The following is a 60,000-nucleotide window of genomic DNA, read 5'->3' on the forward strand; positions in this document are numbered from 1 at the left end:
AAGATGTCCTGCTGATTGCGCCACTTCCAAACCATTGATTCGGAAATTCCGTATTCCCTCGCTATCTCTCGATTGTTGTTAACAGCTTCAGCTTCAGTTACGATTTTCAACTTAAAGTTGAGATCGTAAGAATGACGACGAGTGTTTGGCATGATTGTACTGAATGTAGACTTCGCAAGATAATGTTCACCAGGTGAAGTAAATTTGCGACTACTGATTCTGTTGATCGAATTGTTTTTATACTTTAAAACCATGTTTCCCGAGAGGGAAGGCTAAAAATTACTGTGTACCGATAGGTTGCATTAAATGTGTGACTTTTTTTGCCTTTTGTTTATCACTGTGATTAAATGTGTGACATTTTTCGGCTTTTGTTTATGTGTGTGACATTTTGCTTTTGTTTAATCAAGGCTTTTGTTTGTGCGCGTGGTCGCGTGTGCGACAATTCTGCTTTTGTTAATTAACGGTAAACTAAAATCAATACGCGACTTTTTCGCTTTTTGTAAGTTTATGAAAGAATTTACAATAAACTTGACCGATCTTTACTCCCCAAACAACGATGCGCCTTATAACCAAGTATTTTAGCGATATTTTCAGTTTGAAAACATGCAATAATGAAATTGCTTAATTGGGGGTGCGTCTTATAGCCGAGTGCGCCTTATAACCGAATAACTACGGTAGTATGGAGGTAATTACCAGCACTGATCTGGTTCTTACTTGTTCTGCACTTTTCTATGCAGACCGTTTCCTGTGAAACGATCATAATCCATGTATTTTTGTTTTGAAACGCACCAAATTTAAAACTAAAAAGTTTAGTCCAGTCGCAATGTGATGAATCACTTGCTAACTTTTCTTGCTCAAATTCTACTGAGGAATATTGGCCATCCGTTGCTTTTGTGAGGAACTCAGGAAAATGTTCTCTTGTATGGCCCTCAGGCTTGGTAAGAAGTTATCATTTGCAGTTATGGTTGAATTAATCTGCTGCAAATTTACATTTATAAAATGAATGAGAGACAGTTGATTTCATTTTGATTCATATTTTATATTATTAATATGGTCGACGTGGTGGGCATGGTCACCACATCCACCGTGTAGGAGTGGCCTCTCCCTCTTAAGTTGAAACATTTTTTATTTCTTTGATAGAAAAAAAAAATGAAAAGTTGAGGTAAAGCAATGCACTTGCAAGGAGATGTTACCCAACTGACAACTATACTCACAAGATCTAAAAAAATTACCCTTTTGCCCTAAAATCCCTATTTGTATTATCATAGATTTTTATCTTTCTATGCCTGCTTATGGCAGCTTTTGTTGGATTGGAAATAAAACAGTCTTTGTATATGTGTATGTGCTGGAAACTGTTGCAATGGACCTTCGAAGGGTTTTTTATTTGATCTATATTAAACTTTAATTTCTTTGTCAACAGTCAAAAATAATCATATAGTATCACCTTTTTTTTTCCTTCTCACCTTTAAATCTTTGAAAAATTATTTAATCTTCTATTTGAGAATTGTTAAGAAATGGAATTTATTTTAATACAAATAAGGATTTACACTGTTTAGTAGTATCATTTGTGGCTCTAATGAAACAAACAATGTATATTCACAGTTGTTAGCTTCCAATCTTTGTTGGGCAGTAAGAAAAAAATTTTAGTATGTATGAAATGGAAGCATCATACCATGGAAAATGCTTGAACAATTTTTATCCACTTGTCGCGTTGATTAAAAAAATTCACTAGTTCACTAGGCTCACATGTTAATTTTTGTTTGATGCAATAAATCTCATTTGTGCACACTTTCACACTTTCCATGGAATAATCTCTGTTTGTTACAGATCGAAAAATATTTCTTGGGCCCCATACTGTTTCTAAAATTTAACTTCTTTTCGCATGAGCATGATAAATTAAAGAGTTTCTGAATACTGTGGAAAATGACATCTAAAACAAATGTTAGCCTAGTTTATTGTGATGTCAGTTGTTGTTAGGTTACTATTTACTTTACTTCACCATTCCACTTCTTCCACACCTTCTCTTTTTTATTATTTTTCTTGTCCACATCTATTTTATGAAAAAAACAATACTTGGTTCGAACAAGTTTATTAAAATACTGCACAAGTTCTATAATTGTATCAGAAAAGGTTTCTCTGAAGTGACAATATTGAATCAAGTGATGGTAACATTGCAAAATTAGGAACTTCTACTTTACTGGAAATGGTCAAAGGAAAAACAGTTTGCTAACCAGACATCATTTCTTATTGCTTAGACTCTAACAGGAAAGTTGTATTTCAAGGCCGCTATGGTGTCACTTCTCCAACTTCCTACAGAGTGGAAAGACTATTCCTGTTTACAGGTGCATAGCATTTTGTGGAATCATAGCATTATAGAAGAAAAGAAAATATTACCGTTGACACTTACCTAGATCACTGCCTGCAGGGGGTGGTCCTTCAGATAGATCTTCATCATCTACTGTATAAAAACTAAACGTATGTAATTGTCAATTTGAAAAAAAAGTTATTTTATTTAAATCAAGGTAAAATATTATACAATGAGCTAACCTAACAAAACTTCATTGCACAGAGTTTAAAAGTGAAATTGTGTTTCAAGGAGGCCATGATGTCACTTTTCCAACTTCTTAAAGAGAGGGTAGACTATAAATTGTTTACAGGTGCATTACATTTCGTGGAATCATGGCATTATGGAATAAAAGGAAAATTTTATTTTCCAGTCAACACTTACCTAATCTCCACCTAAAGGAGGTGGTCCTTTGGGTAGATCTTCACCATCTTTGATATAAATAGTAAACTTAAGTAATTGCCAATGTGGGGAAAAAGTATTGTATTTCAACATTAAGGAACAGATGTGTTGTGAAAATATTTTGTCTAAATTGACATTGTGGGAAATGAGTAAAACAAATAACAGCGATGTGCTTTCTACTCACCTTCCTCAAAATAGCTCTTCCACTCACCTTTTATCACGGTGAAAGATGGCGGGAAAATAGTTGCTGCCTGGCATTTCCTTCGTCTGGCGAGAAAATCCAAGGTATTAATTGTTAGAGAACAAAATCGCCTGTTTCAGTTTTGCGGTCTCATTTTGCCCCCTTATCGTTGTTTTCAGAGGTACTGCCTCGTTTAATCCAGTTGCTTAGTAAGTTTCTGAGCGCCTTCTGCGTTTCTGGATACCAATTATCTGAGATATGGGATGATGTGTGTCGTGCTTTATGAGCACTAGCAGTGTTTTAGAGGTGGAGACTGCAATTTCGCATACTTGTCCATACATGCCCCAATATTAAACGAGTCCTTGCATTTTCTGGTTGCATATTGTTGGAAAACTTTTTAACGGTTTACACAATCTTCAGTTCGTTCCTTTTTTTGAAAATGTTCGACTTCTCGCTGCAAGCTATTTTATGGAGACCCCCAAAAATTGAAGTTACGGATTGAAATCCATTAAAATACGCGCTCTACTTTTGGGCTTGGCCAAATCTATGCATTATACCTCAAAATAAGTAGACTCATTTGCAAGAATTTCGGAGTTAATGTAATGTGTTTCCTCAGGATGGACGTGGAGGGGAAGTCGACTAAAACGAAGCTTAGCTAAAAAATGAAATAGGATTAAACGCTAGTAATGACAGAAGAGATTTGTTAGCAACAATATTTGAGTAAACTAATACTCAAATCCTTGTTTTATATAAACAATAAACATACCATTTCTCTTTAAATTAAGAGACTTACGTCCATATCTCCACTAAACTTTATTCACTTTAATTTTAAACATTTTCGCGGTCACAAATTAGTGTCTTAACTTTAAAGGGAAAATGAAAGAAATCAGACAAAAAACGAATCATGCGTGACGCGAAACTTAAAATCGAATCTCACGATTTTTTTTCTTTCGTTGTTTAGATAGTTTAAATTTTGTTATTCCGAACTACCTGCAGATAGCTTGTTCCGTCATCTGTTACTCCTCCTATTGCCACATCATAGTAACTCATACTATTTGATGCTACTTCAGCAACACCGAAACCAACCCAACCTATGGTTCTTGAATGCCTTGAATGACCGTGCATTTTCGTAATTGTCCGTTTTATAGCCTTTTTTCTAATTACTACGTAGCCAATATCTGTTGGTGGTATATTTTGCATTTTTACCTTTGTTTTGGCTTCAAATCAAGCTAAGTGCGATAACAGAGAACAGGAAGCAGCAATTAGAGAAAAATAAAGATATGCGAAGAGAATATTCAAGCGGAAAGTTTTCAGTAATAACAGGATGGGAAATCAAGGAAACCAGTTGCTTTCTGACTGAGATATTTCCTTTTACGGTGAATCTGAAGGGATCAGTATTGAATCATGCAAAAGCTGGAATAATTTGGTAGCTTAATCAGATGAACACGGAGATCTCAAATACTATTCCAATAATGGGAAGTGATAAACAGCAAGCGAATGAAGTGAAAGAAAGGTAGAAAATACATAGGTAAAAAAGTGACATCTTAACCAGCTGAAAATTAGCCAGTGATATCTGAGAAATATCCAAAAACAAAATCTATCTCAATTTAGGCACTTCGTTGGTAAATTTGGGCCTACTTATTACAAATAACCGCTGGTCTTAAAGCGTGAGTCCAGCATTGGAACAGTATTGGTCGAATAAGATAAATTAATCAACTACCTTCGCTTTCAACCATTATTGACAGAAAGTTTCCCTAATTTGAAAACACATGTACTTGACTTAACGTTTAAATATGTTGTCAATATATATGATGACTCTTAACTTCAGGAAATATAATCGAGCCACGTCACTGTTTGTTTATCTTGAAAAATGTAGCCTCACTTTGTAAAGTTTCTCATTTTGTAATCAGCATCACCGAGTTCTTTCGATTAAATGACTCCTGCTTTAATTTTAAAATCGACTTGATTAACTCTGCATTTTTACGAGAGACCGACGTTTGCCCAGGGCACAGTAAAAGGGCAACTAAATGTCATTTTATTAAAATTAATTATTTACCCAGCCTTGAGACCTGGGCAGCATGATTTTTGTCTTCGTTCAGCCACAACGAACTTTCCTTTGGTATCTTCCAACGTTTATCATTGTGTAGAAAAATTAAAGCTTACTGCACATGGGTTGCGTGTCGTCTGTTACAATGAAGATTGACAGAAAGTGCGTGAGGTATGAAAACACAAAGACGAACGTAGCTCATTATTGTTCAGCTCTACAGCCTTAATCTCTTTTTTCAATACATAAATGCTTTTCCTATGAACATTTCCATGTAAAAGATCAGTGAATTTAAGCAGCAATATATTATGGCACGGTACGATTTGACGAACGTTCATGTTTGCGCCACTCGTGTCAGAAGTTTTTTCTTAAATGAAATAAACAGTATTTCAACGTATAGAACTTTGTTTTTCTCTTGACTCATAGCTGATAACATTCAATATTGGAAATATATAATTGTATTTAAAATTTCACTATACCTTCAATTTCCACACTAATAACTTATTGATTGAACAGTTGAACTAGATATGAAATTTGGCTTTTTAATTTTTGTAATGTAGCCATGGAAAGGCAGTAAAAAAAGAATGAGTTTTGATTTGAGGTTACTGTCAATAAGATCTGGTCAAATTTTCAAACTTTCGTTTCCTTTACTCTTTATTTAGAGAACACATTGAAACTAAATTTGCTGGGGAAAAAAGAAACTTTAAAAACTATTCTTCAATACTTCATTAGCTTTTTAGTGATATATAGTTTTCATGGTTTCTTTGAAAGTAGGGCGCGTAGAACGATTTTCCAAATGTTTTTCCAAAACTTTTCCTTGTTTCCTTACATTTCGATGTTTTCTGCGCATTTTGTTGCATATTTGTCGTCTTTACTTGAACTCCCTCGAAGAGGCCGTACAGCTCATGGTCATCAAGGCAGGCAAAGCGCTAGTTCCTCTTTTTCCTCCTTCTTGTTCCTCACTTGGGAGGGATGGTAGCCAAATCCCAGATAAAAAATTGGCACATTTTTCTCCAATTCCGATATTTATCATTTATACTTGAAATTACTTTGCGAGTATTGGAAAAACTTTGAGTTTGAAATGTTTCCAAATTGCGCCGGCAAACATTTAAAGTGTGACTTCCAAACATGGTATGTTTACATACTCTCATCTAAACTAAACAGTTGACCTATGAGAGCGTGCGAGCCATCTCAATTATTTTATAACCATCATCAGTTATAGGAGTGACGCGCCAAACTGAAATACAGTCACTTGATTTCTTTTCGTAGTTTTGTCTTCGATCATGCAAATCACACCCGCTAGAAAATGAAAACTTCACAAAGACAATGAGTCCATTATCACGCAAAGATAGCTTAGCGTTTAAAAAAAAGAAACTTTGGTTGTACTGACCCTGAGCTAAATATTTTACCCACTGGCCCCACCAGATTCGGTCAATGAGCATTTTATCATATGACCACTAGCTGTTGAAAATTTCAACCTAAATGGGACGCGACATACGGGCATACAGGCACACAAAAAATATGCAATTTAAAACTCTTCCTTTTTATTTCGATAAGCCCAGAGGGGGAAATGGAATAACCTAAACACACGTGATCTGGATATGTAAAACACTGTGACAGCGGAAGTTCGGAAAGTTGGGAAAAGTGATGTTAATGTTTCTTGTTTTATTTTGAAAGAATCAGCCACATTGTCAACATCTTGGTAAGTGCGATTGAAAATCTTTTGTAGTCACTCACTAGTTGTTAAGTAACTGTAGAGAGGTGAGGCTCTTATGGCAAAGCCCAGTAACCGCTTTTTTGATCTTTATGTTTGCAATATGCCACGTTTCGAGCGTTAGCCCTTCGTTAGAGCGATTGATTGATTTAACTGTTAAGCGTAAAAATTGTGTAATTTTAACTGTTAGTCGTGAACAAAATTAACCTTCTGGTAGCAACTCATGCATGGAATGATGTTAACCATTAGTCGTAAAATAGGCAAAATTTTAACCGCTAGCCGTAAAAGCCATCACCCCATTAAGACCCTCGTTCTACTACAGTGAGCCCATAATTCTCAAAAGCGACTTGTTTGGCTTTGACCGTGTAGCCTTGGAAAATGAAATTTCCCCGAATTTGGAGAAATCAGGTAATAGGGACCTTAAGCAAACCACGACGGCGACGGCAACGAGGACATGGAAAAACAAAAGATCTTATTGGCAGAACAATAGCTTAGCACGTGCGTTTTAAAACTTTGTACATTTCCTAGCCGTTCTATGCAAAACAACAACGTGAAATCACCACAACTTGCGTCCTCTGCGAACCGAAACCGCGACGGCAAATCATTTTAATTTCCATTTGGAACTCAAGGCTTCTCTTATACGTTATGCTGAAGTAGAGCTGTGGCGCCGTATGAGACGGTAAACACATGCAGCCATTTTTAAAATTTAATTAAAGGCAGAAATTCATTTTTTTAATCGAAGTTTTCCTAGGCGTTGCCATCGTGACTGCTTAAGGTCCCTGATGTTGACGTCAATACTAAATTAAACGGGAAGCAAGCTTGTCAAGCTTGCAATTGTTTGTTACTTTTCGATAAGAAGGAAGGACCAAAGCCATATTGAATATTCATCATTCAAATAATCGCTCGGTGTTAGTGTCCTCCAGTGGCAATTTTCTTGAAATTTCCTGAGGAAAAGAAAAAAACAAAAAGACAGTGCCTTGCAGATACGCAGATCCCACAACGTAACTGTCATCCCGTCCATTTCTTCCACTTCTCGCCTGTTCCCAAAAGAAATATGTTGAACTATTGATTATGACTATTATTTATTACTGAAAAGTCAAGCAAAGTCAAGCTACTCTCTCTGATGTCATTTACTTGTTGCCATATTTCAGTCTCTGGATTAACGCCTTCAAATGGAAGACCAATGATGTAGTTTTTTTCGAGCAAGTTACCCGAGCCACTCCGACCTTTTTTTTTTTTTTTAGTCTTTCCTCCCCTCCCCCGCCCCCTACCCCCCTACCCTTCACTCCCCTACCCCCACCCCTATCCTTATTTTTGACCGTCGACCGCCCCCGGTATAAATTTTTCCTCTCCCCAGCCTTCCGCTGCCATTAAAATCAAAGATGGCGGCCATAATATTCGTTATGAAATTACTTAGCATTTGCTAGCCTAAATTACGCTTGCTCTGCAGGCTAGGTTCTGCGGTACATATTTTTCTTAAGGCCGTAATCTGTTTCTTTGTCTGTTAAAGCGCCAGAGTCTCGCATAAGAAGACAAGTTATGACGCTGCGCGCTCACGAAGAGAGATGTTTTAATTTTTTCAGAGAAACTGAAACTTTCTTAAATTCACTGTTTTTACATACACAGTATAAGCGTCTTTTCCGTTGAACGGATGCTTCATATCTCCACTGTTTAATGGCTTTCTTCAAACCTTTATGGTTTTATACAATATATTTCAACCTCATTAGCTAAGATTGTTCAGCATCGTTTAATTTGAGAAAATGATGGTTTCTACAATCACGTGGCCAAAAACTAAAATGAATCCTATGTCAAGACATATTTGTAATGCGGACTGTCCTTTACTACTGTCAGAGGATATTTGCAGTGTTACAGTTCGTGGTTTTCCGGTGTCCATAATTTTCTTTAGTAATTCACGTGACCTTGTTCGCTTTTTGTGAAAGTACTAAGGTCTCGCATAAGAAGAGAGGTCAGTCTATGACCGCGTGCTCACGAAGAAAGATGTTATAATTCTCTGTGAGGAACCGGAGGAAGTGTAACTGATCACTGCGCTTACTTTTCAGATGTAATTAGTTTACGAAGCCCAGCCATTAAATTAGTTGAGAAGTATTGTGAGGCTTTCAAATGAGCTCCAACAACATTCCCTTTGAAATCTAAATATTTTGTCATTGCTATTTCACAAACTCATAATTAAATCCTTTTATAAATGTGGGAGAAGGGAGATTGCAATCTTTTTACTTCCATCACGTCATCAGGTTACTGGTAAAATGACAACCAAAACATTTCTCTATCTCTTATACGGTCAAAAACGTGCAGAACAGTATCATGTGGTTTTAAAGTTAGTCAAGATGTTTTTAGGGGAAAAGTGCAAAATGTTTTTGTCGTTTCACCCTCAGAAGTATCAGCTGCGACATTGATAATTTTGTATTGTTTTGTTAGAATAACTTTACCGTAACTTAAGCTTTAACTTTACGGTTACTTGAGGTATGAGTAACCTTTTAATTCCAAAGGCAATTGCTAATTACTAATTTGTCCTGTCCTTTCCCGATACTATTAAGTCATGGCATGTTGTGCGAAGATTGGCACCGGAGTGAAATGAATTCGTCGCAAAGCTTTGTAGCCTCACAAATTGTTTATCATTCTCATCAGCTAAGAATAGATTCGTTTTCAGTGACATTAATCTGATAAGTGAGCTCGTTACTTGGTAATAGCTTGCGACAACAATATTTTGCTACAACTCATAGAATAATGTTATCTGTCAGCCGTTAAATGGCCAAAATTTTAGCCGTTAGCCGTAAAAGCCATCACCCCATTGAGACCCTCCTTCTACTACAGTGAGCCCATCGTTCTCAAATGCGACTTGTTTGGCTTTGACCGTGTAAACTTGGAAAATGAAATTTTCCGAATCTCGAGAAATCACGTAATGTTGACATCAATACTAAATTAAACGGGAAGCAAGCTTGTCAAGCTTGCAATTCTTTGCTATTTTTCGAAGACAAGGGAGAACCTTAGTCATATATAATTTTCATCTTTCACATAATCGCTCAGTGCTAGTGCCCTCTAGTTGCAAGTTTCTCGCAATTATCTGAGGAAAAGAGGAAACAAAAATGTTAAATCAGCGCGAATTGCCGTTGGGAGTTTTCAGGAGAGTGCCTACGGGATGCGGGGATCCTACAACTTAACTGTAGTTCAGTCCATTTCCCCCACCTCTCTCCCCTCCTCAAAAGAAATATGAATAACTATTTGCAATAACTATTGATTATTACTGAGAGTCAAGCTACCTCACTCTCTCTCTAATGTAATTTTCTTGTTGCCATATTTCAGTCACTGGATGAACGCCTTCAAAGGTAACACCAGTGATGTGGTTAATTTCGAGCAAATTACAGATCCACTGCGTCCTTTTTCTTTTTTAATTTTTTATTATTATTATTATTTTTTGTTATTATTATAATAGTTACTATTTTTGTCTTCGATGCAAATCACACCCGCAAGAAAATGAAAAGTTTATGAGCACAATGGGTGAATTTCCACCCACAAGAAGCTTACTGTTTAAAGACAGAAGCTTTAGTTGTACTCTCGATCTGATCGATCTCGTGTTGCAAATCCAACCGGTCCAAAAGAGATGAATACTGAAGCCTGACGTTTCCCATCAAACAGAGCAAGATGTTTCATTTTTGGATGCTCAAATCCATCATTGGTTAGAAAGTGTGACGTGCCAAACCGAAATACAGTCACTTAGTTTTTTCTCAGTATTTTTGGCTTCGATCACGCAAATCACACCCGCTAGAATCAAAGTGCTCTGTGAGCAAACTCGTGAATTGACACATGATTTTTTAGATTATGTTTAATGTTATCTGGTTTAGGGAATTTTGTGGTTGATTGTCATATCTAGAGTACGAGCAGTAGTTCAGTGTTCGCTAATGTAGCAAAGAAACAAAGTAACGTTGGGATAAGAAGGCATTACCATTGAAATGATCATGCTATTACATTTGACAAGGTGGATGATGTCATGTGTTTTAAACGTCTATCATTTTTGTTTCTGGTTTAAGAGAAAAGGTTGGAAGTAAATGTGGGTGAAAAGTGAGATTTACTGTCTTTCGTTGTAAATATTAGAAAATCAAGGCAATACTGTCTTAATGAAAACATTAACGATTCCCTCTTTATCAAAAGAGACAAACGGGAACGAGTTTTGAGTGATATAACTAAGCTAAGCCTGCCACCGTCATTTTGGATCTCCGCCTGGGTAGATTTAAGTCACGTGCTAGGCAACGTATAATCAATAACAAGATAGAATTTCATTTCAGGCCTATTTACCAATTTTGTGGTGTATAACTTTCGCATTTTAGTACGTTGTATGTATGTTGAATCTTCAAATTGTCTTGAAACTTAAAAGAAAATTGTTCTTTTAAAATTCACTGAAAATCGGTAACTAAAACTGTTTGTTTAGGTGTTATTTGATTTTCGTGTTAACTTGTTATTTCGTCAGTCGCCGGCATCTTTTGTTGCTTCACACAGGAAAAACACACGCGACGAAACGTAATGATCAATTTTGTCCTCAATCTCACGCTATAACAGAAAAAGCTTTTGAACATCTGTAAACTCCTAGCGCTTCGCAGTAAGTGATATTTTCAATGAATCTTCGGATTGTTTTCAAGTTCAAGGATTGTAAATTACAATTTTATGAAAAACGAAGGTTGTTCTGTTATTTCAGTGTGAATCCTTGCATGCCTGCCAGTCGCTGGCGCCGCTTGTTGAAACTAAAACGTAAAAAAAAAACTCTTTAAAGATTATAATTGGCTTCTTTTTCACCCCACCACTATTCTTAGCAACAAAGGTCGCCATTTCGTCTTTTTATTGCTCGCCAAAAACTATCAAATGCACTCAAAAGCCTAAAATCTAAAAAAAGTTTACAGGAATCGACCAATCGAGCGAGCGAGCGAGCGAGCGAATGCCATTCCCCACATCGTACCTATAACTCGCTCTTGCGCATGCGCGCAATTCACGAGTTAAAAATGAAAAGTTCACCGTGACCGTGACCGTGACCGTGACCGTGTCTTCGGAAAACAAGGGGTCGATTGTCACGCAAAGATAGCTTACCCTTTAAAGAGAGAAACAAGTTTCACCGAATGTGATCCGTTGATGTGCTCCAGTTGTATTTATCCACGCGTCTTCTTCACTTATTATTTTTTGTTTTAATTCGATATTATGAATTCTTACACTTTCAGCTCGCTACAAAAAGTTTCCAGCCCGTTTTGGTAACTTCACATATGGGTTCCTGTTTGTAGTGACTTATCGTGAATCCAGAGTCATTCTGTTAACTTTTGTTATTAAAATAACGTTTCCCTTATAACAGGAGAGGATGGCAATGGAAACCTAACGACAGAAGCCATGATAGCTTTCTTGAACATCGCCTTTCTAGTTGCCCTGTTCCTGCTCAATTCAGATCGCATTCAGAAAGCCATTGAGATATGCAGCGAATGTTTGATTTTGCTAGATAACACCGATCAAAACAGCAAAGACCAATTTAAAACACTACTGCTACAATTTTACAGCGCCTTCAATTTACTTCTTTTCAAGGCTTATCGTCGTATCTCTGACTACTGACTACTAAAACACTACTGCTACAATTTTACAGCGCCTTCAATTTACTTCTTTTCAAGGCTTATCGTCGTATCTCTGACTACATAAGTGCGGAAAGATACGGCAGGAAACTGCTTGTCTTATACAGCGAGTCTGGTGACTTAGAAAGGGAAGGAGATGTAAGCTTAGCTCTTGCAGAGATTGTTGAGAGTCAAAACAGGTTTACAGATGCCAAACAACTTTACGAAAAAGCAGTTAATATCAAGAGACTAACTGGTGAACAAATTGGCGAAGCAAGCGCCTGCGCAAGATTCGGAATTATGCTTTATAAACTTTGCGAGAACCTAAAAGCAAAGGAGCATGTTGAGAGAGCCCTTGCCATAGCAACCGAAATTGGCGACAAAGAAGGAGAAGCATCCTGTTGCGAAAACCTAAGAGCGTTGCTTCAGTTACTCGGGGAATGCGACAAGGCTAAACAGTATTTCAAAAAAGCGCTTCTCATCAGAACTGAAATTGGCGACAGAAAAGGAGAGGCAACTGACTATGGACACCTAGGAACTGTGTTTCACTCTCTCGGGCAATACGACAAGGCCATAGAGTATCTCCAAAAGGCGCTTGTCATCAAATCTGAAATTGGCGACAGAAAAGGAGAGGCATCATGTTATGGAAACCTGGGATCTGTGTTTCACTCGCTCGGGCAATGCGACAAGGCTATAGAGTATCTTAAAAAAGCGCTCGTCATCAAAACTGAAATTGGCGACAGAAAAGGAGAAGCATCATGCTATGGAAACCTGGGAACTGTGTTTCACTCGCTCGGGCAATGCGGCAAGGCTAAAGAGTATCTCGAAAAAGCACTTGTCATCAAATCTAAAATAGGCGACAGAGAAGGAGAGGCAACTGACTGCGGAAACCTAGGAACTGTGTATCAGTCGCTCGGGCATTACGACAATGCTGGAGATTATCTCGAAAAAGCGCTTGTCATCAGAACTGAAATTGGCGACAGGGAAGGAGAGGCAACTGACTACGGAAACCTAGGAACTGTGTTTCATTCTCTCGGGCAATACGACAAGGCTAAAGAGTATCTCCAAAAAGCGCTTGCCATGACAACTGAAATTGGCGACAGAAGAGGAGAAGCATCATGTTATGGAAACCTAGGAACTGTGTTTCAGTCGCTCGGGCAATACGACAAGGCTAAAGAGTATCTCCAAATAGCGCTTGTCATCACAACTGAAATTGGCGACAGAAAAGGAGAGGCATCATGCTATGGAAACCTGGGATCTGTGTTTCACTCGCTCGGGCAATGCAACAAGGCTAAAGAGTATCTCCAAAAAGGACTTGTCATCAAATCTAAAATAGGCGACAGAAAAGCAGAGGCAACTGACTGCGGAAACCTAGGAACTGTGCTTCAGTCGCTCGGGCAATACGACAAGGCTAAAGAGTATCTCCAAAAAGCGCTTGTCATCACAACTGAAATTGGCGACAGAAGAGGAGAAGCATCATGTTATGGAAACCTAGGAACTGTGTTTCAGTCGCTCGGGCAATACGACAATGCTAGAGATTATCTCGAAAAAGCGCTTGTCATCAGAACTGAAATTGGCGACAGGGAAGGAGAGGCAACTGACTACGGAAACCTGAGAACTGTGTTTCATTCTCTCGGGAAATACGACAAGTATTTCCAAAAAACGCTTGCCATCAAATCTAAAATTGGCGACAGAAGAGGAGAAGCATCATGTTATGGAAACCTAGGAACTGTGTTTCAGTCGCTCGGGCAATACGACAAGGCTAAAGAGTATCTCCAAAAAGCGCTTGTCATCACAACTAAAATTGGTGACAGAAGAGGAGAAGCATCATGTCATGGAAACCTAGGAACTGTGCTTCAGTCGCTCGGGCAATACGACATGGCTAAAGAGCATCTCCACAAAGTGCTCGTTATCAAAACTGAAATTGGTGATAAGGAAGGGGAGACAGCAGATCTTGCAAACCTTGGAGTTGTGTCTAGAACTGTTGGAGATTATGAAGCTTCGGAAGTATGCTTGGAGAAAGCTTTATCCATATCTAGAGATATTGGAGACAGAAGAAAAGAGTTACAAATCCTTCAAGAGCACGCTATTTTGTATTTATTTCAAAATAAACTCAAAGACTCCCTTTTGTGTCTTTACCTGTGCATTGAAAAGTATGAGGAGCTGAGATCTTTCTTGGGCGCCAATGATCAGTTCAGAACATCATTTCTGGATGACTCAGGAACATTTACCCACAAGCTGCTTTGTAAGTTGCTTTGTGCCACCGGAAATTCTCGGGATGCTCTTCATGCTCTTTACGTTGAGGAGTTGGTTCGAGCTAGAGGCCTATCAGACTTGATCTGAGACACATCTCTGCTAATCCACAATCTTGGTTTGGCATTGAAGACATCTATAGAAAGGAAGATAACTGTACTTGTCTTTACATTTCTTATTTTCAAAATGATTTGCATTTGTGGATCTTGAAAACAAGTGGAGTCCTTCACTTTAAAACAATATCTGTGGAAGAGAATCTAGTTCAGGCTGGGTTGCCCAAAGATTTGCCTTTAAGTAAATTAGTGGGTGTTCCGCCTCTGGTAGACGAGAAAGCAACGAAACAGGCGGTACTTGAGCGGATAAGTTCAGTGAGCCTGATACATTTTGCTGCCCATTGTAACACCGAGAGGGGAGAAATTGCCCTCTCTCCCATTTCTGCTCCTATCGGTCGAAATGCTATCCTACCACAGGAAGCTTACATGTTGACGATGGCTGATGTCTCACGAGTAAAAATCAGAGCTAAACTGGTGGTGCTTAGCTGCTCTCACAGTGGAAGTGGACAGATGAGAGCCGAGGAAGTTATAGGAATTGCCCGCGCGTTCTTAGGATCCGGTGCTCTCTCTGTGTTGGTTGCGCTGTGGACCATTTCAGACTCAGCAACAGAGCAGCTGATGAGTCGGTTCTACAAACACCTTGTTGAAGGAGAAAGTGCCGATGAATCCCTTCATCAGGCCATGAAGTGGATGAGAAAAAACGGCTTTACCAAAGTGTCTGAATGGGCTTCGTTTACGCTGATTGGAGATGATGTGAGGCTCGAGTTTGGCAAGCAGAGGTAAGACTCGGTGAGGACAGGTATTTCATAAATTAAAGTTAAAATTAGATGCGAAGGTTGCTTTGACTTACTGGTTGCTGACTGTCGACGGTGATCCTTTGTCACCTTGAAAATCAAAGTTGGTTTTATACCCTTTTTTTTGTTGCTTTCAAAAAGTAACAATTTATTCTTCCAGTTGGGTGTAAAATATAGAATCTCGAAAGGGCCTCTCTGCCAATCAGATGCAAGTGTACATTTGCCTACGTATTACGCCTGGTAGAACTGTATTTGCTTTATTTAAGAAATGTTGATTAAGTTCTTTATAATTGTTTTTTTTTTACATTTGTTACAGGAAAGAAGATGAGAATAGCTCGAAGGAAACAGACCTTAGAGACTTTTAGATGAATAACCAAATAGAATAAGTAGAGAAAATACTCTATCCGTTATTTCATTGTGTAATTAAGGAATAGGCAACCTCAAATTAAGGATATTAATTTCAATTTTTTACATTCTCTTTTCCGATCTTCTCAGAGGGAGGTATTGGTTACGTATCCGAGAATATTTTTTCTGCACAAAAATTATCTTATCCGGCCGATATAATCAGCACGAAACATTATTGACTTAGGGCTCTTAAGTAAAGTGAAGTCAGGAAAGTTGAAACAGTAGTTTAAGCATCAAAAACGAGCCAGTTAAGTCTTACAGGGTTTTCTCACAAAGTCTTTTGTTATAGGTTTCGTTAACAGAATCCTAAATTTTTTTATGTAAAATCTTTACGAAAAGCTTTTCTTTTGGTCATTTCCAGTACTACTTCCGAGTGCTTAAAAGATTGTAAAAATTCATGGATTTCCAAATAGAACCATGGAAAAAGCTTTCAAGGTCAAGAACTTAATTAGTATCAAGTGCAAAAATGACGGCAGCAATATTTTGAAACTGGTTCAACAAGTCACTTAGGCATTGCAATGTTTGAGTTAAAGTATGTTTGCATAGTGATTTAATTGTTTTTAAGTCAGGTTATCGTCAAAATGTTGTTTAGGGAATCAAAATATTCTTGTTTTTTAGCACACTTTATACAATTTTTGGCAAAGTTTCTTAAGGGATTATGTAGTAATTTCAAAGACGCTAAAATAAAAGACAGCTTGAGAGAAATCTTAGAAAATATCGTGAGCGTTTATTTTAACCAGATTACAGAGTAAAACAGATAGCACTGTTGTTGATTGTTAAGGCGGCAAGGTGGTGGGATAAATGATGCAAGTGGTAGGAGTGTCTGCATGCGGTCCACGCATGTGCGCATGAGGAATTCTCATTCCTACCCCAACCTACACGTCCCACCCCCCTCCCTCCTCCACTTCGCTCTGCTTCAAAAAGGAAATTAAAGAGATGAATTCTTGCTGCGTTTGTTTGGAAACCTTTCCGTGAGCTATGTTCCAAACCACCGACCCCTTCGTATCGTGTACGGACAATACGGAAGACAGTTCTCAGAGTCCTGATTAACCGACCTCGCGATGTTGAGTCATTTGGGTGTCTCATTTAGAGACTAATCTTTACATAGAAGTAAAACATCAAATAAAAGACCCATTCAAGGTGCGTTGGCCCTGTACGAGAAAATTAAGATTTAGCAAAATTTAGAAGTCATTTTGAAATTTTGTAAGCGACCAGCTTTTGTTTCTGTTGTGGTAGAAAAAGTTTTTAAAACATTTGACAATAATTTCATGGGGCTCACCTCGCCGCATCGTCGGCAATTTTCGTCAGTCAGAGTCAAGAAAGGCCAAGCTAAGTGACATTGCCCTCCCGTAAAATAACTTTCCAAAGAATAAACGTGGCGAGCGTGAGCAAATGCAAATTTTTTCATTACTGTGATAAAAGCACAATGACGTACTTTATTAGATATTTACGTTATCAAACTGTTGATTCTGACAGGGTGAGCCTAACTTTTCTGTCGAGGTCGACGTGACTTCACATTAAAAGCGTTTTTGACGGAACAAACTGAGAAGGTAAAAACTTTTATTTATCTCCCACGCGTTTGGTGGGAGATAAATGCAGGGAGGGGGAGGGTGGTCCATTTCACCCCCGGAAAAAAACAAAACAGAAACCAGTTTGTCTTTTTGAGTTTTGGGGTAGACCCTTGAAACTGGCAAAGTTTCATTGGAATCAGTGAGATGGCATGTAGCAAGACTGCCTGGTGCTTTCGTGGACACACTCTTAATCATCAAATCACCAAAGGCTAGTAGCAACATCCATGTTGATGTGCAAAGCAGCCTCAGGCATGACAGAATTTATCTTGCTTTATTTGATAGAATAGCCAAACAGAATTAGATATTTTACTTATAAATCAAGTTGAAGGAGTTCTTTTCTGTGGATAAATAAAGTTATCAATCAGTCATTCAATCGGCTGCTCGCTACCACCCTCCCGACCCCCCTTATGTCGTGCTGAAGTGCCCCAGTATACCTTTTGTTAAAGAAAAATCACTTTTCTCTTCACTTGCACACAATTGAACTTTCTTGTCCCTTTCAAGAAATTAAAATTTTGAAGATAAAATAGTATTTGATAGGTAACAGGTGTAACAGGTGATGTCATTCCCTAATCTCGTACCCACCGTGTAACTGATATAAAGGCTTGGCCGGCCGCACAAGGCCTGGGTACGAGACAAATTGCCCTCCTGGATGGTCGCCCCAAGTTCCGTCGCCTCGAAACATGGTTGCGTCACCTCAAACTTTAAGTTACGTTACCCCCAACTTGAAGTTCTTTAGTAATCGGGTAAAAATATCTGCTCGCGCAAGTTCCTAACTTAGAGCGGCTCCATCTTTGATTATAATTAAACTGAACACTTTGATTCTAATTAGAAAAAACTGATTCTTTCATCACTCGCTCCAATCCTTCTGGGGCGCTGTAATCTTAAAAAGGATAATTCTTCGATCACCGATGCAAATAAAGTTCGATAATCAAATAACAATAGATGTTATTTAGCACAGTCTAATAAGGGGGAATGTTTAGCTTGTACAGTGGATAGTTGTACCAATTTGTAATACTAGCGTTGTTTTTCTCTCTTTCATGCAATGGAGTACTGTCGTCAGCATACAGCTTCACAGGCATTTTGGTACCATAATAGACGTTGTCTTGGAGCACGTGATGTTGAGAAAGATCGCCATTGGTCAGCCAGATACATATGTAATTAGTGGGGTCGCTTACTCCAACGATCTCAAATACATTAGCGGAGTAAGTGATGTTCCAATCTATCCCAATATCATGGGGCTCGTAATAATAGATACCACTTGTGAGATGACCAGGATTGGTTCGTTGCACGATGTGATTTCTGTAGATGACAACGTTCTTCAAACCATTAAAGAGACATGGATTGATTGTTCTGTGAGTGTGTCGTCGAGGTAATTACGGGCAACCAATAGATTTTTTCCATTTCGAGCTTTAATGCCCCCTGAATAATCCGCTGGCCAGCCTCTGACGTAATTACTTACAACTTCCATCATATTGAAGCCTTTGAGGTACATCACGTGGTCTCGGAAACGACCTGTGTTTGGGCTTCCGTTGAAGATATTTTTCACGATTCTCATCCTTTCGTCGCACTCTTCATAACAACAACTTTGAAAGAAGCCTTGATCAGATTCCAGATTGTAATGAGTCATAAGGAATTCTAATTTTTGTTTTTGATCTCGCCAGTACCATGCTGGCTCAACTTTGGTGGCTAACCAGCCTATCTTGCCTAAATCCAGCCCACATATGTTTTCTCTCACCTCTACACCCACAGTGAAGGTAAATTTTGAAGCAACTCCATACGCATTAGAATCGCGCAAAAAGATGTTTCTGTACACATTACTGTTTCTAAGGTCCATCATTTCCAACTGCTCCCTCTCAGCGTTTCTCGGAGTTGGCCTTCCGGATGAAAAGAATACACAGCTGTTTATGGTAACGTTACTCATAGCTGTTGGTCCAGGGACTTCTCGATTGACTCCACCGTCAAAATTCACACGAATTCCGTCGAAGTCCACATTATTCAATGAAACCGATTTCACTGGTGAAGCATTGTAAACTTGAAAAACATAAGGAGTCGAGGACTTGATAACTGCGATACCGCTCTGTGTTCCGTGAAGTTCCACCGGGCCAGGGATGGCGATATTACTGCTTACTAGGTATTCACCTCGAGGGAAGAATACCTTATTATTTTTGGAAGTTGCAGCGTGGTTAACGATGGCCTGAATGGCAGACGTGTCGTCCGAGATTCCATCCCCAACGGCAGCAGTTAAGAATCTGCCAGGACGCTTCACGTTTGTCATTCCAGCGGGTATGTCCTCTGGTTACGACGCTAAATAGTTTGGACGTAGTAGCAAAAACTCTCCATCATCGACTTCACTCGATTTCTCTTTGATAACGTATTGCCGCTCTCCCTCGCGTCGAAAAAAATGTGTTCTGTGTCGTGCTTTCTCTACCAAATGCCTTTCGGGTAGAACTTATCCCCATCCTTAAAAAGAATAAATCAACATTGCATTAGGATTCGTCGTTTGGCCAAACAAAGCAATTACCATATCTTACGCATCAACCGAACTCGGTGAACCCAAGGATTTTTCACGAAAACAAGATTCGCACGAGAACCAACGGGCGTACAAATACTTTGCCGATGTTTCACTCGACCTGAATTTAATGAAAAGGAAAACAACTCTGATAACAAAAAGAGTACGGGTGAGTTTAATAGTTGCGTGGAAGTTGCTGGCAAAAACAACAAAACTTTGGATCAAGCTTTCACTTGCATGTTCCAGGTTCCATAAACGGAAAATGATTTGGAGAAACCTTAAGTTACACGCCTGAAGCGTTTTCTAAGAAATCGAGCGACTAAACTCTTCGGATAATCAGATTCGGAGCTGGGAAAATTGTTGGCAAAAATTGCAGTGACGTGATATATTTGTTGATTTCACAATTTTCAACAAGATTTTGGCATGCAATTGCCTTTCGCAGAAATTCATGCGCGAACCGCCTTTGGAAAGCTAAAGTACATTGAATAGCCAGCTTTAAAAATCATCAGGTAGATGTGTGATAAGACGAAACAATAGCACAAACAATAACTTTTGCGCGGCCTTTGTCTCCTAGCAGGGTAATTTAGCATTATCAACTGAGTTCATAACGTAAATTGGCCACCATAAAGAGTTTAAAAGCTGAAGTTTCGAGCGTTAGCCCTTCGTCAGAGGGATTGGAGGAACTGTGGGTTGTGTATGGGTTTAAAAAATGTTTGTGCAGAAAATGGAGCTACGCTATATTAGTGGGAATGTGGTGACGGGAAAACAACTTTACAAAAAAATTAATTGAATGAAAATCGCTCGTTGATACCGCGGGGATTAAGAGTGCAGATTTGAAAGATAAATTTGACGAAGGGCTAACGCTCGAAATGTCAGCTTTTAAACTCTTTACGGTGGCCAATTTACGTTCTCAAGTCAATTGATAATACGTAATTACCCTGTTACACTCTCCCACCGACGTAGCACACAGTTTCTTTAGAAACTTACCCCCTTTATTCCTCTGTCTCTTTACCCAGCCCTGATAAGTTAATGAGCTAGGCCATTATTCCCCGAGGGAAGGGGCACAAAATCACGACCAATTAAAACCATCTCGTGTACGCCTCGCCGCTTATATTACGGATCTAGAATTTTTTCGCTACTGCAAGTAAATGTTTCGAGAACAATAGGCATTTTGCATGCGCGATGGAATGTTTTCCATTTTAAATCACATCATTTCTATTGACACTCGCCCAAGCTCAAAGATCACACTCACAAACAAAACCACTTCTGGTCCTCTCATCATGTGAAAGTGCTCGACAAAAGACAAACACTTTTCAGTGTTCTTAATGACGCGACTTTAGACTCGTTACTTAAACTGCAAACGCGTTATGCTTGGCTTGCTGGTCAGTTCAAAGAGGTCTTCAAACGCAGAACAGAACAGGAACATTCCATGCTGTGGCATATCTCACCTTGGCATGTGCAGCATCTAATAGTAATGTATCGTTTCCTCAGTGTTACACAGGCAAAGCGTACTTGGATCGGTCGCAGTTAACCGGGGAGAATTGACTCGATAAAAATCGTCTCGACAACTGACTAGGTACTCGATTTATGATAATTACGTGAATCGTTTCAGTTAAGACTCTTTTGAGAAACAATAGTACTTGGCAGGTATTGAAGACAGGGACAATCCGGGATTTCTCCTGGGAGAGGGTGCACCACAGAGGAATACCGTAACTTACGGGAGACGTAAAACGAATTTTCCAAGCGAACAATGAAGAAGAAGGGTTATGATTGGGCAATAAAACAATGAGAACCACTGAGAATTCATAGAACTTTTATAGCGCTTAACATAAAGTCATCACAAATGCGTTGATTAACATTTCATTTTAGCTTTAAGGAGATATTCATGCCGAGATGTATTGGGCATTGAAAAGAGAAATCAGAACTGGCACCTTTCAAGAAATTCTCGCCTCCCCTTCGGCGACATTTTTCGCAGCTAGCATTTTCGTGCCCAGCTGCTTATTGCCTCGGCCACAATCGTTTCCCATAACTTAACCACCCCAGACAATGATCGGTATAAGTAATGAATGAGGATGGTTTGCTATTCACGTTTGATCTCTAATCAATGTCTTTGACACCTCGGAAATACAACACTGATACAAGATTTAGCGGTTATCTTAGGTCAGGAATCACTCAAATAATACGTGAAAACTGTATTGAGCCCATATCAGGTCTTACAAGTACATGCCACGCAAGACAGAACGAGAGTGTGAACGCCGGACAACATGAGAAAATCATAAATCACGCATTCCTTCCGGTGGTAACCGAGTTATCGAGAAAAAGTTGTCCAAGAGAAAAAAAGTAACAAAAATTAATTGCAAAAAAAAACAGGTTTTGAGAGTGGTAAAAGAAAGACCAATCAAATTTCCTTTGGTCTGGGGGACTTGGCAAACTATGCGGAGCCGGGGATTTTTTCTGTAGGCTTGAGAGTTGGCCCATTTGGAAAATTATCCAGCCCATCCGAGCTTTGGTTGCAGTGATCGTCAATTACCCGTAAAAACATCCAAAACGATTCTATTCAAGCCAAACTTAAGTCGATTCGATGCTTATCGACAAAGTCGATAAGATACGCGCAGAAAGTCGATTTGACAAAACTCAAGTTATTTCGGTACAAAGTAAGGGATAAATTTGAGGTTTTCATTCGTCCACGGTGCATGAGACCAAACTGAGTGAAACATACAGCACATGCCATTCGGAAAATTCTCATTCGACCTATGATGCCGCGGTATAATCAGGTTTAAAGTCGATTAGCTCTAAAATATTTGAAAGGAAGCGCCAGTGCCTGAAAGCACCAGAGATGTTGGTGAAATAACTTAAAACGTTGGCGAAACGACCTAAGACGTTTTTATAGCAACAGCTGGTCGTTAAAGAAACGACCCCTAAGCAAAACGATCGCAACTCCCCAATATAGATCAGACTTAACCGCTGATAGCCATTCAATCGTGGAAAGTGCAAGGAACCACTACTACTGAAAAAATCTGCGTCCAATGAATGGGTCAACGTGGTAGAACATGATTAACTTAGGGTAGATGTGGGTGAACGTGAAAGAATAAAGCTAACTAGGACATATTGTAAGTCTTACATGAAGTTTAAAGCATATATATTGTCAGCCATTTTGTCGTCTATATGCCAGCCATATATATATGGCGTATATACCCAATGAAGTCGATATTTCCGATCCAGTCACTACCGGTCGACGTTACAGCCGGCCAGGTTACATTTCTAGCCTAAACAATAATGGCGGCTGCCAGCGAGTTTCCGACAGAACTGGCGACCCGTCCTTTGGGCCTCACAGCTCTTATGGGACTTGATATTAATAAGAAACCTTTGCACAAAGCTATCTGGGAGTCTTTTTCTGTGAACAGGCATCCTGAGAGAGTTCCACTATCCTTCAGACTTCTACCAATTGATCACGAATTTCCCAAAGCAAAATCAAAGGTGAGCTTTCTTATCGCTTTTAAGTGTAGTTACTCTTAAATCCTTTTATTACGTGAAATTCTTCTTATTTTGGTTACATTTAAGCTCTTTCAGTATAGTTTATTTAGTGTACTTTTCCCAATACATTTCCTAAGGTGCTGACAGGGAGAATTTGTTCAGCAATCAAGAACTGTTGTTGGTGATCATTTCCTGTATTCTCATGACCTTAGCTTAATGTTTGATTCTGGGGTTTTAGATGCTAAAGGGTTAAATGGACACTATTTTTGTACAGTAAGGCTGTCTGCATAGGAAGCTGCCACTGAGTCTTGTTTCCTTGTAGCGTTCTACCTATGAGTGGTACATACCAAAGGGTATCTTGAAGACAAAATGGATGCACAAACATCTTTATCTCTCTCCTGCTGTGGTGGTCATGTTTTATGAGTTGGATTGGGATGACGTTCAGTGGAAAGACAGGCAAGCTGAATGCGCTTCAAAACTAGAAAGAGTCAGGTAATAACGAGAGAGTGAGAATTTTATCTTACCCCTCTATAACAGTGAACCTTAATCAGCACTAATGACATGACTGAAAATTATTAATAAGTATTATGACAAGTGTAGTTTGATTTTTAAGCAAGAGGGTTCCATTGTAAGTGTTGATTTTCATGACATTGTCCAACTCAAAAACTTAATTCCGTGCTCTCTGACAGATAAACACACAGAATAATATATCAAACTAACACGTAAATTTGAGCAGAAAACAATTGTTTAATTAACAAAAGAAAATGACTTTTGTCCAATCATCAGCTTAATTAACAATTGAAAGGCTCAGAGCAAGAACGACGCCTTGATTTTTCGGCCATTTTTGAAAGTGTTCAGAAGTAGTTGAATTTTGGCATGTGGACTTAGTTTTACTCGATATACACTGTTTTGGTTTTTTTTCGTTGGTTTGCGCTTCGTTTTCGAGAAATAACGTATGCAAAAAACCTTGAATTTCGTAGCGGCTTTCATTGAATGAAGCCGAAACAAAAGAAGCCTTTTGTTTCATCAAAACAATACAGCCCCCGAGAACTTGCATATTCATAACCAGCTTAAAGAAAGAGCATGTTTTTTGTTTTGAGTTTAAAACACCGTTTAGCAAACGTAAAATATCCTTGAACAAACTCGCGCTACGGCAGAATTGAAGACAAAACCAAAGATACGTTGACATAGCCGATAACCAATGGAAACCTTTTATAATAAAGGACAATGTCGACAGGTATTAAAGACATCAGATCGCGGTAGTTTGTACATCTCTACTAAACGCACTAAACGCATTACTTTCAACGCTGTGATAATAGAGAATCATTTTTTTCCTTAGATGTCAGTAGGAAAACACAACACCAATTCCACCGAAACTGAAAGCCCACATCCTACTACACACATACAGGGACATCTTCAATGGAGAATTCAACCTGGGCTTCGCACTACCTCGCACCGACACTTGCGCCACCTGCGATAAACTGGCCCTTAAAGTGCGATCATCCGAGGGCGCGGAAAAAGAAAAACTTGAAAAAGAACTCGAGGAACATCACAAACTTGCCGAATCTGCATTTACAATGCGTAGAGACGACAAGGCACGCGCGGTGAGGAGCTGGGTTGGAAAGCCCCGTCCAGTTGGCTCTTCAGGAGTAAAATACCGCAGTAAAGATGCCGTAGACATGATATTGTATGATTTTCAACAAAATCTGGAGACCCCAAACTTACAGCATAACGATATGTTTTATAAGAGGCAGCTGTGGACCTACAACTTTGGTATCCACGATTGCGTTTCCAACCAGGGCTATATGTTTATGTGGGACGAGACGACAATTATTGCATCAATGAGCTTTCTAGCCAAACCAAAGCAATTATGAATTTGAAATCCTAATTGCCAGTATTACATAATACCTTGTTAGCAAATACTCTTACCATCAATCTCTTTATTTATGCTAACCTACTTTGTATATTTGGTTGAGGTACTTAGAATATTGGCTCCTTTTTTTTTTTCTCCCAGTGGATTATCATTCCCCTTGTCAGTAGTGCAGTGACTCAGTTTAAAAAGTGCAAATCACCCAGGATGAAGAGATACCTGAGTAAGTTCTCTCTTTTTTCACTTTAACCCTTTAAACCCTAAGAGTGACCAGCATCAAATTTCTCCCTAAAATATCAGCCCTGAATCACATGTTAAGGTCATGAGAATAAAGGAAATGATCACCAACCAAAGAGGCTTTTGATTGGTGAACAAAATCTCCTTGTCAGCACCTTAGGAAATGTATAAAGAACAGTATGGAGAATATATAGACTGATTTTAGAGTGTAAAGGGTTAAGAACTTAGCAAGATGCAACTAAAAGCTTTTGTTTCTTCATGACAATGTACATGTAGTGCTTTTAAAAGTTAACAAAGTCAAGACAGACGAATTTGCACTCGTGCTACACGAGAATGCACTCGTTTTTAGCCAATCAGAAGCGCGTAATTTTTGCATGTACATTATTAACGTTCTAATATCATGAGAAAAGAGAGACCGCTGAGCAGTACCTGTACGACAAAAGAGAACTTTAAGTTTATCATTATGTCTTGTGGTGTGGTTGTGAACATGAGAACGTTTCGTGATGATAATAACCTGACAGAAACTATTTCCTGTTAATTCTGCAGTGGTTCAGATGGGTGAGGAGTATTACCACGCCAGGGATTACAGTAAAGCTTTATTGTGAGTAAAGCAGTAGAGAAAGTTTCAGTTTAGAATCAGTAGTGGTCAAGTATTGTACCATAGGCAGACCAGGCAGACCAGGCCGTTTGAAGCGTTTTTTTTTAAGAAATTACTTTCGGCCGGAGGCCGTTATGAGAAAGTTATTTCGTAAAAAGGCGCCAACATACCACAAAATGAATTGATTAACATTTCATTTAACTTTACGGAGAAAGTCAGACCGAGATGTAATTTAGGTATGCATTTTTCAGGGCTTTATTCATAACCCTCGTAGATTTTTTTCGTCTCATGTCAACAATTAGTTAAGTAATAACAAACACAGTGTGGTCTGCTTGTGATTGTACGGACGTTTTCGCCGCTCCTTTGATTGATGTTTAAAATCTAGCTTTTCATTGTGTTTTTCACGTTACCATGTTCCTACCAATAGCTTAGCTTCATTTTTCTTTATATAATTTATCGCTCTAATGAAGGGCTAACGCTCGTAACGTCAGCGTTAGAAACACTATTAACGGTGGCCAATTTTCTTTATCACCTCAACTAACTTTACCGACCTCCGCCAAAGCAGAAGTGTCTTCATAAACTTACTCCATTTATTGTTGTCATTCTTTGTTGTTCTTTAAGGTTGTTGGGAAAAGTCACGTGGGATTACCGCAGAGAAAAATGGTGGTCACTTCTCACGTCAGTTTTAATCACATCACTGAGGTACTGTTGTTTTGTAGTAAGTGAGACAAGATTTGTTCTCTCCAGCTCTTGTTTCTGAGAACTCAACATGTAAGCATTTTCAGTTGAAATAATCTGAATTTACTTTAGTTTTGCATTACCTTGCTCTTAAATTGGTCTTGAAAACACGCGCTACCCTCTCAACCAATCAGAAGTAAAATTGAAGCCAATGGCGCCTTGGTTACGCGCGTTTTCCCGCACTTCAGGCAGGTTACTTGTTTTTTCTCTAAGTTACCCCTTGTGGTATTTACCATCACTGTGATTGGTTGTTGGGTTTACCTTGGTTGTGGTTGGCAACACGTTATTGAAAAGCCCTTAAGCGTGAGAATCAGGGATAGTATGTCGATGTTGGTGGAAGTTTGGCTCATTTACAATGCGGACACAACCAACTCGGACAGACAGAATAATTCCACGTCTGTTCAGTTGGACTGCTACAATGCCAAAAATCAAAGTTGGTCTTCTTTTTCCATGTCAAATTATTGTCAAGGGGTTGTTTATGAATAGCAACTTTGGGGGTAGAACATTCAAAACAGCTTTTCTCAACTTCAAATTTTAGATTTATTTATTTTTACATCCATAGTCTACTTAACTCTTATTACAGGTGTGCATACTTGGTTTGCAATGTGGAGGAATATATCACCCTTTCGCTTGAATTGACAGGAAGATGTATCCTTGAAAATATTGCCTATCATCTGAATAACTGAATGTAGCATTTTTTCGTGATGAAAAGATTCTCTTAGTTAGAGTTATTTTCAATGCAAAGTGATGTGGGATTGCATTGGTTTAACTTAGCTTCGTAATGTGATTGGTCAAGAAAACTCGGGCCACTTTCTCCACCAATCAGATGCAAAACTAAAACCAACCACGACTTGGTCACCCGCTTTTTCCCGCGCTTCAGGCAGGGTGCCTGTTTATGCTTTGAGTTTTTATTGATTCTTCATGCTAGTCACTCTTAGGGGTTAAAGGGTTAAAGTGATTTCCAAGTCAGGTGGAAAGGCTGAAAAGCGCCTTCAAAACGCAAGGTACTCTACGGTAACCAACTAGTAAGGTTGCAAAATTTGGGAATTTTAGAATAATATCAATTGACTATTGTAGTCGTATTAAGCTGAACAGATTTTCTCTAAGTCAAATCCATCGCGTTGTAAAAGTGAAACATCATACCCAATATGTGATATTGTATTGGTGATAGAGTCCTTGATTCAAGAAAACATCAGATGTTGAAAATTCACCAGAGGAGAAAACAAGATGTCAGACTAATCTTATTCACGTCATGTCGGTAAGGACTTACTGCCAATGGTCGTTTAAAGAGGATTTCTGGAAGAACATTTATTGTAGAATGAGTTTACGCTGAGTTTCTCTGTTTTTGTCATCTACGACCCTGACACTGGTGATTTAAACATAGAAAGCACGCGCGCGGCTGAACGCGAGTTAAACGCGCAGGAAAGAGAGTTTCTTTCCCCGCATGGCTGGTCTTTCGCGCGTAGATAACTCGCGTTTTCGCCGAGCGCTTCTTACAGGACAAGCATGTTACGAAAAACAACTGAATTCTTATCGCTGTATTTTTTTCATTGGAATTACAAACAGAATGAATGTCCTGAGCCCGAGCCAGGCTGTGACTTTGAAGCAGTGGAAGAAGCTAAGGAGCTATGGAAAACACTTAAAGTGACACCACAGGCACCCCAAGTATTTGCCATACAGATGGAACAAATAGCACCATTTGGTGAGAAAATGTCAACTCTATTGTGTATTTTTCCTCTTTGCGCTGATATCATTTCACAATTTACGGAGGCAGAAACTGAATTTGGCTGTAGAAACTGCTAAATTCAATTTCCAAATACAGCAAACAAAATCTTGCAGGGTAGGAAAAAACTCTTCTTTAATACCCTTGAAACCAAGGCTTGATAAGGTGACGGGTAAAATCTTTAAGCTCAAAATATTAATGAGTGAATGAATTTATTTTATTTGTCTTATGCAAAGGAGTGTGTGATATTTTAATACTTCCTGTTGTTTTCAATTTTGTTCTTTCTCCAGTGGAATGTAAGCCAGTCTTTGATTCAGTTTCAACAACAGCAGATTCTACCATCCTTCTTCAAATTTACTTAAGGTTTGTAATGTCTTCTTAGAGTCGCTTAATCCATAACAGCTTTCACCCTTAACTCTCAAGCTCTTATTAATTCTCCAAACCAATGATAGATTTTTCTTTTGATGGTGAGTCACGAGAATTTCGTTTTATACGTGACAAACAGATTCCATGATGCCGTGTATCTGTTCACTAAAAGATCACAGACGACCTCAAAATGTTGGAAAGAACCAAAGAGTGATGCATTCTGATGTCATCTGTGATTTATTATTAAACAGACGCACCGTAACATGTCGTCGCTTTCTTGAATATCCCTTGATGGATCATTTTCAGCTCTTGATTCTCGTAAACTTTCTGTTTTACATATTATTAAAGTATGGAGAATTTAAGTTCTGATTACTTGTGGGAAGAATATGGTTAAGAGGAAGCTTTTAAGAGACCACAACCTTGGTTCAAAACTGTCAGCACTGAAGTTATTTAGCTCTGTTATGCATGGTGACGATTCGGTGATTCTTCGAGAGCACTTTTTGATTGAGTGTTGTAAAGCAACCTAAAATAACCACAACGGTCACTCAGGACAAAAGAAAATATCACGAGAAGTTTATGAAAACTCAGCGTACAAACAAACTGCCATTAAGCGCGGGAAAAGGCGGGAGATTTGTCGAGAGAGTGGCTCGACTTTTTAAGACCGATCTTTGACCGTAACGAAGAAAAACTGATGTAGTCTCAGATTACCATTGACAATCAATTAAAAGTTGTTCTAAGTAAAGGTCTAAACACTCGTTATTGTTGTGTGTTATTATATTTCAGGGTTTCTTGCCCGTTTCCCCTCCGATTCTCGAAGATTGCCGTTTTCTTTAACAATCAGGTAAGTTAAAATATTCCTATATACGTAAGGCTAGTGTTACTTTGTTTCGCCAAAATATGAAAGCACAGTTTAGTCTCGCGCTTACAATAGCAAGGTAACTACCACAGCTAACCGGAACGAAGGTCGACCATAAAATGCACCAAGGAGAACTGAAACCAAACAACTGTGTACAACAGTAAGTGTAGGAAAACGCGGATAATAAAGGCATGATTGGTTTGGTTTTGCATGTGGCGTTGAGCTGGTGTCTTATTGTCTATGATCTTGAAGGCGTCAAAAGTGAAATGTAATCATTTGTGGTCACTTTGGATGTGGATCGCAATGTTTCGACTTCATACTGCCGGTCTTCTTCGGGCGATGAGGTCGATCGAGTACACGTCACTAATATGCTCTTGTGCTCAGCTGTGATTGGAATTTCACGGCTGTGATTGAATGCTTGGAACAGGCTAATTTCGTGTCTACTTGCCTGTAATCATGCCATGACACTCTGGATGCTAATTTGGTTGCATTTTCTACTGGCCTGACTCAATTTTCTTTTATCTTTTATCTTAGTTTTATAACCAACAGTGTGTTGTGGAGACTGGGTCCGCTCAAGGGGAGTGTGGACTGTATCTTCTTCCAGCAAAGACCAAAGTCATACCATTTCAACTAGTGCCCCGGCCTGAGAATGTTGGAAAACTACTTCAGGTAAAAAAATACTGAAATACTTCGCCATACGAGTCTTTGCACTTATCAATAATTTATTCGTATGAAATGATAATTGTCGCAGTCAGCTGACGAGACTAGCAGCCTAAAGAGGAAAAGCTAATGGTCTTTTACTAGAAACTATCTTTAGAGTATTGCTGCCAGTCCAAAGTAAGATTGCCCCCCTCCCCCCGCTTCCCGCACTTTGTCATTCCTAGGTGTAGAGTAAAGAATTTTTGCCCAAGAACATTACTCAGTGATCCCAACCCAGGGCTCAAAGCCAGATCTCTCGGTAGTGTCACCGGCACAGTTTGACAGAAAACTTTTTTCCGGAGGAGACTGCTTTAAAAGAGACTTCAGATTTAAGCTTTCTTCGTTGTGGTTCCTAGGTCACCTCCGTTGCTCTGGAGTTGGGGTCCCATGTCTCGGTATGCTGTACTGGTGTAGAGTGGCTGGGGAGGGGAGACTGGTAACCAAAGCCTCCCCTTTGTGTCATACGGCTTAATCCACTAGCAAGGAGGATCAGTTTGACTGGGATGAGTTGAAGGTCATCTCGAAAAATTAAGTAAGTCATGCTTGTTTTCCATTGAATCTTTAGCTACGGAGTGGAGTAAATATGAACAATTATTAACAGACATAGAGGTGAATTGTTGTTTCAGTTTGTACCACACAAACGGAATAACTAGTGGTCCAAAACATTTTTAACGTATCTACCTCCCAGTTAGCCAATCAGTGCGCACAAAGAACGGTATCCACTTGAATGGTAATTGCTTACAGGCTTGAATCACATGGCACTGAGAGTTCTTCGGAAAGTAATTAGTCAAATGAATAATCACGACCTCAGTAAGGTGGAATTTATTGTTGATATCAGTTCCCTTCGCGAACTCTTTACGCCAGAATTGAACCGCGCAAGCCTAAAGTTAATATCACACTGAAGCATGAACCACCCGCCCTCGTAAACGAGCTTTATGAACTTCAGCTGGTCGTTGAGAGCTTGGAAGATACACCGCTGAGAGACCTCAGGTATGCCTTTTCAGTGTGTTTTTATCTTAGTGTTAAAAAAGAACGTGAACCAGTTCTCTCCTCTCCTACCGTCCATTTTTTATCTGAAAGTAATGCAACATGTCTTTGCCTTTCTCACATTTTCGTGCTTTTGTCGGTTTTCGTGAACCTAACTCCTCTTTCAAGCGTTACAACAACAATATGTACCTTTTTTTAGAGCATGGCTTAGGCCTGTTCCAAACGTCGTGCTACTGCCGTGCCGAACTCAAATGAAATAGTAATTTCGATTTAAGCACGGCAGTAGCACGCCGTTTGAAACCATTAAGCGCGGCACGGCTGAATTAGGTTCGGCACGACTACTTAGCGCGGCAGGCCTTGCCGTGCCGCACGGCAGTAGCGCGACTTGGTTTCAAACGTTGTGCTACTGTCGCGCCGAACTCAATTCATAAATTAATTTAACGGATTTTGCATTATTTGCATATATTACGCATGTGCACTAATAAAAAAAGACAAATCTACCCGTTTTGCCCGAAAGCTTGAGAGAAGAGGAATCCGACGGTGACAATAAATTGCTTAGGGTTAGGGTTAGGGTTAGGGTTTGGAAACGCCGGCACGATCGTAATAAAGTAACTTGCTGGCTCTCGTCAAGGGAAACCAGAAGAAGAATAAATGAAAAAACTTTCAAAAGTAATCCTCTCCTTGCAATAACAGTATTCAATATGGACTGTTGCATTCGCCTGCGTTGCCTTCTGGCATTTAAAATTGTCTTAAACAAAACAAACTTCTCGCGCTCTTCGTTAAGGTTTCCCTCCGCCATTTTGGATGGGGCGATACCGCTGGATGGATGGTTTGTTTTGTCTTTTGAATTTGGCGCGACTGCATTAGGTTCGACGTTTGAAACCGCTGCCGTGCTATCGTCGTGCCACTGCCGAGCCAAATTCATTTGAGTTCGGCACGGCAGTAGCACGACGTTTGGAACAGGCCTTAGATTTCAGGATGAGCAGGAATCTCCCGAAAGAGGTGAGTTTTTAAAAACAACAACGTCTTCCCGAATATTATATTCTGATATGTCAGTGAAGATATTCAATCTGGGAGAGCCTGGGTATTTTCCTTCGTTGGAAGATTAGAGCGTTAAAGCGCTTTTTGCTTGAGCGTCGTAAACCAAAACCACAGGAATCACAACAGCCAATCAGAAGAAAGGAAAATAACTTTAAGAGCCAATTAGAGTTCAAGGTAAAACCGAAGTTTTACACCTGATTGGTCGAGAGAGTGGCGCTAGTTTTCTGGACCAATCACACAGCGAAGTTAGGCAAAAATTTAATTTTTGTTGATATGTTTTCGTTCAAAATGTCAAGTTTCTGTTAATTGTATTCCCAGGCGCTTTGATTTACTCAGAAGTACCCGCAGCAGATCAGGCTGAGAGAGATGCAACGAACTTTTTGGAATTTACTGTCGATGGAATGACTGATAAGGTATGAGAGGTTGTATAAAGGATGATACTTGGCCGTGCATGGCTACGAATTTTATCTTCGACCCTTGCGTCTCTACCTTTAACCAAGAAGCTATGCATTTCAGAGTGAAATTTGATTTGCGACACGTGAGTTGCTTTAGATTTGTGTACAGAAAACTTTGATGGTGGTGGTCAATTTATTGTTTTGTTCACATTGAGAACCTCATGACACAAGCTGAATTTTTATCCTTTTAGACGTTTTTGGTGTGTAGTATGGCTGTGTTTTTTACGATGTTGCCGTATTTTGACAACCGATTCAAATTTAAAACCAACGAATGAAAATACGCAGTGATACTATACACCAAAACTTCTAATAAGTTATTCGTTATCCAACTGAGTTATTTATACGAAAATGTCGTCCCTTCTTTTCTCCAATAAACCAACTCACGCAAAGCATAGCTAACCTGTCAAAAAGGTTTTTTTTTTTTAATCTTTCTTATTCTATCTACAAAACATGAAGCTAACGACATTGCTGATCCTAGCAGTATACTGGACGTGTGTCATATATGAGCTTCATAAAGGGCATTGCTTACCATGGAGTCTCTGTGGCTCAGTGGTAAAGCATCGGAGCGCGGAATCCGAAGGTTTGAGGTTCGATTCCTCATGGGGAATTTTTTCTTTGTCCTACAATTGTGACTAGACGAAAAACACCTTTCTCTTTTTCTTTACCGATCTTAAAACTAACCATCTTTTTACTCTATTTACAAGGTTTTTTTTTTCAGTACAAAGTAACCAACTGTCAAAGTAACCAACTGTCGAAGTAACCGTACAATATCGAGGGTAATTTGTACTCGTTGCGCGCGTTATTTCTTTTTGATATTCCATGTAGTGCTGTTGGATTAAAAAAACTGCCTTTACTTCGTTTGTCTGGTGTGCAGGAAAATAAGGCTTTAACACCAATGAACCATCGTAGTTCACGTCTTGCATATTATCAATTTGTCCCTTTCGTCTTTTCTTTCTAGATCGAGAGGTCGTACTTCGTCAAATGCTCTCAAGTAGGATCGCGGACTGTAACAGCAAAGGTATAATACTTAAGTAAGCTATAATTGCACCTTTAATCACAATTCTTTGGGCGTCTATTTAGAGACCTCAAGTCAAATTGTCGTGCAATAGGTAGCCTGCAGAAGAGGCGTTTTTAAGGCGAACGAGGATTAGAGAAAGGGGAGGAGTGCCTTATTTTTCCCCGCCTTTCCCTCGTACGTCACTTCCGCTTGCCTCCGTTCGCCCTATTGTGCATGTTCTGCGGGTTATGCGCTTCCGTTCAGTACGTAGTTAATAGATCTCTATACAATACCTTTAGATACGTAATATTTTTGTATGTTCTTACTCTCTTAGGATCGAGTTTCAAGTTAAGATATCTTGCATTCTTTGAAAAGATTCCTATCAATGCTTAATCCTAGTCATTTGCTTATTTTTTAATTTATTTTTTTTTAATGCAGATTATCTATACTGTAGATGTCCAAGTAGAACCAAATTCTTCGCCAGTCACCTGTACCTGTGCTAAGGTGAGATCACTCTTTTGTGTCTTAAAAGTAAAAGTAAAACTACCTTTCAGTATTTCCACATTTAATTTTAATTCTCGTTCGCTTTGTAATGTAGTTGCACTTGTGAATGTGAGTTGCACTTGTAACATGGAGCGCTTTTCGGTTGACTGTCATAAAACCAAAACCAAAGCAATCACAACGGCCAATCAGAAGAAAGGAAAATAACTGAAAGAGCCAATGAGAACTCAAAAGAAAAACAACAATACCCAAAGGGCGGGAAAACGTGGCTTTCGTATTGCATCTGATTGGTTTAGAAAGTGGCGCGAGTTTCTGGATCAATGATAGAGCGCAAGTAATCTCAGATTTCTTTCGACACGCAATTAAAAAATCCTCTACCTGGTGAATACAAAATCACGACGACTTTTTGCTTTTTTCTTTCTCTACTGTCCTGATTTATACCCGCCCTAGGAGGAAAGTGTTGTTATCAAGACTGTTATGCCATTTGAAATCTCTTTGTCTCTGACAGGTAAGGGAAAATAGACAATATTTTTTACAATGCAATTTTACGTCTCTTGGAATCGATCAAACTTGCGTTTTTGGCTATGTTAGCAAACTTGCTCTCGCTCTTGCCTCAAATTATTTTTATTACATTGAAAGTTATGGCATAAATTAATGCATCTATAAATCCGTCAAAAATTTTTGATCGCTGCATAACTCTACGAATATAAACCTGGTCTGGTGCATCAAGAAACACTTTCTGACTAACACGCATCTGAATGAGGGTGCTGTGGTTTGAATTGATGATTAGCGCTAAGTTGTATTTTACCACGCGATGAAAATTCAATTGCAAGGTTCCTATACAAAGTAACGCAGTGTCTAGGCTAGTAAATGGGGACCTCAGGCAGTCAGGAAGGCAACGCCGCAGTAAACGATGGTTTAAAAATGAATTTATAATTTCGCGAATGGCTAAATGCGTTTACTGCTTCTTGTAGCGCCACACGTCAACCGCAGCTTAACGTATGGCAGCAGCGTTGAGTTCCAAACGGGCGCTTAGATAGTTTGCCATCGGGTTTTCCGTACACAGACCACACAAATTTGGTTGATTTCAAGTTGTTGTTTTGCAAAAAACGGGTAAGAAATGTACAAAGTTTTGAAATGCACGTGCCGATCAATTGTTCTGAAAATTAGATATTTTGTTTTGTTATGCCCTCGTTGTCGTCGTCGTGGTTTGCTTTTGTTTTGTTTTGTTTGTTTGTTTTTTTATGAGGGGGGTGGGGGGGGGTGTAAACCAAAGCAATGTAATGAGTTCAAATCATTGATTTGCGTTTATTCTCAGTTGGAGAGACTGGATCAGCTGTTCGAAGAAGAACCATTCCTCTTATTAGCTGGCATCAAATGCACCTCACCTTGGCCTGTTACCATGGTCACCACTGCATTGAATATGGTGAGTTTACAAACAATTTATGTTCGTAAAAACTTGATTTGTCTTCCTTTAGAAAATATAGTCGTGAATATAAGTTAATGGAGCAGGAGAGCAAGTGCTGCAAGATATTGGGTGGGGTGGGGTGGGTCGGAGCGAAATCTCCGATTAAGTGGAAGAGTGAATCTCTGGGTTCACTTAGTATCCCCTCCCCCGAGTCAAGCTGGGAATATATATATACTACAGCTTTCGTGCGTGTGCCGGAACCGCGCGAAAGTAATATGTCATGAATTATTTTTCAACCTTTGGATAAGATGACATGTCTCGAATTGATCTTCTCAAACTTACTGCAATTTAACTCTTTGAAGAAAAAGTAGCCTGAGAAATTTAGGTTTTATCGAGGATTGACAAGGAACCTATATCTTCTTGAGAATAGTCGGTTCCTACTTTCAACTGTGCTTCGAATTAGAAGCAGAAATTTTGGAGAACTGTTTGTTTGTTTGTTTGTTTGATATCAGTCTCCAGAAGTGAATAGGAAGTAAGGAATACATGTCTGTGTATTACGAGAATAACCGATCGGAGTTAGTTCCTACTTTCAACTGTGCTTCGAATTAGAAGCAGAAATTCTGGAGAACTGTTTGTTTGTTTGTTTGTTTGATTTCAGTCTCCAGAAGTGAATATTGTGGGCGAAGAGATGGGATCGCAGCTGCAAAGAAGTAAGGAATACATGTCTGTGTATTACGAGAATAGCCGATCGGAATTAGTTAAAGATGCGTCTACTTGCATTGCTGTCCCCCAAAAAACTGTGAGATTCTCGTCGTTAGAGTGGATTAGGCTTCTTTATAACTAATCGCCGAACATTTGGGGAAATTAGAAAAGGTTGAGCGTTTTTTTGGATCAATTGAAGGAGGGGGGAATCAGCAGGGGAAGACAAGGGAATTTTCCTGAGGAGCTTCAAGGCTTTCAAGGCCCCCTCCTCATACTAGACAAGGTTGAGCGATTTTGTAGATCAATGGAGAGAGGGGGTGGGGGGGGGGGGGAATCTGCATGGGAATACGAGGAGAATTTTGTTAAGGTGTTTTCAAGGCCCCTCCTAATTAAAAACATACAAGACAAGGTTGAGCGATTTTGTAGACCAATGGAGAGAGGGGGGGGGGGTCTTCATGGGAATACGAGGAGAATTTTGTTGAGGCGTTTTCAAGGCCCCTCTTGATTAAAGACATATTAGACAAGGTTGAGCGATTTTGTTGACCAATGGAGAGAGGGGGGGGGAATCTGCATGGGAATACGAGGAGAATTTTGTTGAGGGGTTTTCAAGGCTCCTCTTCGTTAAAAACATACCAGGAAAGGTTGAGCGATTTTTTAGACCAATGTAGGAAGAGTGTAAGAATTTGCATGGGAATACGAGGTGTATTTTGTTGAGGAGTTTTCAAGGCCCCTTTTCATATGAACATACAGCTTTGCGTTATGTGTCCTTATATGCAAATTGCGGGTGCAAGATTTCTTGTGAAGAACTGACAATTATTCCCGACTTGCTTGCTGTTTTCTTTTTCTCCTTCTAACGTCATGTATGGTGGTCCCAGTCTCTTTGCAACAGGGTGAAAGTGCGTCGGAATGCTACTGCTTAGCTGTTAAAGAGGGTGTCAGTAAACTGAAGGTCGTGAACATTGGAAGTCTTACCCTCCAGTGGAGACGGTAAGTTCGTGGTTAACTCGAGGGGGTCTAAGATAAGTGCGATAGTTGAAGCAATTTTCAATTGAGTACCGATTGTAATACCGAACTGCATTCAAAATTTGGTCTTGCCTTCCTTTGCTTTGTGATTGGAGTAGGAAAGTTGCACAACTCTCTCTCTCTGTCAACCAATCATGAAATGCAAAGTTTAAACCAGTGGCGACTTGGCCATCCGCGTTTTCCCGCGCTTCAGGCAGTTTGCTTGATTTTTCTTCGTGCTCTCATTGGTTCTGATGAACTAATTTTATTACTTTGGTTTTGTGGTTTTTGCCAACACTCAGTGGACCCACTGATGCCTTTTCAACTGAACCTTATTTAGGGGAATATATAGAAGTCCTTTCGTTTCTTGATTTAATCATTTTACATTGTTTTAATTCTTTAGAACTTCTGCGGCTGATAAGTTTCCAGTTGTGGTCACAGAGCTCACTTTCCCTTCTGTAACAGTAGAGAGTGTTCCTTTTGCGATACAGGCAGGTGCGTTTCCAGCAAGGTTAATCATACGGCAATATGCCAAGCGTCAAAATCAAACTATACTGGAAAAGGTTTATTCGTGCTTCTCCACCTTTGTGCAGGCAAAGTCGTCCAGATGTGAGTTTATGTTTCAACTACAAGTTCAGTAGTGTTCTTAGCTGCGAGGATCTCTTAAATTCGTTTCTTCACCGCAGTGCAAATGTATGAATTTCATATATCTAAAATCATTATTCATCACTTGGATGGTTAATTTGGACCCAACATATTGACCAGCTCCCAGTTGGCTTGTTAACTCAGTTGGTAGAGCGCTGCACTGGTATTGCAGAGGTCATGGGTTCAAATCCCGTACGGGCTTGAAATTTTTTTCAGGTCCTATTTTCAACTACTATTTCAGTAGTGTTGTTAGCTGCGAGGATCTCTTAAATTCGTCCAAATGTGTTACAACTATCAGTCTTACAGTCAATTTGGTGAAATTCCGGGCCAATTGGCATAAACACGATAAAGTCGATAAGGTTGTGCGAAAGCACTCTTACTGCGCGTTTTACAGGGTTTCAAATTGTTCAAGAGATGAGAAACCTCACACGCACTAGGAAAAGCCACTCATAAGAAAACGTGGTTAAACTCAGTGTTAATAAATGTATAGAGGGGGTACGTTTTTAAACATAATTTGGTGCTACGTCAGTGGGGGTATTGAACAATAGTCATGTTTTATTAACAAAGTTAATAAAAGAAATTGGTCCCTGTAAAGAGTTTCTCAAGCGGACCTCTTGAGCGTCAGCCCTACGTCGATACTTCAGCTGTAGAAATCCTTTACCGTGGCCAATTTACATTATCACTTCAGTTGATAAAACCAAATTATCTTTGAATATATGTATTTGTTAATGAATAGAAAAGGAAAGACGGTAAATTTAAAGCTCCGTAATAAAGTAAAGAAAGATTTTTTTCTTCGTCATACAAGCGTGGGACAAGGAAAAAGTAAAGCTTGCCATTCGAGAGCGGAAGTCGAAATTCTGGGGCTCTAATCCTCATGGAAGCACGACCTCGTTACAAGACCAAAGAAAAAAATTTATATATTGTACCAGGTAATTTAGTGTTAACAACTAGGTTGAAAACGTAAATTAGCCATCGTAAAGGGTAAAAGCTAGCTTTTTTACCCTTTACGTTGGCTAATTTACGTTTTCAACCCAGTTGTTAACACTAAATTACCTGCTATACTCTCCCACCGACGCAGCACCACAGTTTCTTTAGAAACTTACCCCTTTATTCATTTGTTATTTATTGTACCGTTTTTTTCAGATTTGCCTGCATACGGCTGTGTACAGAGCCCACTTTTCGTAAGCTATCTCGTCCGCAATAGAACGCTTCAAGGTCAGGAAGTCGAAGTCACAGTGGAGCCAAGTGACGCCTTTATGTATTCAGGTCATAAACAGGTTAGTTCAGCTTACTTGCTACACGTAAAACTTGTCTCATGCGAGGGGGTTTGGTGAAATAATATAATTGAAGAAATATATCATTGGCTACTGCGCTGTGATTGGCTACTCAAACTCCCAATATCCTTTGCTATTTATCTACGAGAAACGCGGGCGGAATTCGCCAGAAGCCAACGCAACTTTGGTGAATAGTTGTTAACTATGAATTTCATCTCCAGATTCAATTTCGTCTGCGGCCAACTGGCGATCACAGGCTCAAGTTCAGTTTGTACCCTCTTTACGGGGGCTTTTTGACTCTTCCCAAGCTGCATTTCAAACTGCCTCGCTTTCACGTTAGCTGAGATGAACATGCGCAGAAATTATTCCGACCAATGTTTTTATAAAGGTAAGAAACTTTTTTTATGTCCAAAACGTGAAAAAATGCAAATATTTTGCAACGCGTTGGCAGAACATCGGATAACGGTCAAGTTGGTTTGTTATATTTGTTAACACATTTATCGTTCTAATTCGGTTTACTAAACTAATTATAAATTATTCAAGTTTTTGATTACCGTAACGTTAATGATTCTAATCGCCACACTGGCTTCTCGCTGAAAGGCTGTATCCTTTAACCCTTTCACTCCCAAGATATTTTTATTAACTCTCCTTACTGTCTGTCTTACGATTCTTAAGATGTTAGTTCGGAGAATTTGTCATTGGATCAACTGATAATCCCCTAGTTGATTTTTTTTATTCTCATAACTTGTCTGCTTTATATTGTTTTGATATTGTAAGGAGAAATTCTGTCTTTAGTCACTTATGAGGACTTCCTGACTTGAAAGTGGATGTGAATTCTCTTGCGAGGGGGAATTCCCGGTGGCCGTATTTGCAACACCTCTATGGCCCTGAAACGAAAGACAAAACAAAAAAAACAACAACAACAACAAAATAAACAGCTGCATTAACCTTGTTGGAAGGGATGGCTGTGTAATGTGTTATTACACAGCGTGGACCGACTGTCTGAACAAATCACACATACCAAAAATGTATTAGTTATCAGTGTTAAAAGTTAGCACGCAGGATGTTAAAGCCAAACAACTCTGTGGTTAACAGATACACTTACGTGTTTTTGCGCGCATGTCGTACTGATATCACGTAGAATCAGTTGCACTACTTCCTTTGGGTGGATTAAGAAATTAAGAGTAGCGCTATTACATGGAACGACGATTTGCCTGACGATTTTTGCTCCGTTTGTGAATTTCTCTCTCTTGTTGAGTTGGGGTGACATTTCCCAGTTTTGTTCATATTCAACCCTTGAAATTTCGGGTGGAGCGCTTTTTGACTAAGTGTCGTAAAACTGAAACCAAAGTAATCCCAACAGCCAATCAAAAGAAAAAAATACTCTGAAGAGCCAAAGAGAAATCAAAGTGAACACAACCAAACTGTCTAAAGCGCGGGAAAACACGGGCGACTAAGTCGTGGTTGGTTTTAGTTTTGCATCTGATTGGTTGAAAGAGAGTGGCCCAAGTTTTCTGGATCAATGACAGTGGAACAAACAAACGTAATCTTGGATTGAAAATTGCCCTATGACATGACAGGACGGAAAAACGCGTGGACTGTAAGTACCTACCGTTGTCCCATACAAAGCCTTAGAAAACTTTTCTAAGGCTTTGTATGGAACAACGGGAGGTACTTACAGTGCATGCATTATCCGTCCTGTCATGTCAAGATTTCTTTCGCGTGGTCGTTGACGTGGGCCAAGCCTGAATCAATTCTCACACAGAGAAATCAAAAGCGTATGATTTAACTGTTTCTAAGTTGAACTCGTTCAAAACTTAACAACGAAACAGGCTCATGGTTTTTTTAGACACCTGGACAGTATGAGGCTACGTAGTTGCGTAGCCAATCAGATTGCAGCATTTGTGAATTTCTACTGATATGTGATTAATGATATTTCTGTGAATTTATAGCTTATACCGTCGATTCTTAAAGAAGTTATCGTTCGAGGAAGTTGTAAAAGTCAACATAGTCTTAGTCATTTAAACTTAACTGGAAATAATGTAAAAAAACAAAAACAACAAAACAAACAGGCAATTCAAAAATGTTTAAACTACGACGAATGACTAAAATTAATGGCAGCAGCCATATTTTTTATTGAAATTTAGGAAATAAAAAAAAACAATGCTATGTTGCTATGTTTACCTATTACTTAAAGGATCTATAACACAAGAAAAACCCATAAATCTTTCAAGGGGATCGGGAAAATCGAAATGTAAATGTCAGAGCTTCCAAATGTCTCTTTTCTGACGAAAGATGAGCGTTATGTAAATCTGCTTAGTTATAATGGTACTATAGTACATTTTATAAATAAGCTGCCTCTCTGCCAATCAGACACAGGTGTTAGCCATTTATATTTTTACATATTGTGCTTGGTATGATTGTATTTGCTTTGTGTCTAAAATATTAGTTGAGTTAATAATAACCGTTGTTTTCCACCTTTTGACAGAAAAGGAGACCCCGACAGGGTGAATGATGAGAACTGCTCGAAGGGAACAGAGCTAAAAGTTTTTTAATAGACTTTTTAAATTAATAGAAAAAAGAAGAGAAAGTACTCTATCCGGTATTTCATTAAAATTAAAAAAAGAGCTATCCCAAATTAGGGAAGATCTAGTTCAATTTTTTGTGCTTTCTTTTCCAATATTCTCAGAAAGATGCATTGGTTACGTACTCAATAATTTATTTGTATTTTTTTTACATAAAAATGATATTTCTGATATAATAAGCGCAGCACAATGTTCAAGCACGTAAGGCTGTTAAGGAAAGAGAAATCAGTAAAGTTAAAACGGTATTTGATTCATCAACATTCATCCCCATGCTCAGTTGAAATAGGTATGGGAAAAATGACTGATCAGCGGGCTAAGCCAAGCTGGGAAAAAAGTGTTCAAGATACGATACGACCAACGGGAATTTTTCAGGGGGGGAGGGTGGGCCGTTCACCTCTTCGTGGCTCCGCTGAAAATTGAGCTAGAATGAATCATTTTCACGCCAAACCAGAATTTAATATCGGAAATTATGTAAATACCCGTGAGACTGCTCAACTAGCCATGTCATACCCATTATTAAATGTATTTCAACTTCGCATATCATCATGAGTGTTATGAATAGTAGTTTAGGTATAAAACGAACCACTAAAATCTGGTTTGATTTTTTTTTTTGTCAAAACCTTTTGCAAGGTTTAGTTAGCAAAACCTTCAATTTTTTATGAATGATTTTGATGTAGCATCTTAAAGGATCCTTGTCAACCCAACGCCTCTAGGGAGAAATTCGTTCATATTAACTCAACGCTTAGCAGAAATCGTGCCGGTCTGTAAACACTTTTTGGCGACGCGCTCCACATTTAATAAAAAACGTTCAGAGCTAAAAAATACGACTAAAGAAGGGGATAACGGATACCTGACGAAGTTCTGAAGAAATACAGTCTGGGGTTATCTGCTCCAGTAGAGAAGGGTCACTTAATAAACAAAGAAAACAGCACAAAGAAGAAAAAGATTGCCTTTTGTCATGCAAAAACACGCGGCTTTACCGATCCGATCCTCAAGAACACACTGGTGGGAAAATGGCACCTTATTCAAAATTACACCGGAAAAAAAAAATCATTAAAATAAATCCCGGTCAGATATAATCTTTGAAGACAGAAGTTTAAAATCGCTTGCGGATGGCAGGAGTGTCATGCAGGCTCGTCAGTACCCGTCAACTTTTAACTGGTCACTTCCTCTTGTAATATGCACCTTGCGCGAAGCTTGTCGACGCTTTGGTGCAGCAAAATCTTTGCAAATTAGGCTCTCGGCACTGAAAATAAAAATGAAGGGCGTGATCGCATGAAGGTTTTTTCCGTAGATTTCTCTGGTTGGTTCACCTCAACTCGTGTTACTCATCTTTTGAGCTGATTTCTTAGAAAGGAAGATCATCAAACAATTTTCTTTTAAACTTTCATTTAGTGTTCCTCGTCAATTTCTGTTTCCAAAATACAATAAAAAAAGATCGGTTACCTTGCTTTTCTAGGAGATTAAGTGGGCCAAACTTACCCCATTTATGCCTGTACTGGCACTAATCAAGCGCATCAATTCATCGGTTCAAAGTGCTGGGGCTGGGAGGGCTTTTTGAGCAACTCTTGGAAAAACTTGATGGGCAGAAGTGTCGAGCATAGGGAACAAGTGGATATATAATTTGTGGGAAAATCTCGCAAATTGAAATGACATCGACTCAAAACGTTCCACGAGTCTTTCCTTTCAAGGTCGTAAATTTGCATCCTGGAGTAACGGGCAGGCTCTTATTTTTATCTTTTTTTTTTCTCTTCGAAGAGTTTTTTTAAATTTCCCAATTTTAAAGGGGACAAATTGTACACCAAAATCATGCAAAAGAATTTAGGTCACTCTGCTCGTTCGAGAGCTAAAGAGTATCGTTCCTCTCTACCCGGTCCATGGATTGATAACAATACCGTGTTCTCAGAATGCACGGGTACTCATTCCCCTGACTAGGTAATTTTTACACGCAGTATGAGATGCGCAGTGCAAAACTGAGAAATCACCTTAATCACAAAATTGAGACGACAAAGGTGTGGGATTTAGAATCTAGTATCGAATTCTCGTTCCATTATCCAAAGTATTTAAGTGAGAATGATGATACCGTACTATGTCAGAAAAACAAAATTTTCCTCATCGAAATCTAGATATGACGTAAAATACCTTGATTTCAGCTTTGGAGCGAAGGACTACACAGCGTGGACATGACCAGCTACGCCAGAGGAAGAGATTGCACGTAAATGAGATAAGGCCTTGCTGCTGAGTGAATTTTAACGATTAAACTGACCCGTTTAAATTTATAACGCTACTAAGTTTGCGGTTCATTTTTCAGCTTTTACATGAAACTATTTACAGAGACAACTTTAAATCAAGTTTCATTGAATACACGATGATGGGAGGTACCCAAGAGTAGGACCGGTGTGGCTGATTATACGTAAGCCGAAAAAAAAACGTTTTCTCAGGGAAAATTACAAATTTAGAGTTTACCTTTGAGCGATTATTCTGTTTTCTGCTTTTGTTTAGTTATCTTCCTTTAGACCTTTCATATGAAAATTTAATTGCAATCTCCAACCTAAAAATCAGACCGGAATTGGAACAAAAATTTGATAGGTCCTCCTCGACTATTTGATGCTCATCACATTTTAACAGAGGTGAAATAGACGACAATCATTGATTATTACTAAGAACATTATGTAATAGAGTAGTCCGATCGTCCAGGTGAGTGGAGACCTGAGAAGAGCTGTTGTCGGTAGTGGTGACTACTGATAACAGTCCTTCTCAGGATTACACTCATCCGTACGATCAGACAACACTCTACACTTAATGTATGGTCCCGAGGGAAACAGTTAGTTTTATTTTCCCGAGAGTCCTGATGAATTTGATCAGGGGCACGTGACCAAGAATCAGCCAATCACAGTGCTCGTTTTGTTGAGTTAAATTCTAGGTATATAACAATATCACATGTTACCCCCAGGTTCAAACCATTTATTGTATTAAGAACATTGTAACATGGCTTCTTGTCCTCTCTCTACCCATATCACTGGGTCTTTTGCTAAGGCGCAAGTACAACTTCAGGATCTTAACCCGACAATTGTGTATTCATTCTTTACCGATCTTTCTCTGGACTTTTTCAGCCACCTCCTCCACAGATAGACCACGCTCAAATAATAAGCTCCAGTCAATATGTTTGGGTTACCGTATTTACCCGTGTATAATACGCACTTTTTTTCTATAAAAATAACCATCAAAATCACGGTGCGTATTATACATGGTTTCTAATGTTTTTTAAGAACGTCCTAATTTGCATACATTAAAAACACAACAAAGAAAGTAATAAAAGCCTAGTAGTAATTGGTCTTTATTAGCCAGTCAATATGTTTGGGTTACCCGGTGGCTGGTTAATTCAAGTTGTGAACGAGTCGCCAGCACAGTTAAATGTATTCGGTGTAAGGCAACTTTTCGAAACGTTTGTGGCTTTATACTCTGTATTTTATCCTTATCAACACAATCACGCCATCGATAACCAGATCAAAAACGTCAAAATTTTTATTGTGAACTTTCCTCGCTGATATCCCAGGAAATTCTTGACATTACAGTCTCTTGTTTTGCAGTTGCTTTAATTTGCATTGGTAATTAACTACGTTTGTTTTTCTGTTAAAACGCCACTGTCTGGCGCAAGGAGATAAGTCAGTCTATGACACCGCGTGCTCTCAAAGAAACGTATTATAATTTTCTTTTATGAACTGCAACGTACCTTTTGAGCAGATAAGAGAAACAGATCATAGATATAGACTGGAGTTTCTGGTTCATTGGTAGTCTAAGATATAAAAATAAGTTGAGGAGTTAAGTCCAGAATAGCTAGGGTCTTAAAATGGCTCCTTAACAAGATTTGGTATGGGCTAAGAGTACTTGAGTACCCGCCCAAAAGATCAGAGTACGCCCTCTCATCAGATCTTGACGTTCATGATGTTTTCCTGTTTGCCTGATACTAGTTACTAGGAAAGTTACCTTATATTCACAATTACAGGCCTTCCCCAATACACTTCACTTGAGCCATTAGTTTAAGGTTTCTGTGTGCGACAGATCCTTTTCATGGAACTAATATTCCAGAGACTTATGGTGTGTAATATTTAAGTAGACTCATTGCCAAGAATTTCAAGAGTTGATGTTATAGTGTTCCGCAGGTAGGGAGTTGACTTCTGCATTTACAGCAGATGTGTCTTGATGAATATTCAATGCCTGAAGCGATTTTACTGAATCATGGTAATTTGAATATGTTACGTCATTCGACACACGCAAAATTAGAATTTTATGTTCCATTTTTCTATCCTCAAAAAAAATCATGTTTCCTTAACAGAAACGGTATATATCCGGCTTTAATTTCTTTTCAACTGAATTTGACTAAAACGAGGCTTAAGCTAAAAAAATAAAAGCGGATGAAACGCCAGTGATAAAAGACGAAATTTGTGAAGCAACAATATTAATATTTGAGTATGCTAATACCAAATGTTTTACATAAACAATAAACATGCCATTTCTCTCTAAATTTAGAGACTTGCGTCCATATCTCCACTATAATTTGTAAGTTAAATTCTTCACTTTTATTTTACATATTTTCGCGATCAGAATTTAGCGTCTTAACTTAAATGAAAGAAATCAGACAAAAATCGTAACATGTGTCGAGCCCGCGTTTTTTTCTTTTGATTTTAGATAGTTTACATTTTGTTATTCCGACCTACCTGCAGATAACTTGTTCCGTCATCTTTCACACCCCCTACTGCTACATCATAGTTACTGATATTATTTGGAGCTACTCCAGCAACACCGAAACCAACCCAACCTGTGGTTCTTACTTGCACCATAAACTCCAGTCTGTCTGTGAACTCATAGTAGTTGTAGGAAACATTGTAATTTCCTTTGTCATCCAGTATGATCATGTTGGAATACATGTTATACATACTGCTACTTTTTGTGGAAGCCACAAACAGCGCTAAAATACACAACTGTACAACGGCCATTTTCTTCGTCAAAGATCGGCCTCGCCTTCACTGAGGAACAGTAGCCTTGAATGACCGTGCATTTTTGTAATTGTCCGTTTTATAGCCTTTTTTCTAATTACTTTTGTAGCCAATATCTGTCGGTGGTGTATTTTGTATTTTTACTTTTGTTTTGGCTTCAAAACAAGCTAAGTGCGATAACAGAGAACAGGAAGCAGCAATTAGAGGAAAAAAAAGATATGCGAAGAGAATATTCAAGTGGAAAGTTTTCAGTGATAACAGGATGGGAAACCAAGGAAACCAGTTGTTTTCTGAATGAGATATTTCCTTTTACGGTGAATCTGAAGAGATCAAAATTGAATCATGCAAAAGCTGGAAGAATTTGTTAACTTAATCAGATGAGCACGGAGATCTCAACTACTATTCCGATAAAGGGAAGTGATAAACTGCAAGCGAATGAAGTTAAAGAAAGGTAGAAAATACATAGGTAAAAAAGTGACATCTTAACCAGCTGAAAATTAGCCAATGATATCTGAGAAATATCCAAAAAGCAAAATCTATCTCAATTTAGGCAATTGGTCGTTAATTTTGGACCTACTTATAACACATAACCGCTGGTCTTTAAGCGTGAGTCCAGCATTGGAACAGTATTGGTCAAGTAAGATAAATTAGTCAACTACCTTCGCTTTCAACCAATATCGATGCAAAGTTTCCCCACTTTGAATACGCATGTACTTGTTTTAACGTTTAAATATGTCAGTTGTCAATATATCTGATGACTCTTAAGTTCAGGAAATTTAATCAAGCCACGTCACTGTTTGTTTATTTTGAAAAATGTAGTCTCGCTTTATAAAGTTTCTCATTTTGCAATGAGCGTCACCGACTTCTTTCGATTATGTGACCCCTGCGTTAATTTCAAAATCGACTTGATTACTCGGCATTTTTACGAGGGACCGGCGTCTGCTCAGGGCACACCAAAAGGGCAACTAAATGTCATTTTTTAAAAATAAATTAATTACCCTGCCTTAGAGACCTAAGCAGCATGATTTTTGTCTTCGTTCAGCCGTAACGAACAAACGGCTTCTTCATTTTTGTAATGTAGCAAAGGCAGTAACAAAAAACTGTTTTGTTACTGTCTTGAAATTGTGAGTTTTGATTTGAGATTACTGTCAACAAGATCCGGTCAAATTTCCAAACTTTCATTTCATTTACTCTTTATTTAGAGAAAACACTGAAACTAAATTTGCTGGGGAAAAAAAACTTTTTAAAACTTTTGTTCCATATTTTATAAGTTTTTCAGTGATATATAGTTTTTATGGTTTCTTTGAAAGTAGGGCGCGTAGAGCGATTTTTCAAAATTTTTTTTTCCAAAATGTTTCCTTGTTTCCTTACATTTCGATGTTTACTGTGCATTTTGTTGCATATTTGTCGCCTTTACTTGAACTTCCTCGACGAGGCCGTACAGTTCATGATATCAAGGCAGGCAAAGCGCTAGTTCCTCTTTTTCTTCCTTCTTGTTTCTCACTGAGGAGGGGGGACGGAAGCCAAACCCCAGATCAAAACTTAGCACATTTTTCTCCAATTCCGATATTTATCACTTATACTTGAAATTACTTTGCGAGTATTGGAAAAACCGTGAGTTTGAAATGTTTTCAAATTGCGCCGGTGAATATTAAAAGTGTGACGTCCCAACAAGCTGTGTTTACATACTCTCATCTAAACTAACCAGTTGACCTATGAGAGCGTGCGAACTATCTCAATTATTTTATAACCATCACTAGTTACAAAAGTGTGACGTGCAAAACCGAATTACAGTCACTTGGCTTTTTTAGTAGTTTTGGCTTTGATCATGCAAATCACACCTGCTAGAAAATGAAAAGTTCACGAAGACAATGAGTCCATTATCACGCAAAGATAGCTTAGCGTTAAAAAAAAATAGACTTAGGTTGTACTGTGGTCGATCTTGTGATGAAAATTAAACCTTTCAAAGGGGTAAACACTGAAACCTGACATTTCCTGTTGAAAAAAGAATAACACTTTTCATTTTTCATGTTCAATTACATCATGAGTGATAAAAGTGTGACGTACGAAACCAAAATACTGTGTACTTATTGATGGAGTGGTAGGGGCGCAGCGAGGTCCTTTCTTCATGACCCTGAGCTTAATATTTTCCCCACTGGCCCCACCAAATTCGGTCAATAAGCATTTTATCATATGACCACTAACTTTTAAAAATTTCAACCTAAATGGAACGCGATAGACGGGCATACAGGCACACAAGAAGTATGCAATTTAAAACTTTTTCCTTTATTTCGATAAGCCCAGAGGGGGAAGGGGGGGGGGGGGGAAGGGAATAACCTAAACACACGTGATCTGGATACCTAAAACACTGTGACAGCGGAAGTTAGGAAGGTTGGGAAAAGTAATTCGTTATTTTTGTTGTTTCATTTTCAAAGCATCAGCCACACTGTCAACATCTTGGTAAGTGCGTTTGAAAATCTTTCCTAGTCACTCGGTTTTTATCAGCTTTAGTTATTTAGTAACTGTAGACAGGTAAGGCACTTATGGCAAAGCCCAGTACCCACTTTTTTGATCTTTATGTTTGTGATACGTCACGTTTCGAGTGTTAGTCCTTCGTTAAAGCGGTTGATGGCGCGATTGAATCGTCACCACGGCGAAATAAATTGGTTTTACGGCAACTTTTTCAAATCTCTGTGGCTTTATACCGTATAATTTATCCTCGTTAACTAAAATAAGGTTATTGGGTATTGTACAATTTGAGAAATTGATGATCATAAAACTGGATTGTCCCACGTTGATATAGGAAATCCGTAGTGCTTCATTACGTGGTTTTCCAGTGGCTACGATCTCCACTAGCTATTAACTTGACACTTTTTAGGAGGGTTTAACGATCGATTCCAAGATTGCGGTAGACTCCAATTGAATCTCCGTTTTCTACTTGTACACAAATGTTTCATGGTCGAGATACTATTCGCTTAAGTTTTTAGATACTAGCGGCGGGTTCTACGGTACATATGTTTCTAAACGCCGTAATCCCTTTCTTTTTTCTGTCTGTTTAAGCGCCAGTCTCGCATAAGAAGATAAGTCATGACGCTGCGCACTCATGAAGAGAGATGTTTTAATTTTGTCAGAGAAACTAAAACTTTCTTAAATTCACTGTTATTGCATACAGAGTATAAGCGTACTTTTGCGTTGAACGGGTGCTTCATATCCTCACCGTAAAATCGCTTTCTTCAAACCGTTATGGTTTCATACAATATATTTCAACCTCATTATAACTAAGATTGTTCGGCATTGTTTAGTTTGAGAAACTGATGGTTTCCACAATCACGTGATCAAAAACTAAATTCAATCCTATATTAAGGCATAGTTATAATGCAGAATGTCTTTCACCGATGTCAGCAGTGGCGGCCCAAACTCACATTTCGAGGAAACGGAAACGATTAATTAAAGCATCACGCGTTGTGTGACTCGGTGCTAAGTTACAAGAGTTGAACATGTTATAAAAAGAGGAAGATGTTTCATTTTTGGACGCTGAAATCCATCATTAGTCAGAAAAGTGTGACGAGCTCAACCGAAATACAATCACTCAGTTTTTTTAGCAATTCTAGTTTCGATCATGCAAATCACACCCGCTAGAAAATTGAAAGTTCACGAAGACAATAAGTCGATTGTCACGCAAAGATAGGTTACCGTTTAAAGAAAGAAACTTAGGTTGTACTGTGATCAATCTTGTGATGTAAATGAAAGCTTTAAAAGAATCAACACTTAAGCTTGTCGTTCCCCATGAAAAATAGAATCACACTTCTTAATTTTCATGTTCAATTAAATCATTAGGGATAACAGTGTGACATACAAACCCAAATACTGTGTACTTATTGATTGAGAGGTAGGAGCGTAGCGAGGTCCTTGCTTCGTGACCGAGAGCCTAATATTTTCCCGTCCGGCCCAACAAAACTCAGTCAATAAACATTTTATCATATGACCACTAACTGTTGAAAAATTTCGACCTAAATAGGACGCGATAGACGGGCATACGAGCACAAATCTTTTTTTTGTTTGTTTTTTTTTTTTGTCTAGCGGTGAATTCTACAGTACATATTTTTCTAAACGCCGTTATCCGTTTTTTTCTCTGTCTAAGCACCAGAGTCTCGAGTAAGAAGATAAGTCATGACGCTGCGCGCTCACGAAGAGAAATGTTTTAATCTCTTGATAGAAACTAAGACTTTCTTAAATTCAATGTTACTGCATACATAGTATAGGCGTACTTTTCTGTTGATCGGATGCTTCATATCTTTACCCTTAAATGGCTTTCTTAAAACCGTTAAGGTTTTATACAATATATTTCAACCTCATTATAACTAAGATTGTTCAGTATCGTTTAGTTCGAGAAACTGATGGTTTCCACAATCACGTGATCAAAAACTAAAATCAATCCTATATCAAGACATATTTATAATGCAGAATGTCCTTTACTGATGTCAGCAGAGGCGGCCCAAGCTCACATCTAGAGAAAAAGCAAACGATTAATTCATGAAAGCGCCACGCGTTGTGTGACTCGGTAGTCACTCACAAGAAATGAACACGTCCTATAGAATTGTATGGGGAACCAAATATGGTCGATTTGAAGTAGTAAAAGTGTGACGTGCAAAACCGAAATAGATTCACTGCGGAGTAAACTGCTGATCGGTTTTCCATATCAGTTCATTAAAAGTTGATTATCGCTCACAGCAAGCTTACCGTTTAAAGAAAGAAGCTTTGGTTCTATTGGTATCGATCTGGTAATGAAATTTTAATTTTCGAAATGGATGGACACAGAAGCTTGACGTTTCCTGTGAAAAAAGAATGAAATAAGTTATTTTATACATATGTTCAATCCAGCAGTGGTTATAAAGTGTGACGTACGAAACCGAAATTCATTCGTTTGAGATGGAACACTTAAATCTTCGGAGTAAATGTTGATTCGCGCTCCAGATCCCCCTCTCATTAATTCGCCATTTGTATTGGAATTCCGTTTTGAAAGTCGCATGAAAACTGGGGAGTTTAACTCTCACTATCTTCTGCAAGGTTAGAGATATATTTATAATTTGTACTAACACTTCGTGAAATAAGAATCACTAGTTCACGTCTCGTACATAATGAATCACTTCAGGAAAAAAAAACATACCATTTTGATCTTTTTCTCGATCGTATTTGATAATTGATCAGTTCCTATTCTCAGTAATTTTGTTAAATACTTTTAATCACAGTTTTCATTTTTCCAAATCACAAATTGGCAGTAACAGTGTTAATAATAATAATAATAATAATTAATAAGATTAACCGTGAGGCGTAAAACGGCCAAAAAAATTAGGAACGAGTTGTTAAACATTTCTGGTAACAACTCATGGAATGATGTTAACCGTTACGCGTAAAATGGCCAAACTTTAAACCGTAAAAGCCATCACCCCGAAAACGAAATTTCTCCGCATTTCGAGAAATCAGGTAATGTTGACATCAATACTAAATTAAACGGGAAGCAAGCTTGTCAAGCTGGCAATTGTTTGTTATTTTTAAAAGACATGGAAGAACCTAAGCCATATATAATTTTTATCATTCAAATGTTCGCTGGGTGTTAATGCCCTCTAGTTGCAAGTTTCTTGCGATTGTCTGAGGAAAAAAGGAAACAAAAAGGTTGAAAAGCACTATTGCCATTGGGAGTTTTCAGGAAAGTCCCTTCCGGATGCGCGGATCCTACAACGTAACTGTGGTCCAGTCCATTTCCCCCACCTCTCTTCCCTTCTCAAAAGAAATATGAAGGACTATTAAGTATAACTATTGATCATTACTGAAAGTCAAGCTACCTCCTCATTTACTTGTTGCCATATTTCAGTCATTGGATTAACACCTTCAAAGGTAAGACCAGTGATGTGGTTATGTTCAAGCAAATTACCGATCCACTCCGTCCGTTTTCTTTTTTTTTTTTTTTATCAATTATCTCAGTTGCTATTTTTGTCTTCGATCATGCAAATCACACCCTCAAGAAAATGAAAAGTTCACGTATACAATGGGTCAGTTTTTACGCCCAGATAGCTTACTGTTTAAAGACAGAAGCTTTAGTTGTACGCTCAATCTTATCGATCTCGTGATGCAAATCCTAACGAACTAAAAGGGACGAACACTGAAGCCTGGCGTTTTCGAATAAACAAAGTAAGATGTGTCATTTTTGGATGCTCAAATCCATCATTAGTTAGAAAAGTGTGACGTGCCAAACCAAAATACAGTCACTAAGTTTTTTTAGTATTTTTGGCTTCGATCATGCAAATCAGACCCGCTAGAAAATGAAAAGTTCACGAAGACAATGAGTCCATTATCACGCAAAAATAGCTTAGCGTTAAAAAAGAAACTTAGGATCGATCTTGTGATGAAAATCAAACCTTTCAAAGGGGTAAACACTAAAGCCTGACATTTCCTATAACGAATAAGATTGATGGCGCGATTGAATCGCCACCACAGTGAAATAAATTCGTTATCCAGCGGTCTTCTCAAATCTCTGTAGCTTTATACCGTTTAATTTATCCTCATTAACTAATGTTATTGAGTATCGTTCAATTTGAGAAATTGATGATCATAAAACTAAAATCAGACCTTTATTTATGTTGTGGACTGTCCCTCGCTGAAGGAAATCCGTGGTGCTCGATCAGGTGGTTTTCCAGTGGCTATGACTCTACATCAGCTATCCACTTGAATCTGTTTAGGAGGGTTGAACGAATGATTCAGAGATCGCACTAGATTCGAAATGCCATATTTCTACTTGTACACAAGCGTTTCATTGTCGAAATACCCTTCACTTAAACCTTTGGATACTAACGGCGGGTTCTGCGGTACATATTTTTCTAAAGCCGTAATCTGTTTCTTTTTTTTCCGTTTAAGCCCCAGAGTCTCGCACAGGAAGATAAGTTGTGAGGCTGCGCGCTCACTAAGAGACATGGTTTAATTTTCTCAGAGGAGTGATACTTTCTTAAATTCACTGTTATTGCATTCATAGTATAAGCGTATCTTACCGTTGAACGGATGCTTTATATTCCCACCGTTAAATTTCTTTCTTCAAACCGTTAAGGTTTTATACAATATATTTCAACCTCAGTAGTTAAGATATTATTAGGCATTGTTTAATTTGAAAAACTGATGGTTTCAACAATCACGTGATCAAAAACTAAAATCAATCCCATATAAAGATATATTCATAATGCAGAATGTCCTTTACTGATCAGTGTCAGCAGAGGTGGTCCAAGTTCACGTCTCGAGAAAAAGCAAACGATTAATTAATGATAGCGTCACGGGTTGTGTGACTTATGTGTTAAGTTATGAGCGTTGAACACGTTAGTAAGAATAGAATGGGGAGCGAAATATGGTCGATTTATAGCAAGAAATATTTCGAGAAATCAACATTTAACACGTAAAATCAATAAAAGTACACACATCTTGTGTGTCCATATTAGTTTCTGGCGATTTCTGCCGTTTTAAGCTTACTTTGCCATCGCTGTTATTCCCATCCCCACGGTGACACCTCGCATTAATCGAGCGTCCCAATCAACCAAGCAGACAGCTGTCCCCGTGATAGGTCTGCAATTCCTGATCCATAATAGGAATGCACGATAGAAGCGGCACCAGGATCGTGCATGCTATACCACTGGAATATACCACAGAAACCTTTTCCAGCCGCTCGAAAATTGTTGATGACTTCCCTTACCACAGTAGACTTACCAGTTCCCCCCTTGTTCAGTCCCTTAAAAGTTATGACCCTTACAAGCCAAGCATACAATCTCCACCCGTCCGTGAGATAAGTGAACGCTCAAATTGACGACATGCTAATAACCACCAAACTACTCTACTGAATATTATGGAGAACGAGTTGTCACAGGAAGAAAAATTATGAAAGAACATAATGAACATCACTTGACGATCTGCGTGCTCAAGGAATTGGCTGAACTAATAGAAATTTTATTGTCCTTTTCAATGAATTTCCGGTGACTAAATAGGCATTAACACCAACATAACTGTAAGGGGATAGATTAAGGGTAATTCGGCCAAATCTTGCAGGCTTTTCTTTTTATCCAGAAGTTTAGTGACATCACCTTGGAAAGGTAAATGCAATCAACGGTAGGGCATCATCTGGACAATTGTGTGATCATCTCGGTAATGAACCAAAAGAACGGTGTTTCAATAAAATCGAGCGAGGGAATTTCCAGTACAAACATTTTGAACGGTACATTATTTAAACTGTCGAATAGTTCTCGAGAAAACTAGAGCAATTTTCTCATTAATCATTCTTGTATTATTCATGAATAAGGAATAAAATAGAGTGATCCTAATGGTCTGCATTGCACATACGTTTTGACAGCCGGTTTAACAAAATCAATAAACTAAGAATGGGGAAACTAGAACTTATATTGTAGACTATTCCTTTCTGATTCCTTTCTGATTTCTTTTGATTTCCATCGATTTTTCATTAGCTGAGTTTGTATTTTATTCTTGTCTTTTTTTTTTGTTTTTAATCAAAGCGAATAATGCCTCAAAAATAAATCAGCGAGTCAGGCTATGACACATGGCAGCAGTTTGTTTCCTTTGAGAAAAGGTAGCTTCCTTACCTCACAATACATGATATAACCAAGCCTCTTATTCTTCAATCTTCTTCATTGATTGAATCAATGAGCTTCATTATCAATTAAGAAGGGAATCTCTTTTCCCATTTCTTTCTGTTTCCGGTTTCCTAATTATCTAGAAAGTTGAGACACTGGGAAGAGAAATTTTTTTAGTTTCCTCATACGATTAGAAAGACCAGAAGTTCTAGTTCGATCACAAATCCTGTGACAAATTCTTAGTAACAATGAAACTTTTTGATTTTCAAATATGAATGTAGTTTAAGTCAGGCACAACTGTCTATCACCTGAGTGAAATGTGAACAAAGGTAGAAAAAACTGAATATTAAAACCAAAACTCTTAGTAATTTATTTTTTTATGCGATTATCATTTGGTATCTATTTGTTTATAACCTGTATGAGCTTTCTTAACATTGATTTATTATATTCCAATTGTAACTGTTTTAAAACTACAATTAATTCCTTTGTCATTCCTTTAAGGCCATTTGCGGATAATCTTTAAGTTCTCTTTGAAGTTTGTAAGACTTTTCACTAATCTTCAGACTGCTCCAACATCGAGGATGTACATAATAGATTTTTGGCTTTTAACGTTCACTCACAAAAAGATGAAAGACAGAAATCGGTAGGAATATGATTCAACCTAAGGGCAAAATGTTTCTTTTACATCACGTGACGAGATGAAGGAACCAAAAAACCTAGGTCAAAGTATAATATATAGATTTAGCCAAGCCTAAAAGCGGAGCTCGTATTTTTTTTTTCCCCCGCACGTCTCAAGGGCACAACGCCTTGCCCCGGTCAGGACTAGAACCCGGGTCGCCCAACTCGCAGCCCAGTACACTGACCACTGAACTACTGGACAAAGCCGTGGCGTTGGCGTGCCCGCGGTACAGTTGACCACGCATGTTAAAAGAAGCACCTTGTACGGTCGTACGGTCGAACGGTCGTACATCCAAATTTTTTCGGCTTGATGGGCTACTACTATTTTGCATAATTTTGGGGCTACGCTCTGCGAGCTCCGCTACTATTTACGACAGTGACCCAGTGAGTTAAGTCTAGTTTCTACGGTTCGCTTACCTGCGAGTTAACAAGGTTGATGTACTTCAACACGGAAGCTGAGTCAGTTCAGTAGTAAACTTGGTCTGCTGTCATTTCCAATTCTTCTCGAATAATTCTGGAGAGCCTTACGCAGATAACACTGACTGTCAGTTCCAATATTGGAATTGAAATTTCATGTATGGGACTTGCTTCTTCCATGACAAATGCAGAGTGAACTTGGTTAATGACATTTTTCAAACGGAAGTAAACGACGGCTGAAATTCATTATCATGGCCAATTTACATTGTCAACTCAGTTGGTAAAACCAAATATTTTTTTAATACCCCACCAAAGTTTCTTCAAAAACTTACCCCGTTGTTTATAGAAACTATGCATGTGGAAAGTTCTCATTGCAAAAGTTAAGATAAAGTCTGTCAGTTTTTTTTTATCCAATGACTTTAAAGTCATGTAATGTTCTGCAAAAATCCCACTTGAGGAAAATGAAAGGTGACTAACCGACTTCTTCACTTTTTTGTTTTGTTTTTTTTGTTTTTAAGTGGATATTGTGAATTCTAACACTTTCAGCTTGTTACAAATAGCTTCCGGGTGTAATCGACCCAGCCCGTTTTTATAACTTAACATGTGTGTTCCTGTTTGAAGTGACTCGTTATTAATCAAGATTATCGACCTTTTAGTATTGTGTTACTAAAAATAATGTTTCCCTGATAACAGTTGAGGATTGCAATGGAAACCTAACAGCAGAAGCCATGACACCTTTCATGAGCCTCGCCTTATTTGTTGCCCTGTTCTTGCTCAACTCAGATCGCATTCAGAAAGCCATTGAGATATGCAGCGAATGTTTGATTTTGCTAAATGGCACCGATCAAAACAGCAAAGACCAATTTGATTCAGCACTGCTACAATTTTACAGCGACATCTATACCGTTCTTTTCAGCGCTTATCGTCATATCTCTGACTACATAAGTGCAGAAAGATACGGGAGGAAACTGTTTGACTTATACATAGGGTATGGAATTATGCTTTATAAACTTGGCGTAAGCCTAAAAGCAAAGGAATATTTTGAGAGAGCCCTTGCCATCACAACTGAAATTGGCGACAGAGGAGGGGAAGCATCATGTTATGGAAACCTTGGTACTGTGTTTCTATCCGTTGGCCAATACGACAAGGCTGAAGAGTATCTCCAAAAAGCGCTTGTCATCAGAACTGAAATTGGCGACAGACGAGGGGAAGCATCATGTTATGGAAACCTAGGTACTGTGTTTCAGTCGCTTGGCCAATACGACAAGGCTGAAGAGTATCTCCAAAAAGCGCTTCTCATCAGAACTGAAATTGGCGACAGAGAAGGGGAGGCAGCTGACTACGGAAACCTAGGTACTGTGTTTCAGTCGCTTGGCCAATACGACAAGGCTGAAGAGTATCTCCAAAAAGCGCTTGTCATCAGAACTGAAATTGGCGACAGACGAGGGGAAGCATCATGTTATGGAAACCTAGGTACTGTGTTTAAGTCGCTTGGCCAATACGACAAGGCTGAAGAGTATCTCCAAAAAGCGCTTGTCATCAGAACTGAAATTGGCGACAGACGAGGGGAAGCATCATGTTATGGAAACCTAGGTACTGTGTTTAAGTCGCTTGGCCAATACGACAAGGCTGAAGAGTATCTCCAAAAAGCGCTTGTCATCAGAACTGAAATTGGCGACAGACGAGGGGAAGCATCATGTTATGGAAACCTAGGTACTGTGTTTCAGTCGCTTGGCCAATACGACAAGGCTGAAGAGTATCTCCAAAAAGCGCTTGTCATCAGAACTGAAATTGGCGACAGAGAAGGGGAGGCAGCTGACTACGGAAACCTAGGTATTGTGTTTCAGTCGCTTGGCCAATACGACAAGGCTGAAGAGTATCTCCAAAAAGCGCTTGTCATCAGAACTGAAATTGGCGACAGACGAGGGGAAGCATCATGTTATAGAAACCTAGGTACTGTGTTTCAGTCGCTTGGCCAATACGACAAGGCTGAAGAGTATCTCCAAAAAGCGCTTGTCATCAGAACTGAAATTGGCGACAGAGAAGGGGAGGCAGCTGACTACGGAAACCTAGGTACTGTGTTTAAGTCGCTTGGCCAATACGACAAGGCTGAAGAGTATCTCCAAAAAGCGCTTGTCATCAGAACTGAAATTGGCGACAGACGAGGGGAAGCATCATGTTATGGAAACCTAGGTACTGTGTTTCAGTCGCTTGGCCAATACGACAAGGCTGAAGAGTATCTCCAAAAAGTGCTCGTCGTCAGAACTGAAATTGGCGACAGAGGAGGGGAAGCATCATGTTATGGAAACCTAGGTACTGTGTTTCAGTCGCTTGGCCAATACGACAAGGCTGAAGAGTATCTCCAAAAAGCGCTTGTCATCATAACTGAAATTGGCGACAGACGAGAGGAAGCATCATGTTATGGAAACCTAGGTACTGTGTTTCAGTCGCTTGGCCAATACGACAAGGCTGAAGAGTATCTTCAAAAAGCGCTTGTCATCAGAACTGAAATTGGCGACAGACGAGGGGAAGCATCATGTTATGGAAACCTAGGTACTGTGTTTAAGTCGCTTGGCCAATACGACAAGGCTGAAGAGTATCTCCAAAAAGCGCTTGTCATCAGAACTGAAATTGGCGACAGAGAAGGGGAGGCAGCTGACTACGGAAACCTAGGTACTGTGTTTAAGTCGCTTGGCCAATACGACAAGGCTGAAGAGTATCTCCAAAAAGCGCTTGTCATCAGAACTGAAATTGGCGACAGAGAAGGGGAGGCAGCTGACTACGGAAACCTAGGTACTGTGTTTCAGTCGCTTGGCCAATACGACAAGGCTGAAGAGTATCTCCAAAAAGCGCTTGTCATCATAACTGAAATTGGCGACAGACGAGAGGAAGCATCATGTTATGGAAACCTAGGTACTGTGTTTCAGTCGCTTGGCCAATACGACAAGGCTGAAGAGTATCTTCAAAAAGCGCTTGTCATCAGAACTGAAATTGGCGACAGACGAGGGGAAGCATCATGTTATGGAAACCTAGGTACTGTGTTTAAGTCGCTTGGCCAATACGACAAGGCTGAAGAGTATCTCCAAAAAGCGCTTGTCATCAGAACTGAAATTGGCGACAGAGAAGGGGAGGCAGCTGACTACGGAAACCTAGGTACTGTGTTTAAGTCGCTTGGCCAATACGACAAGGCTGAAGAGTATCTCCAAAAAGCGCTTGTCATCAGAACTGAAATTGGCGACAGAGAAGGGGAGGCAGCTGACTA

At 38.9% G+C, this 60,000-nt stretch overlaps 2 protein-coding genes and 2 pseudogenes across 2 annotated transcripts in view; 3 read left to right on the forward strand and 1 right to left on the reverse strand.

The window, feature by feature from the left end:
- Positions 1–18,317: 18,317 nt before the first annotated feature.
- On the reverse strand, positions 18,318–21,146 carry LOC131775838 (uncharacterized; annotated as a pseudogene).
- Positions 21,147–24,568: 3,422 nt separating this feature from the next.
- LOC136279008 (uncharacterized) lies at positions 24,569–25,215 on the forward strand (annotated as a pseudogene).
- A 72-nt stretch (positions 25,216–25,287) lies between these two features.
- LOC131776609 (trafficking protein particle complex subunit 11-like) lies at positions 25,288–42,398 on the forward strand. The gene is made up of 23 exons (XM_066162342.1): positions 25,288–25,302; positions 25,356–25,434; positions 25,995–26,049; positions 26,668–26,748; positions 27,368–27,432; positions 27,981–28,042; positions 28,351–28,486; positions 28,798–28,870; positions 29,657–29,714; positions 30,264–30,398; positions 30,785–30,823; positions 31,267–31,418; positions 32,359–32,417; positions 32,775–32,869; positions 33,870–33,929; positions 34,347–34,412; positions 35,728–35,835; positions 36,476–36,527; positions 37,395–37,506; positions 37,925–38,016; positions 39,310–39,443; positions 39,662–39,828; positions 41,929–42,398. The coding sequence occupies exons 1-22, from the start codon at positions 25,288–25,290 to the stop codon at positions 39,782–39,784; spliced, it is 1,851 nt and encodes a 616-aa protein (XP_066018439.1). The 3' UTR covers positions 39,785–39,828; positions 41,929–42,398.
- A 15,038-nt stretch (positions 42,399–57,436) lies between these two features.
- LOC136279009 (tetratricopeptide repeat protein 28-like) overlaps positions 57,437–60,000 on the forward strand; it is a 7,778-nt gene continuing 5,214 nt past the window's right edge. Inside the window, exons 1-2 of the mRNA XM_066162343.1 lie at positions 57,437–57,868; positions 58,121–59,291. Of these exons, the coding sequence (XP_066018440.1) occupies positions 57,467–57,868; positions 58,121–59,291 (1,573 nt within the window). The 5' untranslated portion in view covers positions 57,437–57,466. The remainder of the gene's footprint in view (positions 57,869–58,120; positions 59,292–60,000) is intronic.

The sequence above is a fragment of the Pocillopora verrucosa genome, chromosome 2 (assembly GCF_036669915.1).
Source record: "Pocillopora verrucosa isolate sample1 chromosome 2, ASM3666991v2, whole genome shotgun sequence".
Taxonomy (NCBI): domain Eukaryota; kingdom Metazoa; phylum Cnidaria; class Anthozoa; order Scleractinia; family Pocilloporidae; genus Pocillopora; species Pocillopora verrucosa.

Excerpts from the sequence above, each read along its gene's own strand:
- LOC131776609 (XM_066162342.1), top strand. Across the intron at positions 28,043-28,350 it reads ATCTTATTCACGTCATGTCG|AATGAATGTCCTGAGCCCGA; the intron begins GTAAGGACTTAC and ends AATTACAAACAG. Across the intron at positions 29,715-30,263 it reads CCGTTTTCTTTAACAATCAG|TTTTATAACCAACAGTGTGT; the intron begins GTAAGTTAAAAT and ends CTTTTATCTTAG.